Raw genomic sequence first — 70,763 nt, 5'->3', positions numbered from 1 at the left:
GAAAGCTATAAGGACTCTACACTTATCATGCAGTTGTTACGTGATAATCTGACACTATGGACTTCAGACATGCAGGGTGATGGTAAGCAAGCTCTGGAAAACACTGCTTTCAGTTGCTGAATCTCTTCACTCTTAAGAAATTTCCTGATATTTCTTAACATCAGACTATAATTTGTTCTTGGTCAGTTCCATACATGTATGGAAAAGGGAAATCCTAGGCTAATAATAATTTTTAAAGGTTTTACCTTTAGTGCCAGGCCCTAGCACTTCGGAGGTCGAGACCAGTCTGGTCTACATTGTAACTTCCTGGCCTGCTGGAGCTACAGGGAGACTCTATCTCAAAGACCAAAAAGAAAAAAAAAAAAAAGAAAAAGAAAAAAAAAGAAGGTTTTGCCTTTAATAATGCTTTGTTAAAGTTAGTTTACCTTGACTCAGTTGTTAAGAGCACTGGCTGTTCTTCCGAAGACCTGGGTTTGATTCCCAGCACCCATATGGCAGCTAACAATTGCCTGGAATTTGAGTTGGGGTAGGGGAGAAAGATGGGAAACCATCACTGCCTTATAACTAAGTCAGATTTAATGGGGAGAAAGGACAGAGTTAGCTTTTGAAACAATATGGTATTAGTAGTATTGATGAAATATCTTCTCTATGTGGAAATCTTTTCTTGTTTCTCTCTGTGGGTCAAATCCCAGGGCCTTGTGGGTTGTGCTAGGTAAGCACTTTATTTTGGTTGGACCCTGGCTCCTTTGTAGAAATCTTTTGTCTAAAAAGGAATTATTTTCCTCTTGGATTCTATAGAATCTCTGTCCTTAGATCTCTACCTCAGAGGTCTGGTTATTTATTGTCTGGTTGGTCTTAGGTTTGTAGAAAGTTGTTATTTTGCAAAAGTTAATTGGGGTTGTGGGGTGTATATAAATATTAACTTATTAAGCTTGACACAGTTGTTGATTTTAATGATTTTTGTGTGTACTGTTCTGGGATAAAACCTGAGGCTTTAGCATGGTAATTTAAGCAACATGTTTTTTTTTTTTGACTTTTTGAGACAGGGTCTCCTTGTAGCCCCAGCTGTCCTGGAACTCACTATGTAGACCAGGCTGGCCTTGAACCCACAAAGATCCACCTGCCTCTGCCTCCAAGTGCTGGGATTAAAGGCGTGTGCTACCACGCCCGGCCAGCAACATGTTTTTTAATTTAAGCAACAGCTACACTTCCATTACCCAAAGATCATTTTTTAAAAAAATTTATTTAATAAATAATGTGTATATGTGTATTGCCTGCATGTAGGTAAGTGCACCTGGGTCATGCAATGCCCGCAAAGATCAGAAGAGGCTGTCGGATCCCCTGGGATTATAGTTACGGACAATTGTTAGGCTGCCATGTGGGTGCTGGGATTCGAACCCTGGTTTTCTGCAAGAACAACCAGTGTCCTTAACTGCTGAGCCATCTCTCCAGCAGCCCCCCCAAGATCTTATTTTTGGTCTTTTTGAAGCAGGGTCCCTCTGTAAGCCCCAGCTGTCCTGGAACTCACTATGTAGACCAGGCTGGCCTTGAACTCATAGAGATCCACCTGCCTCTGCCTCCCAAGTGCAGGCATGCACCACCACGCCTGACTCAAAAGATGATTTTATCTGGTATTGACAAAGTATTGTGAGTGTTAGTTTTACACTTGGTGGCTATAGCAGGAAATAGGAGGAGATTGGAGACAAAGTTGATTGAAATTTTTTTTTTTTTTGTCATTTTGAGAATGGGGATCTCCCTGTAGCCTCAACTGGCCTGGAGCTTGCTGTGTAGACCAGGCTGGCCTTGAACTCACAGCGCTCTGCCTGCCTCTGCTTTCCGAGTACTGGGATTAAAATCATGGGCCACCATGCCTGGGTGCCATTCTATTTTTATATGAAAGTAATCTTTTAAGCTTAATTTAAATTTTACTAGTGTGGGAGGGGTACATGTACCAGGTGTTCATATGGAAGTCAGATGAGTTAGTTCTCCACTTTTATGTGGGGTCCAGGGATTGGGCTTAGGTTATCAAGCTTTCAGGACAAAGTTCCTTTACCTGCTGAGTCATCTTGCCAGCCTTTATAAATACTTCTTTAAAAAAAAATTTGATTATTTTTATTTTATGTGTATGAGTGTATTGCCTGCATATATGTGAGTGCACCTATGTCGTGCAATCCTGTGGAGGTCAGAAGAGGATTTAGGATTCCCCTGGAACTGGAGTTAAGGATGGTTCATAGCTGCCATGTGGGTGCTGGGAATTGAACCCGGGTCCTCTGCAAGAGCAGTCAGTGCTCTTAACTGCTGAGCCATCTCTCCAGCCCCTATAAATACTTTTTAATTTTTATTTTAGACAGGGTTTTCCTGTAGCCCGAACTGTCCTGGAACTTGCCATGTAGACCAGGCTGGCCTCAATCTCGCAGATATACACCCGCCTCTGCTAGGTTTAAAGGTGTGTACCATCACACCTGGCTCTCCTATAATTTTTTTAAATTAATTAATTAATTACTTTATTTATTTTTTTGTCTTTTTGAGACAAGTTCTCCCTGTAGCCCCCAACTGTCCTGGAACTCACTATGTAGACCAGGCTGGTTTTGAATTCACAGAGATCTGCCTGCTCTGCCTCCCTAGTGCTGGGATTAAAGGTATGCACCACCATGCCCAGCTTAAAATTATTTTTATTTTAAGTGTATGAGTGTTTTGCCTGAATGTATGTAAATGTACCCCTGTGTGCAATGACTGAGGAGGTCAGAAGAAATTACGAGAAGGGGGAGGAAGAGAGGAAGAGGGAGGGAGGAGAGAGAATATTCATGTATATATTCTGAAGTGGTGAATGTATATATGGAGGACAGAGGACAGCCCTAGGCTGTGCTATTCTTTAGGTACCTTCCACCTTGGGTTTTTTGTTTTTGTTTCTTGAGAATGGGTCTCTCTCACTGGCTAGCAATATCTAGAGATCCATACATCTCCTGAGATTAGAAGTATGCCTCTCCACACTTGGCTTTTTTATGTAGATTTGGGGATTAAACTCAGTGCCTCATTTCTGTGTCACAAGCACTTTAAAGACTGAGTTTTCCCTCAATTTTATTACTACTGTTTGTGTGTATGAAGTGAGGACGGGTACCCATGTGGAACTACTGTGTGGAATTTGTAGTATTTTATTACTGACTCTGACGAATGTAATTTGGCGATAAAGAGATGGCTCAGTGGTTAAGAGGACCTGGGTTTTGTTCCCAGCACCCATGTGACAGTTTAACACCATACTCTGAAACTCTGGTTCCAGGAATCCAATACCCTCTTCTGGCCAGTGTGGGCACTGCATGCAGGTGATGCAGAGAAGACATTCATACACATAAAATAAATTTTAAAGTGTCATTAAATATGTGGATTTAGACTTTCTAAAGAGGGACTTGAGAGATGACTCAGCTGTTAAGAATACTTGCTGTTCTTCTAAAGGACCTGGGTTTGAGTTGCAGCACCCACATGGTGGCTAAGAACTGACTATAACTCCAGTTCCAGGGGATCCAACACCTTCTTCTGGCCTCTGTGGGCATTGTACACATGTGGTGCACTTAACATACATGCAGGCAAAAACACTCATACACATAAAATAATAATAAATACAAAAAATTGCCAAAGGAAGATCCCATACGTTTTACATAACTACTTTTATGCATTTTTATTACAGAACATGTTATTTTTGGTTTTTTTTTGGTCTTTTTGAAACAGGGTCTCAAACTGGCCTAGAACTTGCTATGTAGACCAGGCTGGCCTCAAACTCAACAGAAATCAGCCTGCCTCTGTTTCCTGAGTGCTGGGATTAAAGGTGTGCGCCACTATGCCCAGCCACATAATTCTTATTTTAAAAAATTTATTAGGTTTTTTTTGGTCTTTTTGAGACAGGGTCTCCCAGTAGCCCCAGCTGTCCTGGAACTCACTATGTAGACCAGGCTGGCCTTGAACTCACAGAGATCCACCTGCCTCTGCCTCCCAAGTGCTGGGACTAAAGGTATGCTTACTCACCACACTGCAAGTCTGGCAATCAGAGGATGATAACAGAAGTTAGTTCTTTCCTTCTACCTTGTGGGTCCTGGGGCTCCAACTCCAGTTGTTGGGCTTGGTGGCAAGTTGAGCCATCTCACTGGCCCTGGAATGTAATTTTTGAAAGGGTTCACAGTTGTTTTCTTATGGAGTGATTTCAGTTCTTTTCTCTAACTATAAAAGGCCTTTTTATACATGGCTTCATAGAGAGGGAATTTGTGCTCTCTGCTTGTTCTTCCTCTTGAAGTGTAGAAACAGTGGGCAAAGCAATGCAGATCTGTGGACACACCCCTTCCCCATAGTCTGTACATCTCCAAAAGGAATATTCTTAGTTTCTTAGGAATAAGGAAGGATTGGGCAGATTTGCTTGATGTTTATGCAGAATAAACAGACTGACTCTGACTTCCCTATATCATTGATGTTTTCCTTGTCCTGCTCCTGGTTTATTTTTCTTGTAATGTGCTTTCATTTGATTGTTCTCCCTCCCTTTCTTCTCGTATATAGATTCCTAAAGGAAAATCCAACTCTTCCTTTCCTTAAAACTCTACTTTGTAAGTCATTGCCATGGCACAGTGCTTTCTGCTTTTTAGTTTTGGTTCTTCATTAATCATGCTTGCATATCACCATCCTGTCGCTTACAAAATTGCCTGTTCTACATTCCAGGGTGCTGAATCTCTTAAGACATGGCCTGCTACCCTGCCCTATTTCGAGTTGGGTGTGACTTTTATGATGAGTGATTTATATAACTTGTATGACAAAGTTACTTGCCAAAGTTTAAAGTAACTTTGACATGCTTTACGGTTGCTTATGTGTTCTCATGTTGTATGTTAGCCAGTGTATTCCTGTCATAAATGAAAGTAAATACAAAAGTTCTTGAGTTTGGATACAGTGTTCTTTGGGGACAGTTGCTGCCCCCCCCCCCCCCCCCCGTTCTTTCCTTGGTAGACAGTTATATTTTTGTCTTTGCATATCTTTTCTATCTTCCAGGTTAAAACCTTTCATGTGCTTTAAGTAACTTTTAAGTCACATGTCAAATATTTTTATTATGAGATTTTAGAATTATCTTTACTTAATTCTTACTGATGTGGCAGCATTTAACCTCAGAGATGTTTCAGATTTTCAAAGCTGGCCTCACCTCAGTGTTAAGTGCTGGGTGTTTAGGCATTGTGACTAGGTGGGTTTTCATCTTAGCTGTTTTATTTGAGTTTGTGTTTATGTATATATTTATGTGTTGCTAGGGATTGAATGTAGGGTCTTATGCATGCTATGTGCATGCTATATCCCTTAACTGAATATTTTATTCAAACTAGTAATTCTCAGAATTAGATAAAGTACAGAAGACTACAATTTTACCTGTTAGATCGTTTGTTTTTTTAAAGCAAAAACTTCGCATGTTTTCTTATTACGGCTGATGTGATTGATGCTTATTAGTAGTGGTAGATGACCCTTGGGTGAATAGACTCAGCTCTCCACTGCATGTCATAGTACAGTTGAAAGTCCTAGGTTAATTGTCATGTTTGAAGAGAAATAGCATGAAAAAACTGGTCCAAATGCCCTTCTTGAATAACCTCAGTGGTCTGCTTTGCTGAGCATGCTGTTTCCCTATGAAGGAAAGAATCTGGTGAGTGTGGTCTATCTGGCCACAAGACAGTGTTGAATGTTTGTGTACAAGAGCACACATCTTCCTCCAAACACTAGAGAACTCCTTCGGAGCTTTTTATTTCATGGAAGCATTGCTGATGTTGAGCTTGTGGGTAAATTACACCCCCCATCCCCCAAAAGCAAAATACTGTTGATTCTTGGAAGAGGTGAGGTTATTGAGAAAGAGTATTTGACCCAAGAAACACATGAAAGCTTGAAGGTAATTTCAAAAGTATTCTTACTTGGCTGTGTACTTTTTAAGAGCTTGTTTAACATAAAAACATTTGGTTTTATGTACTTTTTTTGTTACTTTTTTTCCTTGACCATTTCAGGATGATTGGTTGCAACTCTTGGTTTAAGCATCTCAGGTGTCAAGGACAGTAGAAGTCCTCTGCCTGCCTGTGTTAGTAATGATTATAGGGATCTTGATGCTTGGAATGGTATTTTTGTGACTCCTATAATATCAAATAATTTTGTTGTTCTTCCTTACAGGTGAAGAGCAGAATAAAGAAGCGCTGCAGGATGTGGAAGATGAAAATCAGTGAGACATAAAAAAGCCAACAAGAGAAACCATCTCTGACCACCCCATCCTCCCCACCCCACCCCTTGGAAGTTCCCCTTTGTCACTGAGAACCACCAAATCTGACTTTTACATTTGGTCTCAGAATTTAGGTTCCTGCCCTGTTGTTTTTTTTTTTTTTTTTTTTTTTTTTTTTCTTTTGTTCCCCACCCTCCCCTGTTTTTGAAAAACAGTTTTCAAAAGTTCTTAAAGGCAAGAGTGACTTTCTCTGGATGTTACTGGTTCCAGCTTTCAAGTTCTTTAAGACACTAACAGGACTGCATAAAGGCTTTTTCAGCATTACTGTATCGTCTCTAGCCATGTATGGCAAGATCATCATTAGAAATGGAAATGGCACTTTTGAGAGAGAGCCTGTAGACTTCTAGGTGATGCAGCTGAGATTAATCACATGATAGAGGCACATATGCTATTATTTTCCCTTTAAAAAAATTGTTTAAGTTGGGTTTTTACCAATGTTTCACCTTAACTCAATTGGGTGTTAACTTGAGGTGGTTAAAGGTTGTTCTGGGGGAGTTTGTCATAATGGTTTTGCTGTAAAAAGTGTTTGGAACTCTGCCGAAGTGTTGCTGAAAAGCGTGGTGCTGGTAACAGTTCAACAATCCGTGGCTGCTCATTCTTGCCGACTCTTACTCTCCCTCTGAAGCAGGTTAGCGTTGAAGGTGGTATGGAAGAGCCTGCATGCGTGTTCAACTCTTTGTTTCTTCTCCTTCCCTCTCCTACTTCCCTCCCCCTTCCCTATCCTTCGCTCGCTCAACCTCTTTCGTTCAGTATGTGTAACTTGAAGCTAATTTGTACTACTGGATATCTGACTGGAGCCACAGATACAGAATCTGTATTGTTCTTACTGAAACACAGCATGGAATTAACATTAAACTTAAATAAAACAAACCTAAATTAAAAATGCCAAATATATCACGCCTCCATCCTTTATACTTCTAAAATAAAATCTCCAGCCCAAACACGTTTGACAGTATTGTTTGTCTAAATGTGAAAAGATTCCTTCGTTGTTCTTCCATAAATGATTTGCCTGTTTCCCAAAGATGTATATTTTGGAAAAAAACAAAACAAAATGCTGCTTGTTACCTGGTTGTAATTTAAGCCTACGATTACTTGGACCAGTTAGCAACACAATATTTGTTAATCATCAAAGTTGATCATTAAAGTACAACAGTCGTATTTAACACAGGTGTTAACTATGGATCATTTTCTACCGTGTAATTTTGAGTTGTATGACCAGATAAGGCTTAATGTGTCAGAATAATACTCCTTGATCTAAGGTAAAATTCTACTCCCGCATTGAAAAAAGTCAGTGGCAAGAACAGATAGTAATTTTTTTTTTTTTTTTTTTTTTGAGACAGGGTCTTCCTGTAGCCCCAGCTGGCCTGGAACTCACTATGTAGACCAGGCTGGCCTTGAACTCACAGATATCTGCCTGCCTCAAAGTGCTGGGATTAAAGGTGTGGCCACACCTGGCCGTATTACACGTAACTGGACATGGATATGGAAATAGTTTCTGCAGAGGCTACCTAAGTTGCATCATTGCCTGCAGATGATTACTTTATCTTACAGATTACCTCATACTTTTGTCTTACTTTAACAGGGATGCATGCCTAGATGCTTTTAAAAGCAACGCTTAGCTGGGCGTGGTGGCGCACGCCTGTAGTCCCAGGGCTTGGGAGGCAGAGACAGGTGGATCTCTTGAGTTCAAGGCCACCCTGGTCTACATAGTGAGTTCCAGGACAGCTGGGGCTGCAGGGAGACCCTGCTTCAAAAAGACAAAAAAACAAAACGTTTAGGCAAGTTGTATCCAATTTTCTAGTTATAGCAGTCCTTGCAATACAACCCTCACGATGTTAATGTGTGAAGGTTTTTACATGTATATTTCGGTAGATTTGTACATTTTTAGATACCCTGAATCACAAAACATGCTTTGTTTTTGCTGTGTTGGGGATTGAAGTTGTGTTTTGTTTTTAAAGACAGTTTTGAGAGACAAAAAGACACTCTAGATGTGATGGTCCTGCAGGCCTTTAATCCCCAAGAGGCTGTCAGATCTCTTGAGTTTGAGGCCAGCCTGGTCTACATAATGAGTTCCAGGCCATCCAGGGTTACACAGACACAGGGGCTGGAGAGATAGGTCAGTGGTTAAGAACACTGGCTGTTCTTGCAGAAGACCCAGATTCGAATCCCAGCACCCACATAGCAGCTAACACCTCTAACTTGTTCCAGAGGATTTGACAGCCTCTTCTGTCCTCCACAGGTATTGCATGACATGGGTGCACTTTTACCTACATGTAGGCAATTACATGCATACACATAAAAAAATATGAGGCAGGTGGAGCTCTGTGAGTTCAAAGCCAGCCGGGTCTACTTAGTGCGTTCTAGGCCAGCTGGGGCTATAGGGAGACCCTGTCTCATACCAAAAAAGAAAAAAATCTTTTGCACTTGCAACAGTTCTTCCAATTTAAAATAGTTTTCTTGGTGTGTAGTAAAACTACAATTCATAGAGAACCAGAGATATATTATGAGATTAAATATGCTTCTCAAGTTGCCATGGCAGTTAACCTTTTGTGTTGTGTGCAGGTGTGCATGCATGTAGAGACCAGCGATGAACCTTAGGTGTCATTGCTCAGTCGTGGTCCAACTTATTTTTTTTAATTTATTTTTTTTGGTCTTTTTGAAGCAGGGTCTCCCTATAAGCCCCAGCTGTCCTGGAACTCACTATGTAGACCAGGCTGGCCTTGAACTCGCAGAGATCCTCCTGTCTCTGCCTCCCAAGTGCTGGGACTACAGGCATGTGCCACCACGCCTGGCTTAATATTTTATTTTTAAATTGTATGAGTGTATTGCTTGCATGTATGTAAGTGCACTCAAGTAGTGCAATGCCTGTGGAGGTCAGAAGAGAGCATCAGATTCCCCTGGAACTGGGGTTACAGGTGGTTGTTGGCTGCATGTGGTTGCTGGGAACTGAATCGGTGTTGTCTGGTGTAGCACCCAGTGCTCTTAAATGCTGAGCCACCTCTCCAGGCCTTTTTTTTTTTTTTTTTTTTTTTTTGAGACGGGGTCTCCTTGTACCCCCGGCTGCCCTGAACCTCACTATGTAGACTAGGCTGTCCTTGACCCCACAAAGACCCGCCTGCCTCTGCCTCCCAAGTGCTGGGATTAAAGTTGTGTGCCACCACACCTGGCTGCCCTCTTTATTTTTAAATTTATTTTTATTTGTACAAATTTTTGATTGCAGTATGTATACTGGTATGTGTGTATGGCCCTTGAAGGTCAGAAGAGGGCGACAGAGCCACTATATGGGTGCTAGGAATTGAACCTGAGTCTAATGGAAGTGCTCTTAACCTCTAAGCCACTCCTCCAAACTCCATTTACTTACTGAGATTTTGTCTCTTGCCTGGAGCTTCTCATGAATGTGGGTACTCCTTCCCTAAGGCTGTATTGGAAAGTCTTCCCCCAAGCACGAAGGGTGGCTTCCATACCCTATATTCCTTTAGCCCTCCCCCATGCCACCTGAACCTAGGGCCTACTGGTTGGTTGGGAGATGTGGCTGGACTATACGTTGAGGATCCTGTGACTCCCAGTGACTGTCTTAGACAAGCAGGCACAATCTCGCGTGGGAAGTTGGCATCTATTTGTTAGAGGACTGTCTTATACAACAACCAGTGAGGCACAGGCTCCCTGTTTGAGATTGCAAATGCTTACTACCAAGCCCTCCTTTTTTTATATGGGTTGTGGGGTACAAATCCAGGTCCTCCTGTTTGCAAAGCAAATACTTCACCAGCTGAACTATCTCAACAATCCTGTCATATACTAGGACATAAAATAAGATTTAACAAATACAGGAAAAGTGGAATTTGTTTTCTAACCACAATGGAATAAAATTAGAAATCAACAAAAACTGCAGAACTTACACAGATTGAACAGCACACTTGAATGATGATTCATTGAAGAAATGAAAATTTGTAAATATTACTAGTATCAAATGGAAATGAAAACATTAAACCAAAACCTGTGGTAAACAATGAAATTGAACTGGGGCAGTTCATGGGTACTATGAGATTTCAGATACATAATCAATTGTACCAAACCCCAAATCAGGAAGATAATCGGCATAAATTAATGAAATGGAAGCAGGAAAAGAGTCAAACAGCTTGGTCTTTGAAATAGTTAAGATCAGACTGACAAATCTTTAGCCAAATTCACCAAAAGAAATTTACAGAAGAAAAACGAGATGAGGGAGCAGTGAAATTCCAAAAATAGTATACATATGCCAAATTGGAAGAAAAATTTCTAGGTCTACCAAAATTAAAGATGAAATACACCAGAACAGTGAGACTGAAGCAATCAATACTCTCAATCAAAAATCCAGGTAGTGGTCTAGTTCTGTCCGCTAGTGAGGGCGTTGAGATAGGGTCTCACTATGTAGCCCTGACAGATCTCACAGAAATCTGCCCGCTTCTGCTTCTGCAGTCCTGGGATTAAAGGTATGGACCACACCACACTAGCTCGACCTCTAATAGACATTTCAAGAGCCAGCTAGAATACTTTTCTCCTGTCCCATAAAGCAAAAAGGCAAGGGACGTGCCTACGAAGCCAGTATCACCTTGAAACCAAAACCACATAAGATACAACCAGTTTTCCTGGTAAAAGATTCTCAATAAAATATTTGGATACAAAGGAATAAAAGAAAAAACACCCACCAAAACCACCATTACCAAGTTGGCTTCGTAGCAGAGATTGCAGGGATGGTCAAATGTATGCAAGGAAGTAGTGTGATTGTTATATAAATGGTCTCATAATATGGTCTCAGGAGGTAAAAGGCATTTGATAAAACCCAGCATCTTCATTTTGAAAGCCCTGAAGAATCTGGTAAGAGAGGAGCTTGTCTCAAGAGAGGTTATCTAGGACAAGCCTACAGCCGACAGCAAGATGCAAGACGAAGCATTTCCACTAAGACAGAACTAAACTAAAACTGGGAATCTGGTGTCTTTCTCCACTTTTATTCAAAAGCATTTGAAATCAGCTAGAGCAGTAAGAGAAGAAAATAAAGGATACAAATAGGAAAAGAGGTCATAGTATCCTTATTTGCAAACTGTATGAAATCCTATCAGAAAACTTAGATCTGATAAAACTTAGAAAAGTGGCAGGATACAAAACTAACTTAAAAGCCTTGCTGTATCAATTACAAACATGCTGAAAAATCGAAAGAGCTCTGCCCATGTGGGTTCACCTCCACTCTCAGTACCAACTTACATATTACTTTTCTGTTTTTGACGAACATGACCAAGACTACTTACAGAAGAAGCGTTTATTTGGCTTACCATTCCAGAGGCAGGGAAGCATGGCAGCAGAGGTGGCTGGAGCAGACAGCTGAGGGCTTCTATCTTCATGCCACACAAGAACCAGCATACAAAACTAGAAGTGAGACAAGGCTTGAACGCTCAAAGCCCACCCCCAGCAGGACCGCACTTCCTAAACTTCCCAAAACAACGTCATTCACTGGGAACAAAGCGTTCAAATACTTCAAGCCTGTAGGGGATATTTCTCATTCAAACTACCACAGGAGAGGAGACTGGGAAGGATAGCAGGACATGGGGAAATATGCACAAAATATATTATATACTTGTGTGAAAATGGCCTTAGGTAACCCTGTACAACAAAATTTTGAAATATTTTCTCCCTCCAAATTAAAAAAATTTTTTTTTGTGTGTGAGTGTATTATCTTCATGTAAGTACACACCCATCATGCAATGCCTGCAGAGGTCAGATTCCCTTGGAACTGGAGTTATGGAAAGATGTTAGCTGTCATGTGGGTGCCGGGAATCAAACCCCGGTCCTCTGCAAGAACCAGTGCTCTTAACTGCTGAGGCATCTCTCCAGCCCCACAAATAGTGCTCATAATCATTGAGCTATCTCTCTAGCATCCCGTTCCCTCTCCAATTTTTTTTTTTTGAAGCCAACCTAGTTAAGATGTAAACCAAAACAAAAGGTCTCAATTTGGGGACTGCAGAGATGGCTCTTGGTTAAGAGCACTTGCTGTTCTTCCAGAAGACCTAGGTTCGCTTCCGAGCACCCAGCTAACAACTCTCCATAACTCTAGTTCCAGGGGGTCCAGCTCCCTCTTCTGGTTTCTGTGAGCATTGCATGCATGTGGTGCACTTACTTGCAGGCAAAATATACACATAACACAGGATGTTCGCTCTCAGGAGCTGGAGTTAGAGGCTGTTGTGAGCTGCCTGACATAGGTACTGGGAACCAAACTTGGATCCTCTGAAAGGGCAGGAAGCGCTCTTAACCAAAGAGCCATCTCTCTCTAGCACAAGCATTTTCTTTTTATTAAAAAAAAAACTATTTTTGGTCTTTTTGAGACAGGGTCTGTCTCCCTGTAGCTCCAGCTGTCCTGGAACTCACTATGTAGACCAGGCTGGCCTCAGACTCACAGAGATCTGACTGCCTGTGTCTCCCAAGTGCTGGGATCAAAGGCATGTGCCACTACACCTGGTGTGTTTTTTTTCTTTTTTAAGATATTTATGTGCATATGTGTAGGCCTGAGTATATGTATGTGCATACAGGTGTTTTGGGGGGTCTAGGAGAAGTTTTCAGATCCCTTGAAACTGGAATAACAGGTGGTTGTAAGTCACCCAATGTGGGTGCTAGGAACTGAACCTGGGTCTTCTGTAAGAGCAGTAAGTGCTCTTAACTTCTGAGCCACCTCTCTAGCCCCAGAATTCTAACTTTTTGGGAGGCAGAGGGGTAGTCTCACTGTAACCCTGGCATGCACATGATGCCTTAATATTGTATGTGCATTAATGGAATAAACAAGTCATTGAACATACATAAATTCAGCTTTAGTGTTTACAGTTTTTCCTATAGTATGCAGGTGTTTCAGTTCCTTCATGTCTTTTTTTTTTTTTTTTTTTTTTTTTTTTTGAGACAGGGTTTCCCTGTAGCCTCAGCTGGCCTGGGACTCACTATAGACAATGCTAACCTTGATCTCAGAGAGATCTGCCTGCCTCTGCCTCCCAAGTTCTGGGATTAAAAGCGTGTACCACCACACCAGGTGAAAGATTTTCTTTAAATTAATTTATTTTTAGTTTATGTGTATGAGTGTTGTGCCTGAGTGTATGTAAGTGTACCTATATCATGCTGTGTGCATGGAGGCCAGAAGAGGGTGCTGGATCCCTTGGAACTGGAATTATGGATGATTGCTAGCTGCCATATGTGTGCTGGGAACTGAACCCAGGTCCTCTGCAAGAGCAGCCAGGGCTCTTAACTGCCAACCACCAAGCCATCTCCAGCCCAAGAATATGTTCTTGTTATAATTCCTATAACATTTTCCAATTCTGTGCTCTGTTTTTTTCATTTGCTTAATGATTTTTTTTTTAAAGAAAGAGAGAGTTGTAGCCCCAGCTATGTAGACCAGGCTGGACTGGAACTCACAGAGATCCACCTGCCTCTGCCTCCTGAGTGCTGGGATTAAAGGTGTGCACCACCTTGCCCTGCCTTCATCTCGCCCATTTTTGAACTTGGTGTAAATACAACCACAAAGTTTTCTGGGTTTTATCTATGTCATTGTCTATAATAATAGTGTGTTTTCATGGTTATATAATATTCATTTGTGTTCACGTATCTTATGGGTAGATATCAAGTTGTTTTCAGATTTTGAGCTACAAATAATGTGTACATTCTTAGACATTTCCTTTGGGTCCTAGGTATTGAACTTATATCATCAGTTTTGGCAGCAAGCACCACTAACCACTGAGCCATCTCACCAGCTCTCTTCATTTCAACACAGAGCAACATCTCCATCTTTTCCTTTAAGGTGTGTGCTTTACATAGCCTACTGAAGAAGTAATTGTCATTTGAGAGGCTGTGTGATGATTAATCTTGTCAATTTAACTGGATTTAGAATCACCATAGCAACACACTGAAGAGGGAAGATCCACCCTGAATGTCTCATAGGCTCGTGTCCTGGGTGGAGTGAAAACCAAATTGAGTACCAACATTCCAGCTCTCTGCTTCCTGACTGCAGATGCACTGTGACCTTATTCCTGCTGCCATGCCTTCTGCAGCAGTGTGATGCCATGTTACAGTGATGTCTAAATTAGGACAGCCTGGTTCTTAGCATCCATTTAAACTAAGAATGGGGGCCAGAACTGTTGTGAGAACTTGTTCCTTTAGATTTCTCCTGGAACTGCTCTGGAACAACAGCCTTGCACTGTCTTTATTTAATCTGTGCATCCAGCATGAAATGGGGAAGGAAAAGCAGAACCTTATCTTCGTATTCTTTTTTTTTTTTTTTTTTCAGTCTTTTTGAGACAGGGTCTCCCTGTAGCCCCAGCTGACCTGGAACTCGCTATGTAGACCAGGCTGGCCTCGAACTCACAGAGATCCACCTGCCTCTGCCTCCTGAGTGCTGGGATTAAAGGTGTGCGCCACCACACCCGACCTTCTTATTCTTTTTATAATTTTAATTTTTTCTTTCTTTTTTTTTTTTTTTTTTTTTTTTTTTTTTGTCTTTTTTTGAGACAAAGTCTCCCTGTAACCTCAGCTGACCTGGAACTCACTATGATGTAGACCAGGCTGGCCTTGAACTCCCATGTGCTGGGTTCAAAGGTGTGCACCACCATGCCTGGCTGAGATAGTGTTAAATTATCTCAAAACAGAAGATTAAGATTCTTTGGTTATAAGGTTAGGTAAAAGTAATTTGTTCAGAAGTCATTCCCACAGCCTTCCCTCATGATGGACTGTATGCTACTGCTTCTCCTCTTCCTCCTCCTCCTTCGTCATCATCTTCTTCTTCTTTGGTCTTTCTGAGACAAGATCTCCCTATAACCCTAGCTGGCCTGTCACTTGTTATATAGACCAGGCTGGCCTCCCACTCATAGAGATCTGCCTGCCTCTGCATCTGCCACCATGCCTGGCAGACTATAGCTCTTCTTAAACCATGGGTCAAAATAAACCTTAAGTTGTCTCTTTTTGTCAGACATTTGGTGACAGCAATAAGAGAAGAAACTCACAAGAGGCTGAGGCAGGAAGATTGTGAGTTCAAAGCCAGCACAGGTGCCATAAGGACTCATTTTCCAAAAATAACAAAATTACCTCAAGATCATGAATCTTTTACATTAGTTTCTAGAAACTGCTTTTCTTCTTTTCATAGAATAATGCAGAATCGATTTTCTGCATGGTATGAGGGAAGTGCTAAAAATAGGTTGGGTGCTTGGGAGATGGCTCAAAAAGACCAAAAAAAAAAAAAAAGTTATAAAAGTATCTCCTGTGAGTCCTCAGTTTGCTTTTCATCAGGATATACACTGGTTAATCATAGCTCCTGCATTTACACATATACCTAGGAATTTTGTCATTTTCAATACTAGAAATACAAAAACAAAAACTGCAGTTATTCTTGTTTTTATTTAATGAATTAGTTAATTTGTTTAGTTTTTTCATCTCATTGGTCTGGGACTCACTATGTAGAACAGGATGGCCAAGCTAGCAACCTTCTGGAATTATGATTTTTATTGAATCTATGAATCAACTTGGAGAGAATTAAAATAGTTAGTTCTACATTTATGTTCTTTTTTTTTCTTTTTTGGTCTTTTTGAGACAGGGTTTCCCGGTAGCCCCAGCTGACCTGGGAAAGGCTATGTAGACCAGGCTGGCCTTGAACTCACAGAGATCAGCCTGCCTCTGCCTCCCAAGTGCTGGGATTAAAGGTGTGCACCACCATGCCTGGCACATTTATGTTTTTTAAAAAATATTATTATTTTTTAATAGAGCATAGGGTAGGGGTTTAATTTACAGAAGAGTGGGTGCCCCCCATTTACAGCTGTGCTGGAAAGCCTGCATTCAAATATAGATCCAGTGACTTCCTGACAGCCACACAAAATGGTGAGAGAGGTGCTTCATGGCATTATCAGCTTATATATCTTTTGCCCCTCCCACCAGATGCAGGTAAGGTCGACTGATTGGGTGGGAGGGGTAACTGACTCCCCCCTCATCTCCATGATGAGTGTGGGCAGGAGGTGTGACTAGAGCTTGCCAGCATAGTGGCTGGAGGACATTTCCAGTTAACATGCCACCCCTTCCTTTGGCTCTTACAATCTTTCTGCCAACCTCTTCTGCAAAAGTCCCTGAGCCTTGGAGGGAATGGTAGGTGTGGGATTAAAGGTGTGCATCACCACGTCCAGCTGAGGTTTTTTTTTGTTTTGTTTGTTTTTTTTTTTTGGTCTTTTTGAGACAGGGTCTCCCTGTAGCCCCAGCTGTCCTGGAACTCACTATGTAGACCAGGCTGGCCTTGAACTCACAGAGATCCGCCTGCCTCTGCCTCCCGAGGGCTGGGACTACAGGTGTGTGTCACCATGCCCAGCTTGAGGGTTTTTTTTTTTAAATTATATTTATGAGCCGGGCTTTAATCCCAGCCTTAATCCTAGCACTCAGGTGGCAGAGGCAGGTGGATCTCTGAGTTTGAGGTCAGTCTGGTCTATAGAGACAGTTCCAGGTCAGCTGGGCTATATAGTGAGACCCTGTGCCAAAAAATTACATTTATTTATTTGTTTTATGTGTATTTGTGTATATGTGTGGGAGTGTGTGCTACAGTGGGTGTGTGAAGATCAGTGGACAGTTTATGGGAGTCCAGTCTCTGCTTCCATCATGTGGGTCCCAGAGCACCTGTCTTTTCTTCCCCCTGGCCAGTCCCTCTCCTTCCTCCTTCACTGCTGGCTCAGGGACTTCCTGTGAAAGACAGGTATTACTCTGTGTACCCTGACCATATCTATGGTTTTAATCTGTGGTGTGACCTCCTGCCTTTCACCCCAAGGTGTGAGTCATAATGTGGACTGAGTCATTTCTCTCCTGAGAATCTAAACTGAGAGACACAGAGAACGTTCCTACTTAACTATGCAGAGCCAGACTGAAAGGCCACTCAGACTTAGAACTGGACCATCATTTTGGATGATGCTGTGATGGCTCAGCTGTGCTGTGGACAGATGAAGGGACATGGAGGTTGTGTCATAGGTTACACATATGCACTGACATGTCATTTAGCCTTAGAAGTAGGAACTTGTTGCTGGGTGTGGTGGTGCACACCTTTAGTCCCAGTACTTGGGAGGCAGAGGCAGGTGAGTTTTTGTGAGTTTGAGGCCAGCCTGGTTTATATAACAGCTGGGGCTATGGGGAGACCCTGTCTCAAAAAGACAAAAAAAAAAAAAAAAAAAAAAAAAAAAAAGAAGAAGAAGAAGGAGCCTGTCTTGCCATCTGCAGTGTGGATGGGCCTGGAGGACATTTTGTTAAATGATGGGGGCCAGTTCCAGAGGGACAGTGCTGCTGGGAACTGGGGAGATGGGACTGAGCTGCAGTGGGCCCTGGGAACCCCTACTTTGCCTGGGCATGCCTTGTGATTTGCAAGCAATGGAGCTTGGAATTTGAAGTAGATTCTGAAGCCACACAGCTTATGTTTAAATCCTAACCCTATACCCCTTGCATCCTTGGGAAGCCTTTGTGTTCCTCAGTTTCCCCATCTGTAAAATATGGGGACTAAAGCAGTGTCTCAGACCTCTGAGGATTACATGAGTTAAAATGTATTGAACACCTAGAATAGGCTGCCCTCCCAAGAGCTCTAGATGGTATTCTTGCTGCAAGTAGGAGTCATTCACTCTGGCTCTCATTCTTTCCTAGTCTGTAAGAACGCTCCTTTCTGCTGAAATGGCACAGGAACTAGTTGCCTGCTTCCAATTGTCTTTCTTTTTTGTGCCCTCTTGTAGTCAGGGATTGGGGGGCTAACTGTAGGGGTTGCTGCCTTTGTTGTGGAAGTTCTGCGGTGTTCTCTGGAAAAGGTACCCCACCCCTCTGCTGATGCTGGGACACCCCAGAGGGATACAGATAGTCCTGGGGTGTCCCCATGAGTAAGCAGTGCCCCACCAGGCCAGTGTCCAAAGAGGGACTCCAGGAACAGGAACTTCCCCTCAGCTCTGCCTGACTCATACTCTAGGTACAGCTCAGTCCCTGGGGCTGGCTGGACTCAGCCTACTGTCTGTCTTGCCATTCCTGCCCCACCTCATCTGCTGAGCCCACTCCAGATTCAGTGTTCTGTCAGGTTTCCTGACCGGTGATTGATCCATGAAGCAATTCCCATAATGAATGTAGCACAGCTGGGCGTGGTGACATAGGTCTATCATTCCAGCCCTCTGGGGCAGACAGAATTGTGAGTTGCAGAGCAAGAGGCCTGGGTTATACACTGAGACCATGTTTCAAAAAAGCACAGAGCTGGGGCTGGGGCTAGGGCTCAGTGGGTAAGAGTGCTTGCTGTGAAAGCAAGAAGACCTGAGTTCAACTCTCCAGAAACCATGTAAAAATCTTGACATGGCCATGCTTGTTTGTAACTCCAGAGTTGGGGAGTTCAAGGGTGGATTCTGGGAGCTCACTGGCTAGCCAAGCAGTGCAGCCAAAATGGAGATCTTCGGATTCAGCAAGAGTCCCTGTCTCCAGGCAGTAAGGTGGACAGTGCTAGAGGAAGACACATGACTCCTCTGGCCTCCACATGTGTGGCACAATCATGTGCACGCACACATGTGTGCATACCCCTTCCCCCCCCAAAGCCCACAGGGCTGAAATATGTAGCTCAGTGTTAGAGGTCTTGTTTAGCATGTACAGCCCTTGGGTTTTATCCCCAGTATGGTAAGAAAAAATAAGTATTCCGAAAGAGATGAATTTTGCTGGGGACCTAGCTTTGGGGCAGAGTGCTTGCCTAGCCTGGGCGAGACCAGTCCCCAGCACTGGGCCTGTTTATGCCCCACAAACTGTAGTGACCGGGGTTATGACAACAGCCCTTGCTCCACTTGACTGTCTTTGCTATCCCTACTGCTGCTGACTGTGGATGTGTGGAGACGTGCTGTTCCTGCTGTGGTTGTTTCTAGGCCCATTTTGTTCACTGCTTAGGGACCAGGTACTCTGCCAGGCCCTGCTTAAGTGTCACCTTCTGGGTTGCCTGCCCGATGTCCAGGCTCTTTCTCACCTAATCTTGCCTCATCTTGCTTCCTCCTCAGAGCCCCACACTTCCATTTGACCTTTCTCTTCCTCTTTCCATTTTTTTGCCTTTCTTGCTTGTGGTTCCCAACATGATTAGAATAGATGTCCTAGACATCACACATGGGCTCAACTCCTTTCAAATATAATCTGTGTCAGCCTTAGCAGACTATCCATTTGTTCAGGAAATATTGAGGCCTACTGTGTGTAAGCCCTGGTTAGACCCTGGAGTCATGAAGGCAGAGGAGAAGCAGGAAGAAGCAGGTGCTGTGTGATTGTGCTGGTGATTGTGTGATGGTTGTGGTGACCAGTGCCACGAAGGAGAGGAAGCAGGGTAACAAGGAGAACGTAACAGTTGTCAGGCCTCATGAAGCAATGACACTGGGGTTGAGAACTGGCTGTCCATATTGCATCAGAGCAGTGGCTAGACTTCTGGTCATAAACTGTAAGCAGGAAGGGAAGGTGCTGGAAGGCTGACAGGTCATGCAGACAGTGGGCTGAAGGTCTGGAAAATCAGACTGCACACTGGTGGCTGCCAAGGGAAGTTGCCAGCCAAAACTTCCACTGTAGAGCAGTGGTGTTAGCCTGGACCCAGCTGCCACAACTGGGATGTCGACCCTTCTGGCATGTTCCCAACAGAGGGAACTTCCCACTGGGCCCAATTATTGGCCCCAGATGACAGACAGCTCCTATCTCAAGCTGACTGAAGGCTAGTCTTTATAATTATTGTTATTAGAAACAGGGTTTCAGTCTGTAGCCCAGACTAATCTCAAACTCAAAGAAATCCTGCTGCTTCAGCCTTCTAAGTGCTGGGATTACAGGCAGGAACCACCAAGTTTGGCTGAAGGCCAGGTTTTAAAAATGTTTATTTATTATTATTTTTGGTCTTTTTGAGACAGGGTCTCTCTGTAGCCCCAGCTAGCCTGGAACTCAGTATGTAACCCAGGCTAGCCTTGAACTCACAGAGATTCCCTGCCTCTGCCTCCCAAGTGCTGGGACTAAAGGTGTGCGCCACCACACCTGGCTTCTTATTTTTTATTTTATGTGTATGTGTGTATTGCCTGCATGTAAGTGCACTTGTGTCGTGCAGTGCCTACAGAGGACAGAAGATGCCATTGGATTCCCTGGAACTGGAGTTATGGACAGTTGTTAGCTGCCCTGTGGGTGCTGAGATTCAAACCCAGGTCCTCTGCAAGAACAGTCAGTGTTCTTAACCGCTGAGCCATCTCTCCAACCCCCGAAGGGCCAGTTTTATAAAGTCCCATGTAACCTGGCTTGACCCTCTGCCCTCAGCCCTTGCCCAACCTGCTTGGTCACACTGGGCTCCTTGCTGTTCCCCAGCCATACCAAGCCTGCCTCTGCTCCCAGGGGCTCCTGGTTGATCCCTCTGCCCCTAACATGCCCCTGGTATCCCAACTGTTCCCTCCCTTACTTCCTCTGGTCCTTAGCTTGTCACCATCTGTGGAGGCTTGCCTGATTTTCCCAGGTACTTGGCATTAGTGCTGACTAGATAAATCAACATGTTATACACATGCAGTGGGATATTATCAGTCTTAAAAGGGATAAACTACTGATGTATGCTGCACCATGGATGAACCTTGACAAGCTTGCACTAAGTGAAACAAACCTAACACAGAAGTCATTCTGCAGGATTCTATTTCCATGAGCTACCTAGAATCAGCAAGTTCTTTGACACAGAAAGGAGACTAGTGGTTATTAGGGACTAGGAGGAGGGGAAGATTGGGAGCTTATTAGTGTTTCTTTTAAATAAATATTTTATTAATTCTTTGAGAATTGTATACAAATTTCATGCGTTTTGATTTTATTCACCCCAAAATACTCCCCTTAACTCCTCCCAGTTCCACTCTACCTCTTCTACTCCAATTTCATGTCCTTTTTTAAAAAAATATTTTATTATTTTTATTTTATGTGTATGAGTATATTGCCTGCATGTATGTGAGTGCACCTGTGTTGTGCAATGCTATGGAGGTCAGATTCCCCTGGAACTGGAGTTAAGGATGATTCCTAGCCGCCATGTGGGTGCTGGGAATCGAATCCTTGTCCTCTGCAAGAGCAGTCAGTGCTCTTAACCTCTGAGCCATCTCTCCAGCCCCTCATGTCCTCTTTTTAAATAATCCATCAACTCCAATTTGTGTCTCTCCCAGAAGCCATCAGCTGTTCCTAGCTCCTTAGTCAGGGGTGAGTGTTCAGGAATCCCTTCCCAAGGGAGTTTATTTAATGGATACAGTTTCTGTTTGGAACGAGCAAGTTATAGACATAGATAATGGTGATGTTTATTTAATATTATGAATGTTAATGCTCCTGAATTGTCCTCTTAAAAAGGGCTAAAATGATACATTTTGTTGTTTTTTTGCCATATACTATATTAAAAATATATATTTAGAACAGGCAAGTTTTATTTTTTTCATTCCTCTCCTGATGAGAATATTTTAGGCATTAGGACTTAGAGTCTGAACTGTGAAAATCTCCTTAGTTGATAAACCTGTTTGACTAGCCTTAATCTGATATGTCCCCACATTAATACTACCACAAAAGCTTTTTGACAGTAATAATGACACAAATATTCCCATGAAGCTCTTCTGTTCTGTTCATGAAATTGGTGTGTTATAGAGAGTACACATATAAACACTGGGAAAGAGTTCCTTTCCCACCACCATTTTAGCGACTGTATCTAGGTTTCTCTCACAGACATGTTCTCTACTTTCCAACAAGTTGCTTTTCTTTCCTGGAATGTTGGAATATTTGGTTCTTAATCCAGATTCTGGATACAAGTGTGTATTCTGTTAATGAGATCTGATTGAGGAATTTACTGTATTGTTAAATTTCAATGGAATGTTTAAAATAATAAAAATGGTTTAAAGGGTAAATTTTATGTGTAGTATATTTTATCACAATAATAAGCAAAAAAAGCCGGGCGTGGTGGCGCACGCCTTTAATCCCAGCACTCCGGAGGTAGAGGCAGGCGGATCTCTGTGAGGCCAGCCTAGTCTACATAGTGAGTTCAAGGATAGATGGGGCTACATGGAGACCCTGTCTCAAAAAGACGAGAAAAAAAAAAAAAAAAAAAAAAAAAGAGGCTCACTGAACTGTTATCTGTGTCATAGTGGCTCGTACTAAGCAGACGGCCCGCAAGTCCACCAGCGACAAGGCTTCGGCTCAAGCAGCTGGCCACCAAGGCCTCCCGCAAGAGCGTGCCGGCCACCAGCGGCGTGAAGAAACCGCACCGCTACCCGCCAGGCACCGTGGCGGCTGCGCGAGATCCACAGTTACCAAAAGTCCACCGAGCTGCTGATCCGCAAGCTGCTGTTCCAGCGCCTGGTGCAGGACTTCAAGACAGACCTGCGCTTCCAGAGCTCAGCGGTGATGGCGCTGCAGGAGGCTTGTGAGGCCTACCTGGTGGGGCTGTTCAAGGACACCAAGCTGCCATCCACGCCAAACGTGTCACCATCATGTCCAAGGACAGCCAGCTGGCACGCTGCATACAGAGAGAGGGTAAATTTTCCTGATGTCAGTGTTAGTTGTTGTGCTTCTGGTAGCTGATATTGGTCCTGGCTGTGAAATCTTGGGAGGTGTGGATCTGAAACCCTATTATTTAAAAAAAAAAAATGATTGAATGAATGGGGGGGCGGGATTTGCTCAGGCATGAGGAGGTCAGAGGACAGCTTTGGAAAACCTATTTTCTCCTTCCATCTTCTTGAGGCAGGGCCTCTTGCTTCTGCAGTGCTTTCCCCTGGCTAACTGGCACAGGAGCTTCTGGTCGATTCTCCTGTCTCCACTTGTCCTAGGAGTTGCTGGAATTACAGACGTCTGCTACCACATCCTGCTTTTTTAAAATTTAAGTTTTGATTCTTTTTTGAGACAGGGTCTCACTATGTAGTCCTGGCTAGCCTTGCATTCACAGAGATCTACCTGCCTCTGCCTCCTGAGGGCTGGGACTTTAGGCCTGCACCACCACACCCAGTACATCCTGCTCTTTTTATGTGGGTTCTGGGCATCAGGCTCAGATGGGCGAGGAGTGGGTCATAATCTGACCTCTTTATACATTGTCTATTTGAGATAGGGTCTCCCTGTAGGTCCAGCTGGCCTGGAACTCACTATGTAGATCAGGCTGCCCTCGAAGTCACAGAGACCCGCCTGCCTCTGCCTCCCAAGTGCTGGGATGAAAGGTGTGCACCACCACGCCCAGCTACAAGTGCTTATTTTTTAAAAAAATATTTTATTTATTATTTTAAAATTTTGTGTGTGTGAGTATATTGCCTGTATTTGTGTAAGTGCACTCCTGTTGTGCAATGCCTGTGGATGTCAGAAGAAGGTGTTGGATTCCCTGGAACTGGAGTCATGGATGGTTGTTAGCCACCATGTGGGAACCTGGGTCCTCTGCAAGAGCAGCCAGTGCTCTTAACTGCTGAGCCATCTCTCCAGCCTCTTATTATTTTATGTGTATGAGTATATTGCCTGCATGTGTGTAAGTGCACCCCTATTGTGCAATGCCTGCAGAGGTCAGAAGAGGGCATCAGATTCCTTAGAACTGGAGTTGAGGATGGTTGGTAGCCAACATGTGGGTGCTGGGAAACGAACTTGGGTCCTCTGCAGGAGCAGCCAGTACTCTTAACTGCTGAGCCATCTCTCCAGCCTGCAAGTGCTTTTATAGACTGAAGCATCTGACCTGTTCCATGCATTTGAATTTCAATGCCGTAGTTCCCCATTTGTGACGTGGGAGACCGCTTAAAATGGACTCTTGATGAATAAATGAGAAGCAAGATCCCCAGGATACCATCCTGGTTTGTAGTGAGACCGGTCCAAAACCAAAGCCAAACCAAAAAGCAAGTAAATGAAATGTAAATATCCCAGTTGCCCCCCCATGTCGTCCACTTGTTCCTCCGAAATGTCTCCCAAACCAATATGATCGCAATACGATGTTTCCATTTACTTTGAATTATATGTCATTATAAATATTAACAAGTAAGACTTAAAAAGGACACCTTCGGGAAGGTCAGACGAAAGTACAAAAATTGTGTCATGGGGCTGCAGTTTGAGGACGTATTCTGCAGCCGTGACATGGTAGCAAAACGGTGTTAAGCAGTGCACGAGTCCATGCATCGGGAGGTTCACTCGGTTTGAGAAAGAATGAAGCGGCAGGACATGCACAGCCCAGGCTCGGCGGGCCGGCGGGCCGGGGAGGTGCAGTTCCTCATTCTTGCCACTAGACGTCAGGAGGTTACCGACTCAGGGTTGGAAGACGGGCTGGTCCAGGGGATTGGCTAGTGATAGCAGTGGGCGGGGCAGAGACCCGAACGCGAGGTGGATGCCACTGGTCTGCGGACCTCCTGGTTACTGACACCAAACTTTGGAATGACCTTTTTTGGGGGGTGGGGACGCTTCAAAGTTCTTCTGTGTAGGGCTGATAGACCAGAAGCAAGATGCCCATTTTGGGTCAAAGGCAGAGTCAATTCTGCAACTTCACTAGGCACTTTTCCGATAGATATATAAAGTGCCCAGGCTTAGAAAGGTCCCAGGAGCATTCACCTTGAACCTGAGCTTGTTGACTAGAAGCCCTGACTCCCACTCTGTCTCCGAGGTCCACAAGGACCATTTCTGAGGGCCAAGTCTGGGGCAACAGCAGGCCCTTTGCTGGGTATCAAGAGTCCAGGTTTCTGTCCCAGTTGGGGTGCATTCCCTCACTGGGCCTAAGTTTCCCTGTGTCTGATAAATACTTCCATATCTTCAGGAGACTGCGGGGTTCCTCTCTGAACAAGGCACTCCAAAGGTCAAATTTGAGATATCCAGAGCTCAACCAAATGGTTTTTGTTGTTGTTGTTTTTTGAGACACTGTCTCTCTGTAGCCCCACTGACCTGGAACTTGCTATGTAGACCAGGCTGGCCTCGATCTCCCAGAGATCCACCTCCCGAGTGCTGGGATTAAAGGTGTGCGCCACCATGCCCAGCTCCAAATGCTTTTAAGACAGGCCATCCTTCCTCCTTGGGCCCCTGGAGGCTCCTCTTTCTAGCTGTACGGGTGGATGAGTGGGTGCAGGAAGACCTGGCCTGGACACTGACCTTGGACACCTGCCCTCACCCAAGTCCCTTGACCACATGCTAGGAGCAGAGGAGGGGTGGCTGAATTCCAGGACTTGGCTGGGCCTTTCTGGGGAGCCCTAAGTGGCATAGATGATTTCAAAGTCAGCTTAAGGGTGAAGTGGCAGAGAGTTACAAAGCTTTGTATCTCAAAAGACCTCATCAAGCCCTAATGACCCAGGAGAGAGACTTAGGAGTCCTCAGCCCTAGACTATCAAAAGGTCTGCTTGCTCTACCTCTCCCCGTGTGTGGCCTTAGCAGTTTACTTGGCCTCTCTGAGGTTGCTCCTTTTGCAAAATGTGTTGGCCAGGCCACCCATCTCACAGTGTGAAGAGTCATTAAGACAGTATCTGATGATTCCTTAACATAGGCAATGCCTTTCTTGAGAGAAGCCTTCTCCATGAGCAACAGGGTGGCTTGGTGCTGAGGGCTAGAGACCTGTTTTTCCTGCCAACTGGGGAATGGCAAGTACTGGGATTGGAATCATGGCTGCAGGCCTGGGGTCCTAGTCTAGCTGTAGAAGGGTGCCAGGTGCAGGGCACGGCACCTTCTCTCTCACAGCCTCCTTGCATTTTCTTGCAGGGATAGGGTGAATGCTGCAGGGCTCTGAGATGACGGTTCAACTCCTTGGGTCTACATTCATTTATCCTGTGTTCCTAAAGCCCTCATAGGCAGGAGACATTTATGGACCTCAAGCCTTGATCTTAAGACTGAGATGTACCATACCTTTCCTAGAGAGAAAGCTGGCTGCGTCTCTCAGCTCCTGGAGGGCAGAGCTGACAACCTCAGATTTTCCTGAAAGCAACATGGCTTCCTGGGTAAGGCCAGGATGTGATGGGTAGGGCCAGGATGCTTTGGGCAGCCATGAGGGCCCAACACCAGCCTGAGCTGAGGGAATGAGGAGGGAGAGGCAGGGCAGGCAGGATATGTTCGCTTCTTTTCATGCCTGAGGGCCTCTTTTCTCTCTTGCAACTGACCAGACAGGCTAAGAACAGGGGCAGCATGCATCCTTCAGGCCCATGGGAAAAAGATCAAACGGGAGAGCTGGGTGTGAGCATACAGTCTCAGTTTTCCCACGGTACTTACATCCCTTACACCTCCACTGCCACCCTATTAAGCTCTAAGAACTTAACACTGCCCCAGGACAACCCTAGTTCCATGTAGCTCCCGGTCCCTTCATGCCCCATGGACCCACCCACTGCCTGCACTTGCCTAGCCCTTTGTTTAGAGTTCTGGCTGCCTCAAGGCTGTGCTGAGCCCCATCTCCTCTAGGTTGCTGTCCCTGCCCTCCTCAGTCAACAGTACCCATAGCCCCTGCAGGCAGCTGGCTGGTCCTGGTGTCCTTCACCACCTTGTGGTAACGCTGTGCACTTCTCTCTCACTAGACAGGGCCTTGCAGAGCCCTGTCGCTGAAATCTTGGCTAACAGACTCTCTCTGCCTGCCCGTCAGTGCCAGGCATAAGCAGGCTAGGATGGATACTCTACCAGTCCTGGAGTCCTGTCCTCCGCTTACCCATAGTCCTCTGTGGTGTCTGGTGGCTGTCATACTTGCACTTCTGTAACTGAGCAGGTGCCCTACCACTGACTCTGGAAGTTCCTCACCCTGGACAGCTCTTCCCTTGGACAGTGCTGACACTGAGGTTTTTTTCCTCCACCTCCAGCCTTCTTGGGCCCCAGGGGGCTGAAACAGGCCCAGTGCCATGCCTCCCTGTCCCTATGAGTAGCTGGGTGCTCTGTGGCCTCCAAGTGAGGGCTGCAGTAGTTATGTCCAAGCAGACGTCCTGGATTTTGCCCACTGTGGGGGCCACAGCCCTTGGTGGCAGCTGAGAAAGCCCAGGGCCAGGCATGTGTGGGCTGGATGGCAGGGGTGGATGGCAGGGGAGGACAGTCAGTCGCTGAGCACAGCTCCTGGGAGCTCATTGGTGAGCGTGTGCCAGCGCTCAATCCTCTTGTCCTTGTTTTTCAGGCAGTCAAACCAGTGCTTCAGGCGCTCGCCCTTGGCATTGATTCCCAGAACCACTCCACCTGCAGGAGAGGCCAGAGGGGCAGCCAAGGAGGGATTCAATGACCCCAGTGCCCAAGTCCTCCATCCCACCCACCAGGCTGTGGTGTGGAAAGCACCTGGGTTCCATACACATTCTGCCTGCCTGACCCAGTGCTCAAAGTCCTGTTCTTCCATTTCCAGGGACCAGAGCAGTATGGGGCAGGGTGCCATGGCATGCACTAAGGACTAGAAAATGGAAGGAAGGGCCACAGTGGCCCACTGTCATGCCCACCAGAAACTTGTGGCCACCTGGGTCACTTGTAGCACTGAGTCCAGCCCCAGGCACTGATCATCATCTTTCCAGCGCCCTTACAGAAGGATATGTGGCCCTCCCAGCCCCCCTTCTCTCTCTCAGTCTGTCTCTGGTCACAAGGGTATAGGCTGAACAATGTCTGAGGTCCCTTTCACTAGAGATGAGTGGTCCACAGCCCCATACCTGCTTAGGGCAGGCTTGGGCTAAGCAGAGTTCCCCTGTACTGCTTACCAATGAAATCATTGGATTTTCCAATGTCATAATCCCAGACAGTGACCTCCAGGGTCTTCTTGGCCAGGTCCCCATGCTTGATCTCATAACAGAACTCCTGCTGGCCAGAAGAGAGGGGTGCTCAGTGCACGGGTGTTTTCTAACTATTCCACTAGCTTCTGCCAGAGGGAAGACTAATGGGTCTCTTCCTCAACCCACATGCCCTTTGTCCCTGAAGCTGTTATCAGATGCTACAAGCTCTTGCTGCAGTGTTACTGTCCAGCAAGAGGCTCCTATCCTCCTCCCTTCTGTTGTCCTGGTGAGTTTTGCTTTAGACCCCTAGTATCTGGTGTTCCCTTGCCCACTGCCTGGGAACCCCTGGCTGTGTCTCCAAGGGCCCTCTGCTCTTCCTCCCCTCTTGCTCAGTGGAGGACCCCTGGTCCTGTGTCCTGACCCCATGTCCTGTCCTGCCAGAGGGCCCAAGTAGGTGTATCCATCCTTTAGACATTGTGTCACAACATTGTTATCTACAAAGATCACATTCAGAACCAAAAAAAAAGGGGGGCAAAAAGAAAATCTCATAGTATATTAAGTTTAGGATTTTGAGTCACAGATGTCCCCTCAACATTCCCTCTTCCCACCCTGCCTCCATCACTGAGACCTGCTCTGGAGGGCTCCCCAGACCCATGAGTTTCCCCATGACTGGGTGGCTTAATGGAGCCTCACCCACCAGGCGGGGGCTCTCCGCAGCCTCTCCCCACTCTCCCTTACCATTTTCTAGCTCCCATGGTGCCCCCTTCCCCCCAAGGGAGAGCCCCTCACAAAGCTGGACGACCCCTGGCTGTACCTCATTGAACTCTGGGTTCAGTGTTTTCTTTTTCACCGCAGTCTTATGCTTGGATTTCTTGTCCACATCTGGCTTCAGGTATCTGGAATGACAATTGGAGACATGCAGTGGCTGGGGAGAGACGTGGGCAGTGGGTGGCGCTAACATGGTGCAGCCCGCGGAGCTCTGTCCTGAAGGGGCATCCCTGGGCACCTCTGTTCTAAGCCTGGACCCTCCAGCCTGCCCACGTGTGGGCAACAGTGAGGATCTGTGTGGTTGCCCATGGGCACTTGTATCTCTGGAAGAGAATGCTCATTTCTGGAAGTGTGATTTTTTTTTTTAATTAAAAACATTTTTTTTTTGGTTTGTTTTTTTAGACAGAGTCTCTCTGCTGGCCTGGAACTCACAGAGATATGCCTGTCTCTGCCTTCCAAGTGCTGGGATTAAAGCAGGTGGTCACTAGGCTGGCTTAGAAGTATGATCTTGACACAGCTCCTATCTTCCTACCAGAAAAACCAATGCTTCCCCCCAGTGTTGAACACTGAGCACAAGGGCTCGTGCATGTAAAGCAAGTGCTCTTCAAACTAAGCTATATTCCCAGCCCCAAGAGGTTTTTGTTAAAAATAACATTTATTGCAGACTCATATACTATAAAATCCATTCTTGTCAAGTGTAAATTCAGATTTTTTCAGTATATTCCTTGAGCTGGGCGAGCATCACTCCTTTGCTGGAGCCCTGAGGGGGACCTCTTTTGACAGTTTCGGGGATGATCCCTCTAGGGAGAAGGCAGAACCTGGTGCCCTCACCTTCTTAGACTTTACCCTAGGTTCAGAGAGGTGGAGTAACTTGCTCAGGGTCACACAACCTACCAGGTGGTACATACAGGGTGGTGCTTACAAGCCAGGCTCTCTTTTCTCTGTGACAGGGTAGTCATACACAGTCTAGAGATGGGGGAGGCATCTGAGCTCTGCAGACCCTCCCTGCACAGACAGTTCCTGCTGAGTGTGTTCAACTCAATGGGTGGCCCTGGGGACCTCAATTTACTATTGTCCAGGAAATGATTAAATTCCTAAAGGTACAAGGACAGGTCCTGAGGTTTGTTGTGGTCAAGTTTCTTGTTTGATTTTGCCAAATTATCCTTCAAAAGGCTGTGTGGTTGACACATAGCCCCTGGCAAAGCTGAGTGCTATTGCTTTAAAAATTTTTGTTGGAAGTTAAGCTGGGCATATGGCCCACTGCTTTTAATTAACCTGAGCTCCCCTGAAACTCACACATGTAGAAGGAAAGAACCTGAAGGAAATTCCTGAAAATTGTCTGACCGCCACATGCACTGTGGCATGTGCACGGCACACATGCACACACACACACACACACACACACACACACACGCACACACACACATTCTCCTGCTCTCTCAATAAATAAATAAATAAATGAATAAATAAATAAATAAATATTTAAAAAATCCTTGCCTTTGGAAATGAAAACTTTGTTTTTGAGACAGATTTGCAAGTCTCCTAGATTAGCTAAAATGACCTTGAGTTCCTGATCCTCCTGCCCCCACTTCCCAAGTGCTGGGATTACAGATATGACCCGCAGCTTAAAGCTGAGGTTTTGATTAACCAAGGATTGAAAATATGCAAAAAGGGGCTGAAGAGATGGCTCAGTGGTTAAGAACACTGGTTGTTCTTGCAGAAGACCCGCGTTCAAATCCCAGCACCCAAATGGCAACTGACAACTGTCTGTAACTCCAGTTCTAGGGGATCTGACGGCCTCATCTGTTCTCTGTAGGCATTGCATGACACGGGTGCACTTACCTACATGCAGGCAATATACTCATACACATAAAATATTAAAAAAAAGAAAATATGCAAAAAAAATCCATGTTCCATCTGAGCTCAGCATGATGGTGTATACCTATAACCCCAATACTCAGAAGACCGTGAGGCAGGAGGATTGCCACAAGTTCAAGATCAGCCTGAAGTACATACTGAGACCCTGTTTAAACCTCCCTACCTCCCCCACGCCCCCCAAAGAAAAAAAGCAAGAAAAAAAACCTTCATCTGTACTGAATGTGTACAGATTTTCCTCATCATTATTCAGAATAGAACAATTTTTTACAAAGCCCCTGAGCGGGAAACAGCTGGGGTGTGGGGGGCGAGGGGTCCTGCCAGGCTGCTGTTTGCTTGCCTGTAGAAGTTGGCACCAAAGGAGACCCTGCACTCCAGGTCACCCAGCACATGATCTGGAGTTGGAATTCACCCAGCAGATTGGCACTGAACACGATTTAAAATGTGCATGCTGTTTTGGTTTAGGACCTTATTTCTGTCTGGAGAGAAACCTAGTATGACAGATAGAGGTGACACCCTGCAGGCCTTCAGTCCTGCTGCCCCTCTCAGGGAGACTCTATGAGGTTGAAGAAGCACATAGCCTGCCCTTGGTGTCCCTGGGGGATGGGCTCCAGGGCATACCTGCGGATGTCCAAGTCTTTATATAACATGACCTAGCATGTGCATGGAACCTGCCTCAGCCTGCTGCAGAATTTAAGTCATTGTGAGATGACTTAAAATACCTACCCCAGTGTATATGGTGTGTAAAAAGCTGTCACCCTGTATTGATTAGGGAACAACGGCAAGAAAACAGAATCTGCATGTGCTCAGCAGAAAGCACTTTTTCAGGAGTATTTTGTTTTCAATTTTTTGGGGGGGGTTTTAAAAAATTTGTTTTTATTTTATGTGTTTGTCTGAGTGCCTGCATGTATGTATGTGTACCATGTGTGTGCCTGGTGCCCCCCAAAACCAGAAGAGGGTGTTTGATCCCCAAACTGGAGTTAGATGGTTGTTAGCCACCATGTGGGTACTGGGAACTCATCCTGGGTTCTCTGCAAGAGCAGCAGGTGCTCATAATTGCAGACCATCTTTTAGCACCCCTCACCTTTATTTTTGAGATAGGATCTCATGTGTACCCTGGATGGCCTGGAGTTTGCTTTGTAGACCAGGCTGGCCTTGAACTTGTGACAAGTCTCCTGACTCTGCTTCTCAAATGCTGAGATTACAGGTGAGCATCACTACACCAGGCTCGAGTAGACTTTTCTTTTCTTTCCTCTTCCTCCTCCTCCTCTTCTTCTTCTTTTTTTTTTTGTCTTTTTGAGACAGGGTCTCCCTGTAGCCCCAGCTGGCCTGGAACTCACTATGTAGACCAGGCCAGCCTTGAACTCACAGAGATTCTCCTGTCTCTGCCTCCTGGGTGCTGGGATTAAAGGCATGCGCCACCACGCCAGGCTTCTCCCTGTTAGCATTTAAAAATATTTTATAGCCGGGAGGCAGAGGCAGGTGGATCTCTGTGAGTTCAAGACCGGCCTGGTCTACATAGTGAGTTCCAGGCCAGCTGGGGCTACAGTGAGACCCTGTCTCAAAAAAGACAAAAAAAATATTTTTTTTAATGTATAGAGAGATGGCTCAGCAGTTAAGAGCACTAGCTGCTCTTGGTTTGAATCCCAACACCCACATGGCAGCTAACAACCGTCTGAAACTCAAGTTCCAGGGGATCTGACACCTTCTTCTGTTCTCCGAGGGCATTGCATGACACAGGTGCACTAATACAAATGCAGGCAATACACTCATACACATAAAAATATTTTATTTATTATTTTTTTGTGCACTTGTGTCATGCAATGCTTTGCAGAGGTCAAAAGAGGGTGTTGGATCTCCTGGAACTGGAGTTTCAGATGGCTGTTAGCCATCATGTGGATGCTGGGAATTGAACCTGGGTCCTCTGCAAGAACAGTCAGTGCTCTTAACCACTGAGCCACCTCTTCACTCCGGGTTCTCCCTGTTGTGAGCAGCACTGTACAATAGCTTTCCACCTGCTCATGGGCTTCTAGGCATCAAAGCGGAAAGAAAACGGTGCAGTCATCAGCATACAAGGTGTCCACTTCTCTGAGCTCACCAGCTGTCCCTGCTAAGCTACAGTCAGCTGATGCCCTCACCTTTGCAGCTTCCTCTTGTGCTTGGTCTCTAATCCACTGGAATACTTTGCCGTGTGTGTGTGTGTGTGTGTGTGTGTGTGTGTGTGTGTGTGTATGATGGGGGTGGAACACATGTGCCACACAGTGCACTTGAAGGTCAGAGGACAACTTTATGGAGTCGGCTCTCTCCGTCCACCTTTACGTGGGTCCCAGGTGTCAAATTCAGGTCTTTGGGCTTTTGCAGCACGCACTTTCACCTGCTGAGCTATTTCCCTGGCCTGTGTTTAACCTTTTTTTTTCTTTTCTTTTCTTTCTTTCTTTCTTTCTTTCTTTCTTTCTTTCTTTCTTTCCTTAAAGCCTCATCTTTCAGAGAAGGGGGCAAGCTGTGGTCTTTCTTTCTTTCTTTCTTTCTTTCTTTCTTTCTTTCTTTCTTTCTTTCTTTCTTTCTTTCTTTCTTTCTTTCTTTCCTTCCTTCCTCCTTTCTCTCTCTCTCTCTTTCTTTTCTTTCTTTCTTTCTTTTTTCCTGTCTTTTTGACCCAGGGTCTCTTCTCTGTAGCCCCAGCTGTCCTGGAACTCACTATGTAGACCAGGCTGGCCTTGAACTCACAAAGATCCGCCTGCCTCTGCCTCCTAAGTGCTGGGATCAAAGGCGTGTGCCGTCACGCCTGGCTCTTTCTTTCTTTTTTGAGACAGGGTCTTCCTGAAGCCCTAGCTGGTCTGGAATTCACTATGTAGATCAGGCTAGCCTCTGCCTCCCAAGTGCTGGGATTAAAGGCATTTGGGAGGCACACCCTGCTTTAACTTTTTAATGGATTTCTAGCTGTTCTCCAACAGGTGGCACCATGTTTTTTTTTTTTTTTTTTTTTTTCTCCTTTTTTTTCAGACAGGGTCTCACTATGTAGTACTGACTGGCCTGGAACTCACAGAGATCCTCCTGCCTCTACCTCCCGAGTGCTGGGATTAAAGGCTTTTGTTAAAATGCCAGAATAGATGGTACCATTTTTGACATACAATTTAAAACATGACAAAAATGACAGTGACCAGTGGGTATGGCACCCCAGATTTGTGCTAGGATAGATACTGACTTGTATGGGATGGAGATGCCCCCAGAGTCCTGGTTACCTGTGCCTCCTCCATGCACTCTTAGACTAGGCCCATTTTTGTTCCCATAATGTAACTCCTGTCTCTTCTGCTCCAGTGTCTCCATCTTCCTGCTGAGCCGAATCCCTCCCGAGCCCCATCTCAGGAAAGTTTCCATTGTGAACTCAGATGACACCCATCCTTTTGTGAAGAGCCCCAAGCACTGAGGGTGAGTTCTATGGTACCTGCCTCCACCTCTCCCTGGGTCTCTGAGCATAGCCTAGTCCGGTCAGGTCCACTTCTGTGGGGCCCAGGTCACTGGCAAAACCCCTAGCCAGTGTCTGTCTCAGCTCCACTGTCAGTGGTAGGGAGGGAAGGACACTGGGCTGGGCATAAAAGGGAAGATTTGACACAGGTCCTGTGCCAGATCCCCTAGCCTCCTGGCTCCTGGCACTAGCCCTGCCTCTTCATTTAACCTGCTTGTGACCCTGGGTGCCAGGATCATAGGGAAGCCTGTCCGTGACATCAGGAGAGAATTATCCTCGGAGCTGGGGATATAGCTCAGCTGGTTTGGTTTTTAGCATTGCATAAAACAGTGTGGTGGCACAGACCTGCAATCGCAGTGATCAGGAAGTAGAGGCGGCGAGATTAGAAGCTCAAGGTCACCCTTTGCTACACAGCCAGCTTGGAACACAAGTGACAATGCATATCCCCCCTCACCAAAAGGAGGTAACTGTTCTCTATCTGGGGGACCCTGGGAAGTCAACCTGCTCCTGCAGGCTTCAGTGTCCCAATCTGTGAAATGGACTGGGTGCACTTAACCCCAGGGTCATAAAAATAGCATGTAAGCAAATGCTCTGTGGACACAGACCCACTGTCCCAAGGCCCCCAGTGCTCGCCATACTGGGTTCTGGCTGCACACTCACATTTTCACATAGGGGTCCGAGTAGCCGTTAGCATCCATGGCGGCCAAGTGTGCACAGCGCACGATGCCCACCAGCAGGCCCTGCTTCTGCGAGCTGTACTTGAGTGAAATGAGGATGCGGCCTCGCTCCTCCAGGGACTTGTCCTCAGTCTTGTCCACCTGTAGGAGAGGGTGGTCAGTCTGCTGTTCTCAACTGATTACACCCTCTTGGCTAAGCAGCCACTGAGGCTGCTCACTTGCTCACTTCCCTAGAATTTACTTGCCACTGCTCAGCTTGACATATGTAAAGATTTATGAAACCCAGGGGCCTGGGGTACAGCTCAGTGGTAGAATGTTTGCCTAGTGCAAGTGAGGCTGTGGTTCTGTCTACACAGACACACAGACACACAGACACACAGACACACACACACACACACACACACACACACACACACACACACACACACACACACACGATGAGAGACTGAGACCGAGAGCACAAGAGAGAGACAGAGAGAGATCCAACTCCTGAGTCCTCTATGAAAGCTTCTGGAACACAGCTTGACTCTTCAGTTTCCATCTCTCCTGTGACCTATAGCTTCTGCCTATAGAAGTAGAAGCAAGTGGCAGTGACAGAGACGGCCTGGCCTGCAGAGCCTGATGCATTCACCACCTGGCTCTTTTGTAGTAAACGTGTTCACACCTGCTCTGTCTGTCTTCATACCCAAACCAGCCTTCTCTGTGGACTTCAGCTATAAGCTGGTCCCCTCCTTCACGTTTTTTGCTCAGCTCCACCTACTCCCAGCATGAATGTATGCAGGATGCCAGGAGAGCCTAGAAGACAGGCTTAAGTCATCTCTCCAGTCCCAGGGCAATAGGGAACCAGGTGGGATGCTACCCACCCCCTCTGAGCTCAGCTGTCCCAGGGCCCATCTTAAAGTTGGACCTTAACCCTAGGCCTCCACATCCTATCCACGCATACCCTGACTGGAGGGAGTCTTCTTCATTCCTCATCCATCTCCAAGGCCACCCAGGTAAGCCCAGCTGGAGCCCCATATCCCCTGAGGGTCCCCCTCAGGATCTGCCAAGCTCCTCTCTTAAAGGTGCAGTGTTTGCCTGCAGCTGTGATTTGCCTAGGACTGACCCGAGTCCCTGTGTGACCATGTCCAAACCTTCCTGGAGATGAGAGTCCAGGCAGGTGAGAGGGATGCCTGCACAGAGGTCACAGCTGTGACCCACGGACCTTTCCCCAAATTTTATGCCCAGAGCAGACATGGTTAATTAATCCCAGCATTCACCCTGAGCTCAAACAGCCTTGGCATCCTTCTCAACATAGTGTGTAGGTGGCCATGACCAATGGAGCAGGCCAGGCATGCAGTTCATTGAGCCACTCTGGACTCTGCACATGGTATATATAAGCAGAGATATTTTTAGCTGTCTTTTCAGCAGATGACATCATGCTTTGGGCTGTCTCACATGAGGACCACTGAAAACACATACTATACAGGCCATAAAATCTAAAATGTATCACTAAAATGTGTCCTTACAACCATAGTGGTTATCCCAAACTTCACTACTGTGGTCATTGTGTGTCCCAGAGTAGACCAATGAGCAATACAGCAAATTTAGGAGGTTCAGAAACAGCCAGATAACACTCCACTTACATAACCCTCACTCACACATCTACATCCACCCAAGTGCACATACTCACTAATACACGTTGTGCACGTGTGCACACACAGTCCATACACGTCCATGTACCCACACCCACATGGTTGATTATTTATGCCTGTAATCAGAACTCAGGGACCCAGCAGCAAGGTGGCACCATCCTGAGTGGCATAGGCCATTTGGAAAATCTGGGTCACCTGTGGCAAGTGACTATGATCACCTGCAAAGGTTCTATCCATCACATGTGCGCCTGAATGGGAGAGGACATGACAGGAGAATACAGAGAAAGTCACCCACAAATACAGGATTGGCTTCTGGGTGAGTTCCTAGAGCTCCTTGGCTTAGGCTCTGGGGAGACTGTCATGTCCTGAACACTGAGCAGCAGAGGGCTCAACATGTATCTTGGCTCTGGGCACTGAGGCCCCCTAAACCCCTGCCCTCCCCCAGCCCTTCTGAATCAGGTGCAGACAAGGCGAAGAGTGATGGCAGGCAGGCATGTGATTGGAGAACAGACACCAAGACTCTAGGAGGGCTCAGCTGCTGAAGCCAACCATGGGGCAAATTTGTGCTGACATCATTTCCAAACAATTATCCTTTCTAAGAAAGAATTATGCGCTGTCTGCTCTGGGTATCTCATGGGCACTTCCAGGCTAATACATTCCAACTGGGTGGCCCCTAGTGAATGGCTCCCTCCGCCCTCCCTGCACTTAGGTCCTAAACCTGGAACTGATCTCTGCCGTGGAGGCTGCTGGTACATTCTATCTAGCAGCAGGCCTTTGTCCCCAACAGGCTCCAATCCATCTCTTTCCTGTCTCCATCCCTCATCTCTCTCCTCCCTCTGCTTTTGGCCATTCTGAGCCCAGGAGACAGGGAGCCTCTTAAGATGTCACCATTCCCTGCCTGATGGCACAGGCCTAGAATCTCAGCTGAGGAGGCTGAGGCAGGAGGCTCAAAATTTCAAGGCCAATCTGGGCTACAGAACAAGTTCAAGGCCAGTCAGGGCAACTTAGCGAAACCTTGTTTCAAAGAAAAATTTTGAAAAGGTCGCTGGGGAGATGGCTCAATGGGTAACAGCACTTTCACAAACCTGAGGACTTGAGTTTGGATTTCCAGCACCTAAGTGAAAGTGTACATAGGTGCTGTTGGGAGGGGCAGAGCCAGGCAGAGCCCCTGAGCTCACTGACCAGCTAGTCTAGCCAATCAATGAGCTCTGGGTTCAGAAAAATGAGGTGGAGAGCAATTTAGGAATGGACCTGATGTTGACCTCTGACCTTCACATACATACACATATACTCCATACACTACACATGCACACACACACACACACACACACTATATACACACATACAAAATTTTAGTTGTTTTTTTTTTTTCCACCAGATCTCACTACATAGCACTGGCTGGCCTGGAACTTGCAATGCGGACTAGGATGGCCTCAAAGAGATCCACTTACCTCTGCCTCTTGAGTTCTGGGATTAAAGGGGTGTACCACCATGCCCAGACAAAATTTTTTTGTTTTTTGTTTTCTTTGGCCTTTTTTGAGACAAGATCTCCCTGTAGCTCCAGCTGACCTGGAACTTGTTATGTAGACCAAGCTGGCCTTGAACTCACAGAGATCCCCCTGCCTCTGCCTCCCAAGTGCTGGGACTAAAGGCATGTGCCACCATGCCAGGCTGCCCAGACAAAATTTTAAAAAAGAAATAAAAATAAATTTAAAAAGGGCTGGGGATGTGGCTCAGTCAGTGGAAGAGTGCTTGCCTATACGCATAAGGTCCTAAATTTAGTTCCCAATACCTCCAGATAGGTTGCCTTGGCTTACTTAGCACCCTCTGTGGGGTTGGGGTGAAATCACCCCCTGTCGTCTCTGTGATGTTCCCGCTGGGGTTTGCCCCTCTGCTGTGCTCTCTGCTGTACACATGGGCCCTGTCCTGTGCCACCCACAGGCAGTGAGTCCCTCCCAGCTCCCTGCAAATGTGTCTGGTGCCTAGAAGATGCTCATCAAACCACTGCCTGGGGCCCTTCCTGGCCAGGCCATGACTGGGGTGCTGGAGACTTCTCCACTCACTGGCAGCTGCTTCTCCAGGCAGATGCTGAACGTCTTGGTGTGGTTGGGCTTCAGCTTCTTCAGGGGCACTCGTGTCTCCCCAATGAACTCATTGTGGCGGAATTTGTCCTCATCACACACGGAGATCCTGGGGGTGAATGGCTTCCACAGTCAGTGGGAATTGGCAAGTGGTAGGGTGTCCCCAGGTGGGGTGCAGGCCCGGGGCCCTCACCTACCTCAGGGTCTTCCGAATCATGTCCTCGTCCGTGATCCCATAGTAAGTGAGGGTCTCATTCCACGTGGGGTTCAGAGTGTTCCGAAGAGTTTTTGTTCTGAGCTTATTTGCCTGGAGAAGGAGAGTGATCTTATTAGCCTAAAGAATGAGGCCAGCAGAAGAGGGGCCCCAAAGCTGGCCTCATTTGAGCCTTTGACAGGGTACCTGAGGCTTTGGGTGAAACCAACATTATTCATTAGCTGACTTTAAAACAGCATGTCTTAGACACAAGTGGGCCATGTGATCACAGGGGTCTTTTTTTTTTTTTTTTTGTCTTTTTGAGACAGGGTCTCCCTGTAGCCCTATCTTGCTTGGAACTTACTATGTAGACCAGGCTGGCCTTGAACTCACAGAGATCCACCTGCCCCTGGCTTCTGAGCGCTGGGATTAAAGGCCTGTGCCACCACATCCAGTTAATCACAGGGGTCTTTAAAGCAAAGGAAGAGCCAGGTGTGATAGTGGACGCCTTTTATCCCAGCACTTGGGAGGCAGAGGCAGATAGAACTCTCTAAGATCGAGGCCAGCCTAGCCTACAGAGCAAGTTCCACACCCAGCAGGGTCTAAGGGGAGACCCTGTCTCAAAACAAAAACAAACAAAACAGCAATGGAGTTGCCAAGGGAGTCAGGTGGGGAGCTTGGTAGGATGTCACTTACTTCAAACATGGGGCAAGGGCTTTGAACCCAGAATAAACACGGTCCTACTGACATCTTGACTTTTAGTCTAGTCCAGTGCGTGACCTGTTTGACATATGACTGAAGAACACGGAAGTAGTAAAGGTGTTTAAGTCACTAAGCTGTGGGGATTTGTTGAGGGAGCCATAGACAGCTTATCTGAGGAGGATCCCAGGCCCCTGTGACTGCAGCAGGGTGGAAGTGATGGTAGTGGTGGGATTCTGCAGGAGGGACGGAGGGAGGGAAGTTGGCCATGTGACTCATTCCCTTTGGGAAGTTAAAGTGTGCAACTTAATAGATGTTAGCCTAATTAAAGACAAGGGCATTCTAGCCGGGCATGGTGGCACACACTGTTAGGCAGAGGCACGAGGATTTTTGTGAGCTCAAGGCCAGCCTGGTCTACATAGTGAGTTCCAGACCAGCTGGGGGCTACAGGGAGACCCTGTTTCAAAAAAAGAATCTTTTCAAAAAAAAAAACAAAAAAAAAAAAAAAAAAAAAAAAGGCAAGGACCACCTGCCTCAATCACCTCAGCCCCCACTCCTTCTGTCTAGAATTCATGCTTTCCTACAAAATGCCTTGTCCAAGCAGGGATATTGCCTCTGCTCTTCCATCTGTCTGTGGTCATCTGGCATGGGAACAAAGGTTCTGTGGTCAAATAAACCAGGCAAATATTGCCCACTCCGTCCCCTTTATGAAGACACGCAGAGGCTCATCAAAGGCTCTGACAGGTCCTGCAGTCAAGAAACCTATTTATTTGACCATATAGACCTTTTTTGCATATATTAACCTTCAGCTAAGATGGCTTCTTATTGTGTTCAAAATGTGTCCATTTCTCGGGGGTGTTTTACCTACTTAACAGGTAGATAAAGAACTCATGAGGTCCTTGGGAGGATGGGGGGTAGGGGTGAGGGGGTGGGGGTGCTGACAAAGGGCCCTGAATGGATATGTGGCTGTGGGCCTCCTGGGATATAACAGTCATAGTGCTATGCCTGAGGCTGAGTCCCTCACCTTGCTGGCTCCAGGCAGCAAGTGTAGCTTGACATAGGGGTCTGCCAGTCCATTGTGGTCCATCGGCTTCAGGCCCTAAGCAGAGACCAGAGAGGTGTGAATGGAAGTGGGGACACAGAGGGCTTAACAGACTGTATCTCCTCCCAGATGTTCCCAACCCCACCTCCCCAACCCCCATCTCACCGGCCTCTTTTACATTCTACTGAAGTCAGGTGACATACCTCACTCTGAATAAGCCTCACTGTCCCCTTTGGGTAGGCTTGTCCCTCTTCCCAACTCCCCTTTCCACTTTCCAGACACAGCTCCTGGTTGGGACTTTCTCTCAGACCCCAAGTCTCTGTGATCTGCTATTCCCTCCCTCCCCATGTTCCGTGGGCCTCTGGAACAAATTCTAAGGTCTGGGAGGCCTGTTGAGAGGGCTCCACTTCTCTCTGTATTTACCCCAGTGCTGAGAGTTGACGTCCGAGATCAGAGACTGCTTGGCCATAGATGGTCCCTCCACAAGATGGCAGCCCTCACTAACTTTGTTTTTAGTTTCTTTTGCCAACTCAGGAGTGTTCAGTCCCGAAGAGACCCACAAAGGCCTCAGGTGACCTTCAGGAACTTCTGGGAATTGTGTTTACTCCCTTCTGGGAGGGGCCACTGGGACTAGGGAGACGCAGAGCCATAGCCCAGGAAGTGACTCACAGGCTAACTGCAAATTTCCTACTCACTGGGTGAAGGAGGGGTGGCTGTGCTCCCAGGCCAGGCTCCCTATGCTTGGGGGAACTCTCCATGACCCAGGTGGGACGCCCACTCATCACTTCTATTGGGGTCCCAGGCCCAGGTTGGGAGTCAGTGGACCAGATACTTTGCAGTCTCAGCTTTATTGTAGGTAAAGAGTTTAATAATTCCAACTGCTGGGTGGAACAGAGCAGGGAGGAATGCAGATGCAGGACTGGGAGGCCAGACTTCCCTCCCTTCCCCAACCCATCCACAGATGTTGGAGATGTAGCTGGGATAAGAGTGGGGATCTGAGCCAGGCCCAGAGTTGCTGGGACTTGACCTGAAGACCCTGTAGGCCATGGTGATGGTGGCCTTCCACACCCAGCTCCCTCTCCTGGCCTTCCACTCTTTCCCAGGAAGTATGTGAAGTGAAGAGCAGTTATCATGGGGGATCTAGTGGCCCAGCCCAAGCAGGGGACAGCTGAGGGCTCTTTTATTTCTACACTTGTTGGCTATCGATATGATGTTTTCACTGGGGTAGAGTTCTCTTTTCTCTTGTTAAACCCATCTCTGAGGCCTGGGGCACCTGGAGGGCTGGCTATGGCAGGGGCTGCCTGCCAGACTAAGATGGCAATAATGCCTGCTCTGCCTTTTGAATCTCTAGTCTGTGATGTGGTCCCTGCTGTCATTTCTATAGCCTTCCACCTGGCAGGTCCCTCAACACCCCGGAGGGCCACACACTGGGCCAGAAGAAGGAAGGCTGGTAGGCTCAACTAGAGGCTGTGTGGCTGTTTTTGAAGTAACTTCCCAGCTCAGGTGGCCTCATTGGCTCTGAGTCTGGGGTCTCATCTTCAACAGAGCAGGATAGGGTACCCTCAGGCCTCTGTGTGGGCTGTCCCCAGGAGCCTGACCAAGTCCAGAAAAGGGGGACAGGAGGCTGTGTTCAGGCCAGAGGTTGGAAGGGGGTTGTCTCTGGCAGCCCCCACTAGATTGCTGTGTTTGCAAGAGATAATATCAGATGCCATCATATCAGAGAGAGGCAGAAGAGGTACTATATGTGGCAGCTGCTGTTGGCACTGAGGGGACAGGTAGGGCCTAGTTTATAGAGTATACCACAACCACACTCTGTTGTTCCTGAACTGTCCAGAGGCTACTGCTGGCAGAGAATTTGGGACAGGAGCTTCCTGGATGGTCAAAGCCAAGGCTCCCAGGGCTCAGTCTAAAGAAGAGGGTCAGACATGAGCCCAGAGAGATGACTAGGTGCATAGGGGAGGAGGCTGTATGATTCTGCCCCATGAAACCTCTGGAGACAGAGGAAAGGGGCAGCTTGGGTCAGGCAAGGGGAGGCAAGGGAAGATAGGCAGCTGTTTTGTGGGCAAAGAGCTTCAGTTTGGCAAGGTGAAAAGGTTCTGGGATGGAGAGCAGTGAGGTAACAGTTGTGAATGGGTTCAGCATTAAGCTGTACATCTGTGATATTTTATCACAATTAAAAAGTAAAACGTTGCCAGGCGTGGTGGTGCACGCCTTTGATCCCAGCACTTGGGAGGCAGAGGTAGGCGGATCTCTGTGAGTTCAAGGCCAGCCTGGTCTACATAGTGAGCTCCAGGACAGCTGGGGCTACAGAGAGACCCTGTCTCAAAAAAAGGGGGGGGGGAAAGAAAAAAGAAAAAGGAGCACCAAGTCTCCCACCATAGCTCTCTGCTGGGTTCTGAACTCTGATTGGAGATGAGTTTCCTGGGTTCATAGGTTGGTGGATGCACACTACTAGGCACTGTTCTGTAAGATTGTTAGACAGACTGCCAGGTGCCAAGTGTTTATTCCTCCATGGCTTACAGCAGCCACACAGGGTGGGTGGTGAGTCCTGTTTACAGAGTAACAAATCAAGACAGATCCTCACCTAGGGGGTGATGGTGGCCAAGTGAGGGTACAGCCTGGGAGTCCATCTACCTGGAAGGTCTGAGTGTGAGCCCCACTTCAACTGGCACTCTGGGATCCCCTTCCAGAGCCCTAGCTTTTCCCAGGCCTGTTCCCCTTCCTGTAGAGATTTACAGAGAACAGGGCCTCCATAGTTCAGAGGCATCTGGTCTCCACCTCTGTGTGCATCGTAGATTCACCTCTGTGTGCACACAGGCAAAGAAATACACACAGATGTGCACACACATGCACACACTCACAAGGAGCTATGAGAAGGCAGGAAGCCCAGGCTCTGGGATGGAGAGGAAAAGGCAGGCTCTTCTAGAGCGGCCTAATAGCTAGTTCCCAAGCACAGCAGGCTTTACAAAGCCGGGAGATGGGAAGGACAGGCTCTGCCTGGCTCTGCGGCCTGCCTCCACCTCACCAGCCTGGGGTCACCTGGTGCTCAGCTCTGTTCTCAGGGTCACAGTCTGAAAGGTCCCAGAAGAGTGAGCAGGGGCTTAGGATGAAGTGGCTGGCCCATCAAGTACCCAATCTGGGCCCTGAGCCTAATGTGAATGCTTCTCTTACCTGTCCATGCAAGTCCACATGGGGTGACCCAGGCTGGACAGGGGCATGGCATCCTCCAGGTGACCACAGAGACAGGGGAAACCTCTCAGTGGCAAGTTGGGAAGGAGGGAGGAATAGAAGGATGCCAGCAGGTTGGGGAGACTGAGTGGGGTCTGGGCCTGGCAGCTAGTGGAAGCTAATCAATCTGTGCTGGGCTGGACCTAGGTCCTTCCATAGCCCTACTGGGGTCTCTACTGGCTACAGGGGCTCTTACCTTGTGGGAAAACATGAACTTTGGCACCTTTCTCCCAGAGGGAACCATGGGGGTAGGTGGAAGGAACAGTATGGTTGAGAACATGGAACAGACACAGGTTCAAGGGCAAAGCTCCAGGGGAACACGGAAGATGGAGCCTGGCCAGGCCACAGTGTGATCCACCAGTGCCCACAAACCCCTACAGCAAGGCTCAGAGGGCCTCTGGGGCTCAGTCCCAATGGCTAACATTCTGCCTGGAGCCTTCTTCAGTGGCACCTGCAGCTTTAGGAGCAGGAGAAACTTCAGGGGGTTCAGGGAGCCTAGGGTCTGGAACCTTCGAGTGGGGAGACTCAGAGACTTCAGTATTCAACCTGCTTCTCCCTTCATTCCCCTGCAAGACAGGTCCGCCACCTCCCTACTTCCTCAGCAACCCCTCCCAGGTTCTGAAAACTTCCAGGCCTTCTAAATTCTCCTTCCATCCTTCCCCCAAATGCCTTACTGGACAAGGCAAATCTGGAGAGTGGGCAGCTGTACCCCACATAGCAAGGACACTAGGAAACCTGGACAAAAAGGATGGGTAAGAATAGCCCCCTTTCCAGAGCCCAGAGGTGGGGCTGGCACTGGGCCTACCTTGGCCTTGCTGATGGTGCAGTGCAGGGCGTTGTTTTCCTGGTCATAGAGTAGACTGAAATCCAGTGTGCCCAGGGCAGCTGTGGGAGAAGAAGGTGTGGGTCATACGCTGGCTACGTCAGGAGGAGTGATGCTCTCCCCTGTGTGGCTTCAATAGTTACATTTAGTGTGTATGTATGTATATATGTATTTATTTATTTAATTTATTTATTATTTATTTTTGTCTTTTTGAGACAGGGTCTCTCTGTAGCCCTAGCTGGCCTGGAACTCACTATGTAGACCAGGCTGGCCTTGAACTCACAAAGATCTGCCTGTCTCTGCCTCCCTAGTGCTGGGATTAAAGGCATGTGCCACCATGCCTGGCTATTTTTTAATTTTTAAATTTATTATTTTTATTTTATGTACATCAGTTTATTGCCTGCGTGTGTGTAAGTGCACCTGTGTTGTGCAAATCCTGCAGGGATCAGAAGAAGGTGTCGGATTCCCCTGGAACTGGAGTTATAGACTTGTTAACTGCCATAAAGGTGGTGGGAATGGAACCCAGATCCTCTGTAAGAACAGCCAGTGCTCTTAACCGCTGAGTCATCTCTCTAGCCCCAATAATCACATTTATTATTATTAATTATTACTTTCATTTTGTTTTGTTGAGACAAGGTCTCCCTATGTAGCCCTGGCTGGCCTTGAGCTCAGAGGTTAGCTCACCTGTGTCTGCTGAGTGCTGGGATTAAAGGCATGCACCACCATGCCCAGCTATTATTACTACTTTTACTAATTTTTCTTTTTTTTTCGTCTTTTTGAGACAGCCTCTCCCTGTAGCTCCAGCTGTACTGGAACTCACTATGTAGACCAGGCTGGCCTCAAACTCACAAAGATCTGCCTGCCTCTGCCTCCCAAGTGCTGGGACTAAAGGCGTGCGCCACCACGCCGAGCATATTATTACTATTTTTTACATTTGTTTATCTATGTCTGTGCACGTGTGCCACAACATGCATGTGGCGGTCAGGGGACAACTTTCAGAAGTCAGTTCTCTCCTTCTATGTGGGTCATGGGGATTGAACTCAGGTCATCAGGCTTGGTTGCTGAGCCAGCTTGCTGGCCCAAAAGTCATATTTTTTCCCCAAGATTAAAAGATTTCTTCGGGGCTGGAGAGATGGCTCAGCGGTTTGTCCGTAACTCCAGTTCCAGGGGATCTGACAGCCTCTTCTGACCTCGGTGGGCATTGCACGGGTGCACTTACCTACATGCAGGCAATACAATGCATACACATATTTAAATTAAAAAAAATCTTTTTATGTGTATGCGTGTATTGCCTGCGTGTAGGTAAGTGCACCCGTGTCGTGCAATGCCCTCAGAGGTCAGAAGAGGCTGTCGGATCCCCTGGGACTGGAGTTATGGACAGTTGTTAGCTGCCATGTGGGTGCTGGGATTCAAACCTGGGTCTTTAGCAAGAATATCCAGTGTTCTTAACTGCTGAACCATCTCTCCAGCCCCAAATAAAATACTAAAAAAAAAAAATGATTTCTTTGGAAGCAGCAGCAGTATACAGCAAAAATGTCCTCTATAGTCCTCGGAAGTGAACATGCAGGATCTGTGTGAAACAGGCAGAGGAGGTAGTCTCCCGGCACACCCACCAACACAATCCAGAACACACCCTCCAACACAACAGTCTCCACCCCACACACACAGATACTAGCTGTCCCCAGCTGCTGTCTTCAGGCTGCTGCACAAGCTAAAAGGGAAAGTCATTTTTGTTTCTAAATGGCAGGAATTAGTTAAAGCACGCAAAGTACGGTCACAGCAAAGCTTAGTGAAACCACACGGGGATCACATTAATGCCATTTTAAATTATCCAGTTGACTTTAGTATGGAAGATTAAGAAAGGGGATGGATCCCCAGTGCTAAGGCTCACAGTTGACTGACAGAGAATGGAGGCCCAGGTTCACATTCAGAACTCCCATCACCAGGCCAATCCAAAAAGCTCAGGAATAAGGCAAAGATGTAGATGGACGTGTGGTTGAGGGGCATAATGCTGACCTAGTCTGTACCAGGCCCTGGGCTCCATCCATAGCACAGCAGAACAAAACAAACACCTCAAGTTCTACAAACACAGATTTAAAGCTTGCAACCATTAACAACAGAACTGCTCCTTCTAGGTAACAGGTGAGGATCAAAAGGCATACCCATCACTAACTTTTGGACTGGGGATCTATCTTAGTGGTAGAGGCCCTGGGTTCAATTCTCAGCACTATAAGAGAAAAAGAAAAATTACCACTATTTTTGTTCTAAATAGGAATAGAAGAATGTCATTTGCCCAGCTCAATGGTTGGTACTGTGACAGTTGGACACCTACTGTGTGCTACCCTCTGCATCCATCTCCCCCACTGGCACCCCTGGGAGTGACAATATTCTGTCACTGTCAGACGAGGAGCTGAGGCTTAGAAATGCTGGGTGGGTCAACCTAACCCCATGAAAGGTACCTGATCACACCTAGGCTGTCAGTTCAGAGCCCAGCTCCCAAATCCTGCTCTGTGCTGCCTGTTCCAATCCAATGTGTTGCTCATGTGTACCAGGCACCCTGGGTACTGTGCCTCAGTTCCTCCAACATGGGCAATGTCACAGGGAGGTCTGAGAAAGCAGAGGTGAGGCTCTAAGAGGTTGCAGGCCTTGACCAGCCTGATTGCTGATTGAACCCCCAGGTGACACATAAGACTTCGGTTCCCTGATCTCTCTAGGTTTTCAGAGCCCCTGAGTGGGCAATGGCAATGAGGACCCCAGCTGGGTCTTCACGCTGCTGCCAAGGGCCAGAGAGAGGATGCGGTAATAATTGGGTTCCGCTGCCACCTTTGGGGCAGTCACCTGCTGCAGCTGTGGCCTTCAGTGTCCCAAAGGTACCTAGTAAGAGGGACAGGGCCTGGGTGGGAAAGACCTAGGAAGTCTCCAGACAGCAAGATGCATGTTCTTGCATGTCTCCAAAGCCCTGATCCTGTCCCTAACTACTGGGCAGATCATAATGTTGTCCAGTGAACCAAGAGACATGGAGAGCCCCAGGAGGGACTCTGGGCCTCAGTGTGAGCGGGGCCATCAGGGAACGCTTTCTGGAGGAAGTGATTCCTCACCTGAGCCAGGTGGCATCAACAGATAGTAGCTGGCCAGTGGCATGAAGAACTTGGGAAGGACCAACCATAGGTACCTGGTAGACAGGGGCTGGCATGATGCTGAGGTGAATGAAGGGTTGGACTAGGACTCTGTACTCAGCAGGAGTCTACAATGGACTTGAAGACAGGTTCTAGGTGAACTGTGGCAACAGCTGATTCCAGCAATACCCACTGCATGCATCTAGCCTGTGGCTGTCTTCCCACGCAATGGCAGAACTGAGGACATGCTGGCCTACAGAGTCCTGCATACTCCCTACATGGCCTTTGCAAAGCCTGCAGGTTTCTGGACAGCACAGCTCCTGATATGACAGTTCCTTGGGTCTTTGGGGAGGCAGATGCATCAAAGGCTATGTATTCAATTGCCCTTTTTTTTTTTTTTTTTTTCCTGAGGGGCACATAGAGGTGTGTCAGATTCTCCCAGTTCCCAACAGGTGATTAATGTCGCTGTCTCTGTCTCCAGCACAGTGTGAATGTGGAGGGGCAGCACTTGCTGTCAGATTCCACAGGTTCAAATCCCAGTTCTGCGTATCCCTGTCTTGTGACTTTGGACACCTTTCCTACCTCTTTGTGCCTCAGTTTCCTCATCTGCAGCCTGGAGACAACTATCAGTACTTTATGGCACACTGGGCTCATCAGGTGATTACATGTGCAGCAGATGCACTTTGGTGATGCTTCTAGATCATTACGTTTGCCCCACTGAGGAATTTCTGGAAGTGGAAGGAACTGCCCTCAACTGGATCACCCTCTCCCTGCCTTTGGGAACACTATGTATAAATGGTCACTTAAGCTTTTTGGAATAAGTAGACTCATTACTATGACTATAATGATTCCTCTTGTGGGATACACTCACAGTCAGACAGAAGGGGTATAAGGTGACCCCTTAACTGGGGGTCCTCAGTGGTGCCTCATTTTGTTGCCCTCTCCCTTCACTCCAGCCTCCGGTATCACAAATAGCTTTTCCTTCCGTTCAGTTTCGTCTAGAAAACCAGGCAATACTACTTGTTAGAGCTGTGTTTAGACTAAGAGTTACTAGGGCTGGAGTGAGTTGAAAGTGAAGAATGTATGGATTAGCGATGGAGAATGTGTGGATTAGCGATGACCACAGCGAGCCCTTTGCTGTGGCATCCTCGCTCCTTTCCATCAATCAGCTGGGTAGGTGAGTATGCTACAGATGAGGATGCTGTGAGTGAGGATCTAATGATAAGGGTGCAGCAGGAGAGGATGCTGCAGGTGAAGATGCTGTAGAAGAGGATGCTGAGGGTGAGGATGCTGTGGGAGAGTATGCTGGGGTGAGGACGCCATCTTACAGGGCTTATACTGAGTTCAATATTGTATAACTGTATTAATTCAACAGCGAACCTAAAAATTTTATAGCCACTTTTGAAAGAGATGTATCTTTGCTTTGGAAACTGTTATTGAGTATGTTAAAACTGTACTGAAATGCTTCTTCTAAAAAAAATTAAAAGAAAAGAATCTGTGGTTTCGCTGGGCATGGTGGCACACGCCTTTAATCCCAGCACTCAGGAGGCAGAGGCAGGTGGATCTCTGTGAGTTCAAGGCCAGCCTGGTCTACATAGCGAGTTCCCAGTCAGCTGGGGATACAGGGAGACCCTGTCTCAAAAAGACCAGAAAAAAAAAGAAGTCAGCTTTAATTAACAAGAAACCATCACCACTGAAGTGAAACCTGTGCTTTACTGAGACAAGAGATGCTGGTTAGCTGGAGCTCATATTTTAGGGGTGACTAATAAGGGACCAGCATCACTGAGGATACATCTTCTGGGAAATATTTCCTTTGAGGTTAGTACATAGAAGCTGTAGTTCAGAGGGGACCATAGAAAGGCTTCTTTTCAAAATGGAAGCCCAACTTGGTAATGTGTAAGAGTCTCCCACATGATTGGTGGCATGAAAGCTGCATAATTGGTCACAGAGAGCAGCTGAGGCTTGGCACTGTGTGGCAGGGTTGGAGTCCCTCAAGAGGCCAGGAGAGACCCCTGATGAAGGTGTAGCCTCAGTTGTGAGGAGAACTCCATGGTACTGGAGATGCTGGACCATGGGATGACTGCCAAAGAAAAGCAGCAGGTGCAGAATGGAGCTGGCTTCAGTCTGCAAGACAAGCTGTGTGTGCTGTGGCTGGCAGGGTTGGATAAGTGGAGCTGCCCAAGCCTTTTGGAGCCAGAGGTTGGCAAGTGAGTTCCAGATGTTGGATATTGAACTTTCTACACTGATGGATTTTGGTTGTGTTTTGATCTGATTGTAACTGTACCCTGGTTCTTTCCTCTTGGAATAGAATGTATTTAACTTGTTTTTGATTTTACAAGAGCTCACAATTGAAAGACTTTGGAAGGCAACTATGTTCACCACTATACCACCAATGCTGACTTTGGATTTTTAAAGAGAATTTGTACCTTTAAAGCATTGGAATTTTTAGATGGGGACTTTTAAAGTTGGGCTGTGTCTTATATTGTGATGTTAACGTGAGGTCTTGGGAACAAAGAAAGGAAAGGTTATGGTTTAACAGTGATATGTTTGTTGCCAAGTTGATAAGGAGTCACTTGGGATGGCTAATCTTGGTTGTCAACTTGACCAACTTGGGAAGAAGAAACCTCAATGGAAGAATTTCTTCCATCAGATTGCCCTGTGGGCTTGTCTGTGGGGCAATTTTTTTAAATTGCTAATTGATTGTGGTAGGTTTAGCCTACTGTGGGAGGTGCCATCCCTGGGCAGGTGGTTTAAGAAAGGTAGCTGAATGTGAGCCTAAGAGCAAGCCAGTAAGCAGCATTCCTCTCTGGTTTTTGCTTCAAGTTCTTGCCTTGAGTTCCTGCCTTGGCTTCCCTCAACAGTGGGCCATAATTGGTAAGCCAAATAAATCCTTCCCTCCCACCCCCCAAAAAGAGGATGCTTTAGGTGAGGATGCTGCAAAGTGCCATTCTCTTCCCTACAGTCACCCAGCCAGGCTTCTGCAACATCATTCTGCAGAACTATTGACTTTGCACGACAGTTAGTCAGTCTGTTGTCCAGTTCAGGCCACTTGCTCCCTGGAGACCTCAGTCTCTGAGTGTAGGGTCCTGCCTCAGGCAACACCCAGGAAAGCAACAGAGGGTCAGTCCACAAAGTTGGGCCATTCAAACAGCCTTGCTCTCCAGTCATTCTCCAGGAGCAGGGTATGACACCACATGTTAGAGTACACACTCTGAGGTCTCTTTCTGTGTCTCAATCCCAGAGGACAAGCCAGGGACATGGAGGGCTGCCTCTCAGGACACTAACATCTGTTCCCATCACCTGGGAAGGAAAAGTGTGCCCAATGTGTGTCCTGAAAGGGATTCACAAATGTCTTTTACTCCATTAAAGTTCTATAAGAAATTCTACTTTGTCACTGGAAGCTCTGTTACCATTTTGAGACTTGTAGGGGTGGAGGAAGAGCTGTCTTATGGAACATATGATTCAAAGTTTTATCTTTCCATTTACAGAAATGAGGCTCAGAGAGGGGAGGTGACCTGGTCAGGGTGGCCTAGTACAGCTGGAGAGTCTGTCTTAAAGTCTAGTGGCTTCCTGAAAGTTACTCTTTGCTGCTTTGTGTAACTGAAGTCCTTAAGGGATGCAGCCAGCCAGAGAACAAAGGACAAAAGCAAGGGGCTGGGGTATGGCTCAGCAGTACAGCCCTGGCTTTGAATGAGCAGAGCCCTGGGTTCCAGCCTTTGCAATGGGTCAGGGGCAGGGCTCACTGCTGCCCTGAAGGACCCAAGTAAGGTGGCTGTGGTGGTAGTAGCAGTGGCAAGACCAGAAGGACAGGAGACACTGCTTCTCTGTGAACCCCAGGATTCTGCAGGCCCTGCCCTCAGAGCCACTCAGATCACGTGCCCTGATGAAAGTTTACATCTTTGGAAAAATAATGAAGGTTGGTCACTAATGGGCCTTTGAGAGTTGTCACTGGCTTGCTGATAATTATAGAGCTTTAATGGGGCTAATTCAGAGAGAATCAAGCTCAAGCCCCTGTTGGATTCTCTAAGGCTGAGTGTCCCCCAGTGGAACCAGTGCAGACAGACAGCCTGGCCATGACCTTGGTCTGCACTTGAACTTGCCTGACCTTCCTTGGGAATCTGTCTTTTCTTTTTTTTCTTTTTTTTTAAAGAAAAATGTTAGCCTCTAGAATAGTTTTATAGGGGACAGGCAAGATGGCTCATTGGATAAAGTTGTTTGCTTTGCAGGTTCAATACCTGGGACCCACATAAAAGGGAGGAGAGAACAGATTCCACAGAGCTGTTTTCTGACCTCTACATGTGTGGTGTGGCATGCATACCCCTCACATCATACACATGCATAACTGTAATAAATGTAAATTAAAAATTTTTTATAATAAAGGTTTTTTTTTTTGTCTTTTTGAGACGGGGGTCTCCCTGTAGCCCCAGCTGTCCTGGAACTCACTATGTAGACCAGGCTGGCCTTGAACTCACAGAGACCTGCCTGCCTCTGCCTTCCGACTGTTGGGATTAAAGGCATGCACCACTACGCCCGGCAACATTTGTTTTTAAACTGGCAAGAACTACAGAACATTATCAAGCCTGATTTGAAAGTATTTTGTAGGTGGGAAAACTGAGGCACTGTATCAGGAGGCACTGTGGGAGAGGCAGAAGAGTGAATGATATGCTCCTGCTCTCAGAGCTAGGACTTTATACATCTTATTTTCTTGCCTTAAGCTGCTCCAAACCAAATCACCTCCCAGACTCTTAGTATGGCATTCAAGCCCTTTTGTGATATGATCCCTTTGACCCCATTATCAGTCTCTTCCCTTTGCAACAGCAGAGGCTGTTGGTTCTATGGTTGTGCCCCTACTGGGCTGTGTTTTCCACACTTAGTTCCTGGGCCGTCTTTTTTCCTTCCTTTCCCCTTCCCCCCAGCCTCAGAGCATAGTCCTCTCTGGGTACTCTAAAGTAAGCCAGAACTTCTCCTACAGGTTTCCATCTCCCTGTCCCTCCCTGCTGGTCCCCTTGAAGGGTTTCTATGAACATCCTGAGACCAGAGACTGTGGTCTAGCCCATGCTTAATTCTTTGTGCCTGGCACAGTGCTGGCACATAGCTGGTATTGTGCTGTTGAATGTATAAGAATATGATGGCAGGTCTGGGCAGAACATGACTGAGGCCCACAGAAGTTCTAGGTGTGAAGAAAGGAACTACATACAGCAAGAACTGGGATCTGCCCATGCCCAGGAGAGCCTTCCAGGCAGACCCAACAAAGCTTCCTCTACCTCATCTTTGCTCTTTGGTAGGACCTCGGTGTGTTCCAGACCTCCATGAGTACCTGTCCTGACCCAGCTGAGTGAGTCATGCAGAACAGGGACATGTGATGCATTTCTGGCCAATGAGACAAAAGGACAGGTCTCCTGGGAACTTCTAAGAGCAGTTTCTTAGTCCTAGACATGGGGGAAGAAACTGGTTCTTCTCAAAACTAGGATCTTCTGTTGCATATGATACCTGGACCCACAGCAGCTGCCTTGGACCATGAACATCCTGCTTTGCTGATGGAGACTGACAGTATTCCTGGGACTGTGGTTTTATCTCCTCACCCGTATGGAAATAGGAAATCTGCTCTGATTTTCAGCCTAAGAAGAAAAGAGCTGGCTGAGTGGAAAGACTGGGTGCTGAAGGGCTGCTACAGTGTACCCCAGGTCCTGCAGCAGGACCTCTACTGTCCTCTTTAAGCTATTCTGAATTGATTTTATGGAACTTGCATCCCAAAGTTTCCTAGTGATTACAACTTTGGGAGGATGGGGTCAGGTTCCCTCTGTAGATGGGGAGGCAGGACCACAGGAGCAGGTGTCAGGGGCAGGAAACAGGCAGCTTGAGACACAGAGGAACCCAGGACTCAGGTGTTTCCTTTCTATCATTGGCCTGTTAAGGTTGGCAGTGAACACAAGGGTCGTGTGTGTGTGTGTGTGTGTGTGTGTGTGTGTATGAACATACACGTGCCTTGGGGTAATCAAAAAGGGAGGGGATATAAAGAGGGGAACAGAGCCAAGCAAACAAGCAGCCTTTCAACCACCACTTGGACAACAGAGCAGCCGCCCTCATTTCTTTTTGTAAGAACAGATAATCCAATAATTAGGGCAGCAAATAGCATAGCCCTGGCTAAAGCCATAATGAACCATCTGGCTCAAATCACTTAGGCTTATTCTAAGGATCTGGTTGTCAGAGCTCAGAGGGAGCACAGCCTGGGGTACCAGGTACAGGATGGGCTTGTGCAAGGTTTCCTCATCCACAAGAGCCAAGATTTCCATGCTCCTCATCCAGATGAGAAACAAGCCTCCTGGCTCAGTTTCATAGCCACCTTCTTAGCTCTGCAACCTCCAGACTGCTTTTCTGTATTTTGTTAGTGCGGGTAACCTCCAGTTCAAACTGGAAAACCTGTATCTAGGCCTGCCCTGTTAGCCACCTAGCTCATGTCTGTCCCCAGCTAGGACACCTGTAGCCTGCGCCCAGGACCCAGTCCTGTTTCCTCTTGCCCCACTCCCAATTACTGAGACAGTGCTCCATGACAACTGTGAAGTTGATGGATTGAAGATGGAGCTGCTGGCCGGAGTTGTATTCTTTCTGGTGGATTTGGGGATAGCCATAAAGTAATGACTAAATTTCTCTCCTTTTGGCCATATGCCATTCACAGGGCCACTGGGGGACCGGGAGGGTGGTCTGAAGCTCAGGCACAAGTCCCACCCACCTGCTCACTCCCCTGGCAGCTGGCAGGATATAGGTAATAGGAACAGTTTCCCACTCTTCTCAGAGTGGCTCTGTATCCTCCAGAGGCTGAGGGTAGCCCAGTTAGGACCTCCCCAAAGGGGGGGCCAACCATCCAGGAGCCTTGAACAGGCTGTCAGGAACTGGGCCTGTGAGGCAGATGCAGGACATAGCCCTGCAGGCAATAAACTCTGCCCACCCATCCTGCAGGAAAGCAGCCGGTGAGGCCTGTTCTCCAGTACCCATGCCAGGAGGCAGGGCCTTGACATGCCCTGAGTGAGAGGGCCAAGAAAGATCACAGCAGGCTGTGTTCATGAGGGCTTGACCCACCTCTGTTGATGGCCTCTCTGGAATGAGATGAGGGGTCTGAGCCAGCAGTGACACAATGAACTCTGCTTCTAGAGGCATGCATGTTGGGGGAAAGTCAGGCCCTAGCCCGGAGGCCCAGGTGACTGCCCAGGCCAGACACAGGCACTAATGCTGCACCAAGGACTATCAGCGACCTGGAGAAGCAGGCGCCAGACCCACGCCCCACAAGTCTACCTTGCTCCCAGGACTGGGTTTTGAGGCTGGCTCTCTAGGTCTAAGTGAAGCTGCTTGGGCCACAGCTGGGCTGAGGGCCTTCCACGCAGCGACACCCCACGCCTACCCCGCACAAACCCACTGGACACGAGCAGCGTCCTCTTCCCACCTGGGTTTCCCCGATGGTCCCAGGTTGGGTGCGGCAGGCACACTCAGGGACCATACTAGGCGCCAGGGGCCGCGTTAGGGACCCTGCCCAGGCCCCAGCACAGAGGACGCTGGCGTCCCCTCGCTCCTTGAGGTTCAGTCTCCGAGGAGGGGTCGCGACTGGGTACTCTCTGCCCCAGGAAGCCGGCGTAACAGGTGAGCGAAGGTGGGCGACCTGGGCCAGTGCAGTGGCGGGGTCCGCGAAAACATCAGGAGGAACCGCCAAGGTTTCTCCAAAGGACAAGCCGCCCCCTGGTCCTCTTCAGCCCGCGCACTAGCAAAGCTGCCGCGCTGTGCGGGCCGCCGGGCTCACCGAGGAAGCGGGGCTGGCCTCAGCTTGCCCAATTCCTCTCTCGGACCGCCCGGCCGCCCGGCGCTGGCTCTCCGGTCGGGAGCGACCGCGCGGCCCGCAGCAACTGGTGTCTCCCTGGGGCGCAGCTCCGCCCTTCCGGGGAACAAAAGCCGCCGCCCGCGCCGGAGCTCCGGACGCGCGGGCCGAAGGGGGGCGCGGGGCAGGCTCCCAGGATCCGGGGCCGGGAAATAAGACGCCCCCAGAGGGCGCCCCCAAACTTCCCAGCTCCAGCGTGCAGGCCAGGGGGGCTGGGGGCGCCGGGTGGTCTGCGGAGCGCGCAGGGAGCGCTCAGAGCGAGCGCGGGGCTGCGATCGGGCGGCCAAGGGGATGCTTTACAGGGATGCAGGCGCCGTGCAGTGAGGATGCTCTGCGGGACCGCGGTCCGGCGGGATGCTCTGCAGGGACACGGGCGGGCGCGGTGTAGGGAGGATGCTCTGCGGGGACCCCGGCAGGCGGAGCGTGGGGAGGGGCGCCCGGCTGAGACTTGGAAACTTACTGCAGTCGTCCGACTCGTAACCGTCGGCGTCCGGCTCGTCCTCGGGTGGCTTGGCTGGCGGCCGCGCCGGGCTGGGGCCAGGGCTGGGGCCCGGGGTGGCGCCGTAGGCTCCAAAGAGCTGGTCCACATCTTCGTCGTCGTCGCGGGCGCCGTCGGAGGGGCTGCGGTGGCCCGCGCTGGCCGCGGCGGGTCGTGCGGGGGCGTCGGGAGGTGCCTCTGCGCGAGGCCCGGCGGCCGGGGGCAGGCCCCGCGGGAAGCGGGGGAAGTAGTCGGAGATCTGCTTGATGGGCCGAATGGGCCCGGGGCACACGTCGATGGCCATATGCTCCTGGATGCTGATGGTCGCCTTCTCCCCTCGCCGCCGGTGGGTCATGCAGGCAGCGCCGCCCCGCTCGGGCGCGGCCCGGCCCGGCGCGACCCCGGCCCGGGGGTGGCTCAGCAGGCCCGGCGGGGCGCGTAAGGGGCTGCAGGCATTGCGGGCGCGGTCCCCGGACGGCCCCGAAGCTGCTGCTGCTTGCTCGGCGGCTGCGGGCCGAGTGAGTGTGGGGCCGGCAGGCAGGGGGCGGGCCCAGCCCGCGTCACCCGGTAGCAACCAAGCAGTGAGTGTGCTGCGCGGGCGGGCGCAGAGCGAGCGAGTGGAGCTGCCACACTCACTCCCGCTCACACGGCGAGCACACACAGACTCGGGTCTGCAGGGCCACCGGCTCCTTCCCTCATGCACACTCACTGTTCAAGCGGGGAGGCAGGGTCCTGCAGGTCCTGCGTGCCAGTACGTGAGGGGCTGCATTCACTCTTGCCGGACACATGTAGTTGTGCAAGAGCACTGCAAACACATACAAACGTGTGCACACTCAGTGGAAATGACCACCCACTCGGGGCTACGGGATACAGACACACATGTAAAGTCTGTGACACAACGCACCTCCCCAGCCTGCACATACACCTATGAAACACATGTACCCAAGGATACCCGGGAGGCACGGTCTTTCGTGTTGGTGCACACCTAACAGAACCCCCAGCCATAGACCATTGGGGGATGTGGACTGAACTCAAACTCCTGCCTTCTGCTTGGAGGCAGAGAGCAGACCACCAAACCACTCACAAATGCACCCTCCTAGGAAAGCAGGAACAGGCTGTTTACACCTAGTAGGGCATGTGCACCCTCGGCTGTCCCAGGACACTGCTGGTACAGTATGTTCACTTCCTCTCAGGTTACATGTAACCTCGAGCCCTCTGTGACCTGGAATGGGCTTCCCATTCAGTCCCTGGGTGGTTTGAAAGTCAGGCTGGGTAAGGACCAGGGCTTGGTCAGGAGGGGAGAGGGCAGCAGGACCATCATAGAGGAGACCCTCCCCTGTGTGATGAGTGCACAGGCAAGGTGCCACACTCAAGCCTCCTCTGGCCAGGTAACTAAACACATCCCTGACAGCTTTCTGGGAACAACTCTACTGGGAACAGACTGCTGCTTATACAGGTGTGTCCTCGGAAAGCCCTGGCACAGATGGAGTCCTGTTTACGCTGTGGTTTCCACTGACGTGTAGGAAAGGCTTATCTTTTTGGCTGTGTCCCTCTGTTGAATCTGGATGAAGGGGCCACCATAAGCCCCATGAAGGCGGAGGAGCAGAGATGGGAGAGGAGACAATCTCTGTTGCCTCTAGCTCAACATTCTGGTGGGCCATTTGAGTCCCTGAACCTCAGTTTCCTCATCTGTGAAATAGAACTAATTTCAACCTCACAGCAATGTGGTGAGGCCCCACATGACAGATATGAGGGACTTGACAACGTTGGCCTTATCTTCTTCCTTTTCTTGGAAGACTAGACTCTTTAGTAGCAAGGATAATGGAGCATTAGATGGTTTCATTTTTTTTTCTTTCTTTTTTCTTCGTGGTACTGTGGATCAAACCTAGAGTCTCATATATTAGCAAGCACTCTACCACTGAGCTACATCTCCAACTCTCTCTCTCTCTCTCTCGCGTGTGTGTGTGTGTGTGTGTGTGTGTGTGTGTGTGTGTATGTGTACTGAGTACTGGATTGCAGCCTGCTCCTCTTATGCTAGGAATGTCCCCAGCCATCGTTTTCTAGATTCCTTGACTACCCAGTATGGAGGCAGAACATCTTGCTCATTTTGCAGTTAAGGAAACTGAGGCTCAGGTACAGGGAATGGGCAAAGATGGCTGATGGTTGGTGAGAGCTGTAATTAAAACCCAAGTGAGGGCTGGGTATGGTGGCAAAGGCCTGTAATACCAGTATTCATGAGACTAAGGCAGAGGATTGCTACAAGTTCAAGGGCAGCCTGGTCTACATAGAGAGTTCTAGGCCAGCCAGGGCTACACAGCAAGACCCTGTCTCAAACAATGTTATTTTATTTTATGTGTATGAGTGTATTGCCTGCATGTAGGTAAGTGCACCCGTGTCATGCAATGCCCATGGAGGACAGAAGAGGCTGTAGGATCCTTTGGAACTGGAGTTATAGACAGTTGTTAGCTGCGATGTGGGTGCTGGGGTATGATCCCAGGTCTTCTGCAAAAACAACCAGTATTCTTAACCGCTGAACCATCTCTCCAGCCCTCAAACAACTTTTTAAAAATGTTTTCACTCTGCCTTCTCCCTCTGTGGGGGAAGAGACTTGGGGGTGTTGAGAGTAGAGCTGGGTGCTCAGGCAAAGCCTTGTTCCCCAGAATTCTCATGGGGCTCTTGGATAGGGACAGTCAGCTGGGGTGGGAGGAGGAAAGGGTGCCAGAGCTTCAGGGATTAGGGGGATGACCTGACCTGGACTGGCAGTCTGGGTGCTGGGAGAGGATGGTTAGCCTTCTTGAGAGTCAAAGGTCACCGAAAAGACAGAGGTGCCTGGACTCAGGGGAGGCTCAAATTCTAGTCCTTACACAGGTACAGTGCCATTTTTGCAGTGCCAGAGGTAGCAAGAGGTGACTGCATAAGATGACTGTGTAGTGATACAGGAATCAAGACATAGCTGCAGAACAGCCTGTTCACAATTCCTTCAGTGAGGAGCAAGAGGAAGTGATCATCATCCTGCAGATAGGGAACCTGAGGCTTCAGGTGGTCAGGTAACTAGCAAGAGAGATGGGGCGGGTGGTGGCTGGGACATATTGACCTCTGATCTATGCTCTTTTAAAATCCAGTCTGATCCCTGGGTTCACAGGGGTTGGGACAGAGGTGGGACTGACCAGTTCCTCCTGGCTTCTTTTTTACTTTTTAATTTAATTTATTTATTGGTCTTCTTTTGAGACAGGGTCTCCCTATAGCCCCAGCTGTCCTGGTACTCACTATGTAGACCAGGCTGGCCTTGAACTCACAGAGATCTGCCTGCCTCTGCCTCCCAAGGGCTGGGACTACAGGCATGCACTACTGCGCCCAGCATCTGGCTTCCTTTAATTATGTTATTTATTATTTTTATTTTATGTGTATAAGTGTATTGCCTGCATACACTTACAAGTGTATGTGCGGGTAAGTGCACCCATGTCGTGCAATGCCCACAGAGGTCACGAGAGGGCATTGGATCCCCTGGAACTGGAGTTACAGACAGATGTTACAGACAGATGTGAGTACTGAAATTTGAACCCGGATCCTCTGCAAGAGCAGCCAGTGCTCTTAACCACTGAGCCATCTCTCTAGACCCTCCTTCTGGTTTCTTGACCTTTTGTAGAACTGACTTTCTGGAAAATCAGCTCTCAATTTTTGGTTCTGCAGGAGCTAGTTCTTGGGAAAGGTCTAGAAGAAGTGAGATGGAGGTCCTAGTTTACAAAGCATGGAGCCAGGGAACCCCAGGATGCCCACTGGGGAAACATGACATGTGGGTCAGATCCTGGCACCTGGTAGCACGCAGGCCCATTCTGATCTGAATCTGAGCAGTTGTGAGCTCCGCTGATGTGGGATGGGACTCCATATTGCTTGGCAGGCAGCAGGTGCTCTTGCCCCTGTCTCCCTGGTGCAAACTTCATCCTATGCCATGTGCCTGCCTCAATTTCTTTACTGGGTGAATGCAGTTGGCTGTTGCTTCCATCTGCTGCCAGGACCAGGTGAGGACACAGACAGGAAACCTGTTGAGAAATAAATGTTCTTGTCAGTGCTTGGTGCCAGCTGCATGGGGGTGGGCTCTCTAAGCAGCTGGACATAAAAATAATCCAGAGGTGCTTGTCGTTAGCTAGGCTTAATCAGTCATGCTGGGGTAGGCAGCTCTGCAGCAGGACTGGCCTCTGGCAAGGTTCAGTGGGTATAGTCTTCTTTTGTTCCCAGCCCTCTGGCTTGTGTCCCCTACCCCTCACTGATTTTCCAAAGAGGCTCTGAGAGTCCCAAAGACCCTCTACAAATGAAATAGAAATAAGCTCCAAATAGGATGGTCATGATATCTGCCCCACCTTGATAGAGGCCCATTATTAATACAGATTCCAGGTCAACATCTCACACCCACTGATCCAGAATAGGTGTGTGCAGCTCCAGCTGTGCTAACAACAGCACCTCTGGATTATTTTTACGTACAGCAAAGGCTAAGAATTGCTTTGTTAGGAGGTGCTAATGGCTTGACACAGTGCCGTTCAACTTGCTGGTAGCCTCCACACTGCTCACATGTGTCACACACACCATTGACAGCACCTCTCAGTACTTGGCAGTTTTTACCTCAGGAAGTGAGTGCCTTGACTGGAGTTTTGGGGTGTGTGTGTGTGTGTGTGTGTGTGTGTGTGTGAATTTCTAGAGGTTTGGCAGTCAGAGTGGGGAGTCTGATACATTCTAACTTGGGTATCATGTCTTTTTTTGGGGGGGGGACAGGGTCTCCCTGTAGCCTTGAACTCACAGAGATCCACCTGCCTCTGCCTCCTGAGTACTGGGATTAAAGGCGTATACTACCATGCCTGGCATGTCCTCTTTCTTGATCCAGAATACCAGCCTTTCCTTTGAGTAGCTACATGTTTTTGTTTTTGTTTTTGAGACAGGATCTTATGTAGCCTGTTATGGCCTGGAACTTACTGTGTAGCTGAGGCTAGCCTTGAATTCCTGATCCTCCTGCCTCTGGTGCTGGGATTACAGGTGACATACAGTTTTGAGGAAGTGGCCTCTACTCAGTGCTTGGCTGGATGTCCTTGGTTGGGTCTCTGGTTAGTGTCCATGTACCTGAGGAGAAAGGACAGTTGCTGGCCCTACCTAATGTGCATCCCCAGAGTGTCTCTCTTTTTCTGATTATTGAAGGCCTCTTGCTGGGCTGTGTTGATAGACCCTTCTTTGTAGTAACAGAAAATTTTAACCCAAAGAGAGACTGCAGAGGAATTCCAAACACTGTTGCTGGTTGGCTGAGTGGTACCTTCCAGGGGTTCTTGTCCATCATGTATTCATGACTCCACATCCAACAAATGTTTGCCAAGCCCCTCCTCTGCAATAGCCATCTGCTGTGGTCTGTAGGGGGCCCATGATGAACGAAGCCCTATCCTTCTTTAGGTTCTGAATGGTGGAGGGGCACAGGAGCCAGCCACTCTGGAGACCCCTGCCTTCTTTTCACCTTTGCACACACTGTGGCCTGAGTGCTAATGCAAGCAAGTCAGTTTCTGCGTTTGCAATATAGCTGTTGTCTGCTGCAAGGCAAATGATGTACTAAGTGATATTAAAAACCCAGCTCTTTCTGATAATTTATTATGCACATTCTCATAAACACATTACACTTATCACACCACATTATACGAGCACTAGGCCTAACTAGGTTAACACTTACCTAATGAGGTTTTGCTTATATCAGATGCCCAGGAGCTTAGGTGATGAGCTAAATGGCCCAAAGAGGGGCTTATCTTCTTTCTGTCCTGGACACCTGCAGAGTACAAATCTCAGAGCCCCTCACCTCACCTGCCCCACAGAACCTGTGAGACCTGGAGAGATGGAGGCCTCAGCTCCATGTTCCATGAAGCAGACTTGGGACTCACAGTCAAGTTTCTTGACCTTCGGCCCTCACACACTTGGAGGTTGGGGAGGACTAGGCCCTAACCCTCTGTACTGACCAGGGTCTAGGCTGTCAGTTGGACAGAGGCCCCATGGCAAGTTTACCTGCCACAAGGGACTGAACTCAGGATCAGACTGCCTTTGACAGGAGATCAATGTCACAGAAGACATACTGCCACATCCTTCTGGGTGGCCTGAGACTTAGGCTGGGACAATACCCATGAGCCATTACTCCCAGGTTACAGGTGACTGCAACTCAGAGGTTTAGTTCACAGGCTCTTCAGCATGGGATGGATCATTGCAGCATTGCAAGTGGCTTGGCATGGCAGGAGCCTGGGCCTGGGGGTGTGGTTTGTTGAGAGGGCGCTTACCTAAAACATGGGCGGCCTTGGGTTTGATCCTCAGCATTGAAAAAAAAGAAGGGAAAGAAACTCAAAGTAATAATTTTGAAATCCAAGGCAAATGGCTTTGAATTAATGATGCAATTCAAAAGTATTAACAATGCAAGTAGTAACTTCCAATTATAACTCGTTCCACTTCTTAAATTTATAGACTATTTCCCTCATACAAAAATGCGTGGAATGTAAAGAATATCTGCACTCATCAGCCGCCTTAGAAATAAATCACTCCAGTTCCTTGGAAAGCTAAACATAGGAGCCTGGCGTGGTGGCTCATCCTATAGTCCCAGGAACATGGAGACTGAGTCTGGAGGAGCCCTTGATCCCAGGGGTTCAAGGCCAGCTCTGGTCAATGCAGCAGGAACCTGGCTTTAACCTACAACAATGCTGAATGCGATGGCCCATGACTGTAATCCCAGCACTGGGGATGTGGAGGCAGGAGGATCAGAAATTCAAGGCCATCCTTGGCTACATAAGTTTGAGGCCAGCCTGGGCTACACAAGAGCCTACCTAAAAAAAAAATCAAACAAAAAAAAAGTTATATATGGAGAAATTGGGGAGTTATTGTTAATAGGTACAGAACTTTGGGGTGATAAAGAAAAAAATTTCAGAAGTAGCAGTTGACAGTTGTATAATCTTGTGAATTTAGTTAATTCTGCTGAATTATATACTTAATAAGGATTAAAATGGGGGGCAGCTGAGCTCAGCAGGGGAGGACGCACCTAGCATTCAGCAGCCCTGGGTTTGAAATAATTAAAATGACAAACTCTTATCAATATTTTATTACAATTTAATGAAATTACCTGGAGCTGGAGAGATGGATCAGCATTTAAGAGCACTTGCTGTTCTTGCAGAGGACCTGAGTTCAGTTACCAGCACCTACATGGTGGCTAACAACCATTTATAACTCCAGTTTCAGGGATCTGATGCCTTCTTCTGACTCCAAGGGCACTGCATATACTGGTGTACTTACATACATGCAGGCAGAATACTCATATACATACAATAAAAATAAAAAAAGTAAGAAGTTACAAATGCGTTTGAAATCCTGTCACAATACTCCTCCTCTATCCCATTCCTTTCTCTAGACTTAAAAAAGGCCTATTATTACTCCATGCATTTTTTACATTTATTATATAAATAATATCTGGTATTGTTTGCATGGTTTAAAAATTTTATGGTATCATACTTCACCTAACCTCATTAAAACTTTTTTGTGTATATGTGTGTGTGTGTGTGTGCACATGCATGTAGAGGCCAGAGGCCAACCCTGGGTGCTGTTCATCAGGAGCTGTCCATCTTGTTTGCTTTGAGATAGCGTCTCACTCTGGGATCTAGAGCTTACCAATTAAGCTAGGCTGGCTGGCCAGTGAGCTCCAGAGTGCTGCCTGTCTCCAATTCCCCAGAGCCGGTATTACAAGTGCACACCATGCCAAGCTTTTTAGGTGGATGTTAGAGATCAAACATATACTTATAAAAAAATTAGGGGGCTGGAGAGATGGCTCAGCGGTTAAGAGCAGTGCCTGTTCTTGCAGAGTACCCAGGTTCGATTCCCAGCACCCACATGGTGGCTAACAACTATCCATAACTCCAGCTCCAGGGGATCCAATGCCCTCTTCTGACCTCTGTGGGCATTGTACGACACGGGTGCACTTACATACATGCAGGTAATACACTCATACATACAAGTAAATATAATAGTTTTAAAAATCTTTAAAAAATATTAGAATAAGCAGTGACTTCTGGAGCCTGTCCTGGCCATGCAGCTGTGGTCTGCCAGCTTTTTCCAGTCTGCTTTTCAGAAATGTGTAGCATTTCCTTTCTCTTTTCTTTCTTTCCAATGCTGGCCCAAACCCAAGCATGCTTCCTCTGGTCCTTTTGGGCTTTCTCACTCTTTCTCTGAAGCTACCTCCACCCCTTTGCCATGCAGCTGATTTCCACACCTAACTCACAAGGATTTCTCCCTCTTCATATTTTTCCTCCCAGCAGGCTGCTTCAGTTTAGTCGGCCCTATTGTTTTCTTCCAAACTTTAGTAAAATTGTCCTCTGAGCTTTAGGGGGAAATTTCACAGGGTCCTCCCTCTAGATGAAGAGCTACAGGCAATCAATGGATGAGAGAGGGAGAATCAGTTTTCTCCGGGGATGAGCTTCCTGATCTAATCCCAAGTGGTCAGCTCTAAACCATATACACATAAGCACCACTAAATGGACTCAGTGTATGTGTGTATTTACGTATTTTATATGTAACGATAATAAAGAAGAGGATACGATATTTAGAGGGAGTGGGAGGCACATGGGAGGAGTTGGAGGAGGAGCAGAAGGGGTGGAAATGTTACAAATATAATATGGTGTATGAAATCCTCAAAAAAAATTTAGCCAGGTGTGGTGCTACATGCCTTTAATCCCACCACTTGGGAGGCAGAGGCAGGTGGATCTCTGTGAGATCAAGGCCAGCCTGGTCTACATAGTTAATTCCAGGCCAGCTGTGACTATAGGGAGACCCTGTCTCAAAAAGACCAATAAATAAGCAAAAATAAATAAAATTTAAAAATTGGTCACAATGGTACATTCTATGTTATCCTCCCTGTCTGTTTTTTGAGATTGGGTCTTGCTATGGAGCTTAAGATGGCCTCAAATGAAATCCTTCTGCCTTAGTTTCCAGAGTGCAGGGTTTATAGGTGTGAAATACACATCCAGCTTATGTGGTGACGTATTTTACCACACACACACACACACACACACACACACACACACACTCAGGAAAAAGCCCACAGTGAAAAAACTTTTAACTGCACCTTTTGAAAAAACAGTATTTTAAGATATTAGTCCCTAATCTGCAGTCCCTGAGGTAAATTCTCATGGTGGATGGAGGAGGTCAGAGTCAGGATACTGGGCCCACAGGCAGGATGCCCCATGCTGCTGTGATTCCCAGTATCCTTCTGCAGGTGGAGATGCTGCTCCCTACCTTGGCTCCCTACATCATGGCCATGGATCCACTACCTGGCTGTCCCTGCCAGGGCTGGGCTCCCCCTCCACCCCCTCCATCCCATCCCTGCTGCTCTGGGTCTCTCCGGCACTGGAGATCCTGCCTCTCTGTACGCAGACCCAGGATGGACTGGGCCTCCCCATCCTTTTCTCTCACCTGGGTCTGCACTGTCCTCTGTCCCTAATAGCGCATTCCCCCCTCTTCCCCTAGAGTTTTCACTGATGCCCCCAGTACCCTCCTTGTGCCATGTCACCTGATGCCTTTGCCTGGCAGACCTCATGATGGTTTCATTTCAGTTTCTTCTCCCAGTCCCAACATGGGTGCCCTGGACCCTACAATGGTACTGTGTCCTTTCCTTGCACCGCCCCCCAATAGCCTTTCCCATGGCCACCGAATACCGTTCCCCCCCTCCCCCACCTGGCCAGGACCATAAACTGAAGCCCAGGCTTGTCTCAGGATCTTTGCACCAGCGAACTCCCCACCCTTGGAACATCTTCCCACCAGGTTATCTCGAGGTGGTCCATTCTTACTTGAAGGTCTCAGATAAAGGCCAGCTTATAGAGAGGCCCGGGACACCCATAGAAGGCAGCTGTGTTTCCTCCTGTTTGTTGCTTGTCTGCAAGCTTCTTCGGGATAGGGATCCCCACTTCGGGATAGGGATCCCCTGTGACACTCAATTCACAGGGGGCGGTGATGGGAGGCAGCTGAAGCTTGCCTCAGGGTTACAGGGAGGGCAGCTGGGAGGAGCACCCCCCCCACCACTCCCCACCTCCCCGCCAGAAGCCCGCCAGCCTGGTCCAGCCAGACTCCGGCTCCTCCCTGCCTGCACCAGCTCGCACTCCAGCGGGTGGCCTTGGAGACAGCAGCATTTAGAAGGGAGGAGGCAGAGCGGAGGGTCATCTGTCAGCTGAGACGTGGTGTGCCTGGGAAATCAGGGAGGCTGTCTGAGGCCTCTTTCCAGTGTCTGCCTGGCACTCCCTGTTGTCTGGGAGTCTGATGGGCAGGCTGCCCCTGGGAACAGGGGAGAGCCAAGGCAGCCCCAGGGTCACTGTGGAGGAGGGAGGGTCCAGCCAGGGCTCCCTGCCTAAAACATCTTAGGCCAGGCACTTCATGGCTCTCTCTCAAAGGTGGCTGATTCCCCTTGGAGCCTTTATCCCATCCCTAAGGCAGGCCATTAATTTGTTTGAATTATTTTTAATTTTAATACACCAAGTACAGAGACTAACATAATAAACTCAAAACCTGCCACCAAAATTAGGATTTTCATCTTTTTTAGAGGATTTTTTTCTTTTTTAAACATAAAAGATTGTACGTTAAAGCTGAGGGTGTAACTCAGTGGCAGAGCGTGTGTTTAGCATGCACAAGGCCCTGGGTTGCATCCTTTGCACACACACAAATTTTGTGACTATAGCATATACAATTATGTAAACTTCAAATATGCAGTGTAATAAGTTATACAACACATGCCAGTGTGGTGACCTTTCTGGGCAAGAGATGACACCCTCCCATTATATTCCAATCTCTATGACACCACTGTCTCGTTCTCCCTGGCTTTTAAAAATAGAAATTACAAGGAGCTGGAGATTTAAGAGCATTTGTCCTTCCAGAGGACCAGACTTCAGTTCCCAGCACCCACATCAGGTGGTTCACAACCACCTGTAACTCCAGCTCCATGAGATCTGACACTCTCTTCTGGCCTCTTTAGGCACTACACAGACATATATACACACATACACATAATTGAAAAGAATTAAAAAGTGGGTATATTTGCTTAAAAACAAAAATATAAGTCGGGTGTGGTGGCACACACCTTTAATCCCAGCACTTGGGAGGCAGAGGCAGGCAGATCTCTGTGAGTTCAAGGCCACCATGGTCTACATAGTGAGTTCCAGGACAGCTGGGGTACAGGGAGACCCTATCTCAAAAAAAGACCAAAAAAAAACCCAAAAATATAAATACAATAAAACATTACTGATTAAAAACTTGATTTCTTGGGGCTGGGGAGATGACTTAGTAGCTAAGAGCATTGGCTGCTCTTGCAGATGACCTAGGTTTGGTTCCCAGCACCCACCTCGTGGCTAAAAAAAGTCCATAACTCCAGTTCCAGGGAATCTAACACCCTCTTCTGACCTCCATGGCACTGCATGATACAGGTGCATTTACATACACACAGGCAATACACTCAATCAAACATATAAAATAAAATATAAATAATAAATAAAATGTTAAAGAAACTACTTCCTTCAGCCAGGCATGGTGGTGCATGCCTTTAATCCTGGCAGAGGTAGGCGGATCTCTGTGAGTTCAAGGCCAGCCTGGTCTACATAGTGAGTTCCAGGCCAGCTGGGGCCACAGGGAGACCCTGTCTCAAACCCCTCCCCGCCCCAAAAAAAGAAACTACTTCCTTTCTTGTGTACCGGCTTCACTCCAGGAGGCAGGCCCAATTATGGAACTCCCACACACATACCCGGCCATGTTGTATATTTTCTCACCATGAAGATTTGTTTTGCATAGTTTATAACTTTTCATAAATGACAGTGATACTATACACATTATTCTGTACTTTGTTTTTTCATCCATCTCTAAATGGTTTTTTCAAAAGCTGCTCTACTGAGCTATAATTCATATGCCATAAAACCCAGCCATTCCAAGTATACAATTTAATGATTTTGAGTAGATTCACAGAGCTCTGTGACCACCAGCATAATCCAATCTTAGAAGGTTTCCATCTCTCTGAAGAAGCCCATGTGCTTTTCATTTTCTCTCTGCTATAGATACTTTGGGGCAGTTTGATCCCTGTCATTCAGGAAGTCCCTAGGAAGGGACAGTTATGTATCATCTCAGTTAGTCCTCATGGGAGCTTGGAAAGGTGCAGAGCTAGAGATAATGACAGGGAGGCAAGAGAGAGCCCAAGATCACCCTCCTAGAGACTGACAGGCTGAGTCCTAGGCCGGGTCCCAATCAGCTATTTATTCCTGGGACCATGCATTTTCACTGGTGGAAGGCAGGCCGGGCAAATGCCGTGATCTCCTACAGATGAGAAACAGGCTTAGGATAGTTGAGTGACCTGCCTGGTACCCCAGGGATGGGCTGTGGCAGAGCTGGGATTTGGACCAAGGCTATGTGACTCACATGCTTGGCTGACAACACTCCTTTCTTCCCCCTCTTTTTTTCTCTTCTATCCTCTCCTCCTTTCTCTTCCCCTCCCCCTTCTCTGTCTCTCCTCTCTCTCTCTCTTTTTGAGACAGGGTCTCCCTGTAGCCCCACCTGGCCTGGAACTCACTTTGTAGACCAGGCTGGCCTCGAACTCAGAGATCTGCTTGCCTCTGCCTCCTGAGTGCTGGGATTAAAGGCCCCTCCCCCTTCTCTCTTTTGAGATAGGGTTTCATTCTGTAGCCCGGATTGGCTCAGCACTTGCTGTGTAACCGAGGCTAGCCATGAACTCACAGGTTTACAGGGATTATAGGGATTACGGGTGTGTGCCACTATGCCTGGCCCTTTATTTTTATTTTTTGTGACATGTCATCATAGCCCAAGTTGGCCTAGAATTATCTATGTGGCCTAGGCTGGCTTTGAACTTGTGATCCCCCTGGTTTAGTCTCCCACAAGTATCACCTTGCCTGCCTCACTTGCCTTTCTTCATGTCAGAGAAGGAAACAGGGATGGAAAGAATGAGCAGATGGGTGCCAGGGGAAGAGGGAGACTCCCTAGGACAAACTCTCATACATATATTTGCAAATGCACTTACATACACACATGCATGTATGTATACACACATGCATGTGTGGCATGGCATACATATGGAGGTCAGAGGACAACTTTTTAATTGTCTGCCATGTGGGTTCTGGGGATCAAACTCAGGTCATCAGACTTGGTGGCAAGTACCTTTATTCACTATGCCATCTTTCCAGCTCTTAGTTGACAAAATATGAGATTTCCAGCACTGAGGCCCCAGCATGGCTGGAAGAACCTGGTTTTTTTTTTTTTTTTTTTTTTTGTCTTATGGGGCCCCTCAAGTTTGAGCCTCTTTGGGGTACCCATTACTTGAAATTGTAATGGGGTTTGGAATTGTAATTATTTGAGGTTCCCCTCAACCTGGAATTCTGCCTTTTTTTTTTCTTTGTACTTTTCTACCTGTCCTCCATTTCATACCTGCATTTGCCAACCAATCTAATTGAGGAAGCCTACTTTGAACATTTGAAGTCTTGATGCCACTGGCTTAGACTTTGGATTGAGTCAATAACAAAACAGAGCAAAGCTCTTTTTCTTATTCAACAGTTAACTTCAAGGCCATTCCAGCCCTGGGAACCCAGCCAGTTGCTGGGAAGTGAAGGAATCAAAGGCCTCTAAGCAGTAAGAAATGTTTTTAGAACTGCTTGGCATCCCCTTCCTGCAAGTGCAGAGCTGTGACCTGGTGAAGCCTGTTTATCTCCCCTCTAGTAGCAGATGCTTAGCTTCCCAGGAGTGTGGGTTCCTGGGGTAGAAGGATGCCCTCTGGGCCTGGCCTCTTGATGAATGTATTTAGGAGCCTGTTGGGGCTCCAGCTTCCTGGGGCCATTTGGTGTGGGGACAAAGAGGTCCCATGCCTTCCAAAGCACCTTGAAAAAAATCAAAATTTACAAGGCATATGTTAACTGGGAAAATGGTGCTCCTGGCTCCTCTTTGAAAGCTACCTATGGAAGTTAGGGTATAGCTCAGTCCTAAACATGTGTAAGGCCTTGGGTTCAGTTCTGGCATAAAAGAAAAAGGATTTCCATAAAACTAGTTAAAAATCAACCACAACATAGATGGGATGGCTCAGCACTTGCCACTAAGCCTGTGAGCTGAGTTTGATCTCTAGATCCCACCTGGTCAAAGGAAAGCACCGATTCCTGCAAGTTGTCTTTTGACTTCCATGTGCACGCTTTGGCACACAAGTATAGACACACACATACACACACACACACACTAAATTTTTTTTTTGAAGTAACCATAAAAATCAAATAAAATCCAAACAAGCAAACAAAATAACATAACATGGGTGGTGTTATGCACGGCTGGAGCTGTCCCTCTGAGACAGGCCTGGTGTCCTACATGGTCCCGGGGTTCTGCATCTGACTCTCACCATGCCCTGCTGAACTTCCCATCACCCCTTGCTGTAGCTGAATTAGGTCCCGGCAGCTGTCCTAGGCCCCTCTGCTCATGGGACCAGGCACCGAGGAAAGGGCATTGAGGCTGGGGAGCCTAACAGCTGTGATTTTCTGTGCGCCATCCTGAGTGTGTGTCATGGGTTACTTCATATGGCCCTCACTACTGTTATTTCTGGAAGACTGAGCACTGAGAGGCTAAGATACTTGTCTAAGGTCAAGTCAGTGCCAGAGCTTGGAAGAAAATAAACATGCACAAGCTGCTCTGACCTGAGGCTTCAGCTGTCCTTGACTCTGGGCCTTACACCTAGCTGTCATCGTGGGACCACTAAGGTAGACATGTCTGATTGGGGCCAGCTGTGGGCCCAGCCTGGCCTTCATCTCATATACTTGTTCACACCTGGAGTCTGCAAAGCCAATGGCAGGCAGAAAGCTTTTATTTCTCTTCCCAGATTTTGGCTCTGACTCCTCCAAT

General features: G+C 47.7%; 2 protein-coding genes and 1 pseudogene across 3 annotated transcripts in view; 2 read left to right on the top strand and 1 right to left on the bottom strand.

Annotated features, from left to right (window-relative positions):
* The window catches only part of Ywhae (tyrosine 3-monooxygenase/tryptophan 5-monooxygenase activation protein epsilon), a 40,955-nt gene extending 33,740 nt beyond the window's left edge, over positions 1 to 7,215 (top strand). The window contains exons 5-6 of the mRNA XM_008828766.3: positions 1 to 82; positions 6,169 to 7,215. The exon at positions 1 to 82 is cut by the window's left edge and continues 55 nt beyond it. Of these exons, the coding sequence (XP_008826988.1) occupies positions 1 to 82; positions 6,169 to 6,221 (135 nt within the window). The 3' untranslated portion in view covers positions 6,222 to 7,215. The remainder of the gene's footprint in view (positions 83 to 6,168) is intronic.
* Positions 7,216 to 19,573: 12,358 nt separating this feature from the next.
* Positions 19,574 to 22,806, top strand: LOC103730554 (annotated as a pseudogene).
* On the bottom strand, positions 22,754 to 56,384 carry Doc2b (double C2 domain beta). Of its 2 annotated transcripts, none has more exons than XM_029561440.1 (9): positions 55,839 to 56,384; positions 44,381 to 44,460; positions 40,330 to 40,404; positions 38,611 to 38,720; positions 38,396 to 38,522; positions 34,682 to 34,839; positions 28,730 to 28,811; positions 27,904 to 28,000; positions 22,754 to 22,885 (listed from the first exon to the last, which is right to left on the bottom strand). In XM_029561440.1, exons 1-9 carry the CDS (start codon positions 56,209 to 56,211, stop codon positions 22,815 to 22,817), a joined length of 1,173 nt encoding a protein of 390 aa, XP_029417300.1. In that variant the 5' UTR covers positions 56,212 to 56,384; the 3' UTR covers positions 22,754 to 22,814. The 2 variants fall into 2 exon arrangements, with proteins under 2 accessions (XP_029417300.1, XP_008826982.1); XM_008828760.3 differs by lacking the exon at positions 22,754 to 22,885 and adding an exon at positions 24,204 to 27,400.
* Between the last annotated feature and the right edge of the window lie 14,379 nt (positions 56,385 to 70,763).

Source organism: Nannospalax galili, unplaced genomic scaffold, assembly GCF_000622305.1.
Source record: "Nannospalax galili isolate Female #2095 unplaced genomic scaffold, S.galili_v1.0 scaffold212, whole genome shotgun sequence".
In the NCBI taxonomy this organism is placed as follows: Eukaryota; Metazoa; Chordata; class Mammalia; order Rodentia; family Spalacidae; genus Nannospalax; species Nannospalax galili.
Note: the sequence above shows the minus strand (reverse complement) of the source record. Positions and strands in the feature narration are given on the sequence as shown.

What these genes read in the sequence shown, in the direction of transcription:
- Doc2b (XM_008828760.3), bottom strand. Translation starts at nt 56,211, where the DNA reads ATGACCCACCGGCGGCGAGGGGAGAAGGCGACCATCAGCATCCAGGAG. An exon ending in TGAACCCAGAGTTCAATGAG is followed by an intron (nt 28,001 to 28,729) that starts GTACAGCCAGGG and finishes TCTGGCCAGCAG; the next exon opens with GAGTTCTGTTATGAGATCAA. An exon ending in AAAATCCAATGATTTCATTG is followed by an intron (nt 27,401 to 27,903) that starts GTAAGCAGTACA and finishes CCTCTCCTGCAG; the next exon opens with GTGGAGTGGTTCTGGGAATC.